This window comes from Rattus norvegicus, chromosome 4, assembly GCF_036323735.1.
Source record: "Rattus norvegicus strain BN/NHsdMcwi chromosome 4, GRCr8, whole genome shotgun sequence".
Lineage (NCBI taxonomy): Eukaryota > Metazoa > Chordata > Mammalia > Rodentia > Muridae > Rattus > Rattus norvegicus.
In genome coordinates, this window is record NC_086022.1 from 160,963,512 (window position 1) to 161,035,600 (window position 72,089).

Sequence of the window (72,089 nt, forward strand, 5' to 3'; positions counted from 1 at the left end):
AATAGACATAAAAGTAGGAGGCAGACTAGTTGGAAAGAAAAGTGTTTTCAGCAGGAGAGAGAGAGGGGGACAAGAAAGAATAATGGGAATAAATGTGATCAAAATATATTGTGTACACATGCAAGATCGCCCCAAATCCCATATTGTACCCATGTGCAAATTTGTTAAAAAAATAAATTTAAAAACAAACAAAACAAATATCTGCAGTGTAGACCTGCGTCGGACCCAGAAATCACTGTGGCTGTAGTTCTTAAAACGTATCTGTTCCCCTGAAGAGACTTATTTAATCTATATCAGCCTCTGCTTGTGTGTTCAGAGAAGCCTGTCCAAACACTGCAGCTTCCTGAATTCTCTCTTTACCATTCTGTAACTCATTATGTGAAGAGCGATACATACTCTAAGAGCTAATATTAGTAAATGCTATTGATGTTTTAGTCACTCTTCTATTGCTGTAAGGAGACACCATGGTCATGGCAACTCATAGAAGAAAGCATTTGGTTCGGGACTTGCTTACAGTTTCAGAGGCTTAGTCATGATCTACAGACAGAGAGAAAGAAAGAGCATGGACTTTGGAAACCTCAAAGCCCACCCCCAGGGCCACACTTCCCCCATCAAAGCCACACCCCCTAATCCTTACAATCCTTTCAAACAGTTCCACTCCCTAGTGACTAAGCATTCAAATATAGGGGTCCATGGGGGTCGTTCTTATTCAAACCACAGTAAATGCTACTAAAGAACTTGTGATTACAAACAACCAGAGATAGCAAGAAAAACTAGGAGGTCTTGATGAAGTAAAACTGATGAACTAGAGACAGTTTACAATGGTGCCATTATTTAGTAAATGATGACATTGTGGAAAGATACAATGGGATCATACCTGTTTCTGATGTAGCTCTCTCATGCAGTGCCCATGTTAGAATGTTCTCATGGGGCTCTGAGTTGACTGTAGAAAGCATGGCAGAGCAGGCATGCAGGAGCCTGGCAGATGAACGCACAGGCTTGCTGGCACTTGTCCTGGGCCCATAGGTCTCGGAATTCTCTAAGGCCAGGAAGGGGCAGAAGGAGAGATGAAAACACTCTCAGAAAACAGGTTTCATCTCAAAACATCAGAGAGCAAAGAAAAACAGTGGAAGAGTTTAGGAGAGAGCCTTGGCTGCCCAGGCCAGCATTCTTTTAAAATCCTAAGAAAGAGAGAGAGAGAGAGAGAGAGAGAGAGAGAGAGAGAGAGAGAGAGAGAGCAATTTGATTGAAAGCTACTGCTTTCAATTCTCCTGTGGCAAGAAAAACAAAGCAAGAAACAGGCCTGGGTTTTGCCAAATCACAGAAAAGCACACAAGATAAATCATCTCCTTCCCAAGGGGTATTAGAGAAAACATTAGAATGAATGAAATTTAAGCCTGAGTGCAAACATCTGTGGAATTTTGTATTTAAAAAGAACAAGAAAAGAAAATGTACTTAAACCCCACAGCATGTGGAGAAGCAGGTTCGGAAGAATAACAGGTACCAAGCACAGCTCTGTGACTCCCTCCCACATGGCTCAGGGTGTCTAAAACAAGACATTTGAGAAGGGGTGCTCCTCCTGTTTGCATGCAAGAAAAGCAGCCACCAGTGCTGCCCTTGCCTTCCAGAACCTTCTCACCCCTGACTGTTACACACACCTTCTTTCCCAGGAGATTCCACCCCAAGCTCAGGTAAGGAGCCCCGCCACCCACCTGACCTTCCTTCCACACTGCCAAAGGACACATGTGTGACCATGCCGACCCCCACCCTGCAGTGGTTCAACCTTCAGGCAAAGTGATTTGTGCAGAAATGGACATCTTTCTTTAGACCCTTCTCTCCTGTTGACACAGCCTTTGACTCAGAGCCCTTGGTTTGCCACAGTGACTTTGTGAAGGAATGGCCAACCTCCTTCCCTAAGATAACGGAGATTCCTTGAGAAGCAGGGAGCCATCTTTGGCACTGCCATGTGGTTGTCTAAAATGTGAAGAAAAAAAAAGCAGCATGAATAGGTGACAGGGGCTCTACCCTGAGGACAGTGTGTTGCATGGGCTATCGTTTCACAGTGTTAAGAAAAGCCTTGCATAACTAGTGTTAACCAGTGGGGAAGCTGGCAGGAGCTGGCCTCCAGCAGTATGCTTTCCTCATTAACCTCCTCAGATGTGTCCCAGAGAACAGGGGCACCAGTGTCCCCAGGGTGTGTGTGTGTGTGTGTGTGTGTGTGTGTGTGTGTGTGTGTGCCTGTCTATCTGTCTGTCTGCCTGTCTGTCTACCTTTCTGTGTGTGTGTTTGTCTACCTTTCTGTATGTGTGTATGTATATCTGTGTGTGTGTGTCTACCTTTCTCTGTGTGTGTGTGTCTGTCTGTCTGTCTGCCTGTCTGTCTACCTTTCTGTGTGTGTGTCTGTCTACCTTTCTATGTGTGTGTATGTATATCTGTGTGTGTCTGTCTGTCTACCTTTCTGTGTGTGTGTGTGTCTGTCTGTCTACCTTTCTGTGTGTGTGTGCGTGCGTGTGTGCGTGCGTGCGTGTGTGCATGTGTGTGTGTGTGTGTACAAGCCTGGTAGAAGGAGAGAGAGAGAAACTGAAAGACCAAAACAGAGAATTAGGCAGATTAGGCACAACCTCAAGAATTCCTAAGCCTGGGACCAGAGAGATGGCTCAGCAGTAAAGAGCGCTTGCTGCACCTGTAGGGATCTGGATTTGTTTTCCTGCACCCGCTTGGCTGTTCCAGGGGATCTCACGCCCTCTTCTGGCCTCCAAGAGCTGTACACATATAACAGACATAAACTCGGGGAAGCACACACTTACAAGGGATTAAGTAAGAAAATAAATATTTAAAAATATCCAAACCTGTGGGGGGAAAGCATTCCATCCTGCAGGAAGACTCTTTAAACAAGAAAGTAAACAACTCAAAATAGCTCCAGGAAGTACCTGAAACTGAACAGATTCACTAGGTCCCTCTGCCAGAGTAAACAATAAAAGCTGAGAGGCCCCTGCAAACAGAAGGAAGCTGAGCTACCAAAAAGACTCTCTGAGAAGGAAAGCTGCAAGGAAAACTCCGAGACTAAACTGGCTACCTAGAAGTTTAGACTGAGTCACTTGGAGAGAACGTTCTCTAGCCTGTTGCGCTATCTGCAGGCTATGCAGTACACTCTGGGTTCCCAGCTTTTGCGAGCCGTCACCCATGCTGTGGTGGGGTTTAGTGATGCAGCTGTCTTTGAGTCATCTCTGGTCCTGAGGCAACCCCTCACCCATATACCTGTAAGTAACCCCAATTAAACTCATTGATTCACCAAGTTGAACTTTGGTGCTGATGTACATTGTCTACATGTAGTGAGTTAGACATGTATGTTGTGTCACCATAGGAAGCATTTTGTCACAAATTTCTCTCCCTCACTCTCACTCTGTGTGTGTGTGTGTGTGTGTGTGTGTGTGTGTGTGTGTGTGTGTACTTTACCAGTGAGTCTCAAGAGCTGCTTTTTCTCTATTTCCCCAATATCAGATTACAGGACTGCTGCAGCCCACATCTCTGCCTGGCTCTTGTTGTTGATGCTGTTTGTTTTGTTTTTCAAATTTGGATTCTGGGACTGAATCCAGGTGCACATGCTTACAAGCCAAACACTCCACTGACTAAACTATCACACCAGCCCTAAAAGTGTGACCCTTGAAGACAGCAAGCAAAGGCAGGAGGGAGCTGGAGGTGGGCGAGACTGTCCTGCAGTCCTGTTCAATTGATAATTTGGATCTCAAAAGCCAGGTCCCTTACTCGCTCCAGGATATGTGTGGGGCCACCCACACCCACACTCTACTCCAAGTTCACTCACTTTGCCCCAGTTTGACACACACACACACACACACACACACACACACACACACACACACACACGAGAGAGAGAGAGACAGAGACAGAGAGACAGAGAGAGACACACACAGAGAGAGACACAGAGAGAGACAGACAGAGACAGACAGAGAGAGGCAGAGAGACAGAGAGAGACAGACACAGAGAGAGAGAGAGAGAGAGAGAGAGAGAGATCCCTAAAACCTGAGAAATGAAGCCAGTGTGGTGGAGGGGGATGGGGATGTTATAAAGCTTACAAAAACCTAACCACAAATCTTAGGCTGCCTGATCTGGTCCTCTGTTGAATACTTCAATCTTCCTCATAAGGGGAGAAAGCGGGGAAAGAAGTCAAGGGAGAGACCAGTTTCAGCTTCAGGGTTAGCATGAGATGAATCTAAGAAGTCATTTGAGGGGCTAGAGTGATGATTCAGCAATTAAGAGCACTTGGTACCCTTGGCTGGATCTGATTCCCAGGACCCAGAGAGCAGCTCACCGTGGTCTATAATTCCAGTTGTGAGGATCTGATGCCCTCTTCTGGCCTCTTAGGTTACTGCACATACATGGTGCTTGTGTCTTCCCAGGCCACTCCAGAGACACTCAGTAACATCAGTCTTTCCACCTTTATTCTTGACAGCAGTGCATGCACGTCAGGTGTGTGCAATGCAGACAGCATGCAGAGGAAGTGTATTCTTCTGGGGATCCCTTGTAAGTGTGACAGATAAGATGGGAAAAGTATCCTGACAGCCAGGAGCCAAGGAATGCCACAAAGTCAGACCACACAACAAGCATCACACAGGAGATTTACTGGGAAGGAAACAAACAGAAGAGTGGCTGCCTCTTCTCCAGCAAGAAGCAGCAGAGAACTGAGTGGAAGGCCGGGTTGATGTAGGATTTCTTTGGGGTGGAGCTTTCCAGTGTGGTATGAGATTTGAGGGAATCTGTGGCCCAATCTTGGGAAAATCTCAGGAATCGGTGGCATTCTGTGGTCTGATCTTTAAGCTCAGAGATTGGTGGCATTCTGTGGCCTGATCTTTAAGCTCAGGGGTTGGTGGGATTTTGTACCCAGGAATTTATAGGCTTTCTGTTCAGGAATTGGAGAATTTGGGTAGGTGTTTTCCCCAGACGTGGGCAAGGACCCTACGTCCTTGCAAACGCTATGGTTGCAGAGTAACCCTATTTTTAGGACTTTAAGATGTGGCTTCAAAGTAGCTCTTCTCTATGCTGTTATTTTATTTACATGTACATGGAGGAGGTGTGCATGTCTAAGTGTGTGCGGTGTGTTTGTGTGTGTGCCTGTGCGTGTGGTGGTGACTGCTACAAATCTGAACATGGGCGTGTGGAGACCAGGGTTTGTCCTTGATTGTCACTACTTAGGAGCCCTCCACCTTATTTTTGAAAACAGTGCTTCTCCCTGGGACACAGGGTAAACTAAACTACATTGTATGATCTTGCTGAGGACCTGGGTTTTGTCCTAGCACCCACATGGTGACTTACAACCATCTGTAACTCCAGCTCCAGGAAATCTGATACCTTCTTCTGGCTTCTATGTGTACCGGGCACTTTTGTAATATATATACATATATTCAGGCAAAACACTCACACACATAAAGTAAAAGTAAACAAACACATTTTTAAATATTCAATATTAGTTGTGGCCATGGCATTGTTGACTTGGAGAAAAGGACAGACACTGGTGGACAGTGTCTAAGTACTAAGTACACCTTTAGTTGCTGGTGTGTGGGGACATTTTGGGGGGGTTAGAACATTATGACCTTCAAGTGGAGTGGAGGAGGCACTGCGTAGCTTACAGATACAGGGGTGCAAACTCCTTGTAGTAGTAGTTACTCTTGCACTCACAGAATTTTTCTTGCAAATCCAGAAGATTTAGGGGCCTTATAAGAGCTCCCAGGTACCAAGGAAAGACTCCCTGTATTGACCCTAAGACTCCCCGTATTGACCCTTGGAAGGGGGCCTGGTGATTCAGAGCACATGCTGTGAAAGTGTGAGAATCTGTATTGTAATCCCCAGTACCAGTCTGAGAAGGACTTCAAGATATGGGGCAAACAAGACTGTGTGGATTTCTGTTGGTCAGCCAGCCAGCCAACAATTAATTGATTGTTTAATTAATATGGCAAGCTACAGGTTCAATTAAAAATAATCTAAAGGGACTAAGGAAGAAGAATAATGGAACAGGACACTTGACATCTTTTGCCCCTGCACAGATGTACCACACGTGCACATACACACAAAAATGTTGTGAAAAATTCCTTCTATTATTAGGCATTCTAGAAATAAATAACTTTTTTGTGTATGTTAAGACACATCGGAATTTTGCCTCTGTGTGTCCTGAGTTCACCAGGCGTGTCCGCCTCTCTGAAGTAGAAGAAATGCCTGAAGAAAAGCAGAATAATCAGAGTTGTGTGAATGAAATGGAGGGCGTGGAACTGTTTGCAGCTGCAGTTTAGAGCCTTTTGCAGATTCCTGCTTAGGATTCAATCTACCCAAGAATGAGAAACGAGAAGAAAATAACAAAACTTCATCTGATGAAGCACATGATTTTCTAATGCATCAAAAAATCAACCTAAATAGCAAGTGTGGATTATTTTTGTTGCCTGGAAGCTCTGCTTCTTATTGCTCTGCACATTTAAATTTTCAATATTCGAGAAGTCCCACACCCGCGGATCCCGGTCCGCAGCAGCTCTCTGCTCCCAGACCCGGTGAGAGAGAGACCCAACCGCCTGGTCAGGTGGGCACTCCTGAGGCTGCAGAGCGGAAGAGACCACCAACACTGCTCACCCCTGCCCACATCCCTGGCCCAAGAGGAAACTGTATAAGGCCTCTGGGCTCCCGTGGGGGAGGGCCCAGGAGCGGCAGGACCCCTGCCAGAGACACCGCCGGACCCTGAAGGAAACAGACCGGATAAACAGTTCTCTGCACCCAAATCCCGTGGGAGGGAGAGCTAAACCTTCAGAGAGGCAGACAAGCCTGGGAAACCAGAAGAGACTGCTCCCTGCACACACATCTCGGACGCCAGAGGAAAAAGCCAAAGACCATCTGGAACCCTGGTGCACTGAAGCTCCCGGAAGGGGCGGCACAGGTCTTCCTGGTTGCTGCCGCTGCAGAGAGCCCCTGGACAGCACCCCACGAGCAAACCTGAGCCTCGGGACCACAGGTAAGACCAACTTTTCTGCTGCAAGAAAGCTGCCTGGTGAACTCAAGACACAGGCCCACAGGAACAGCTGAAGACCTGTAGAGAGGAAAAACTACACGCCCGAAAGCAGAACACTCTGTCCCCATAACTGACTGAAAGAGAGGAAAACAGGTCTACAGCACTCCTGACACACAGGCTTATAGGACAGTCTAGCCACTGTCAGAAATAGCAGAACAAAGTAACACTAGAGATAATCTGATGGCGAGAGGCAAGCGCAGGAACCCAAGCAACAGAAACCAAGACTACATGGCATCATCGGAGCCCAATTCTCCCACCAAAACAAACATGGAATATCCAAACACACCAGAAAAGCAAGATCTAGTTTCAAAATCATATTTGATCATGATGCTGGAGGACTTCAGGAAAGACCTGAACACACTTAGGGAAGCACAGGAAAACATTAATAAACAAGTAAAAGCATACAGAGAGGAATCGCAAAAATCCCTGAAAGAATTCCAGGAAAACACAATCAAACAGTTGAAGGAATTAAAAATGGAAATAGAAGCAATCAAGAAAGAACACATGGAAACAACCCTGGATATAGAAAACCAAAAGAAGAGACAAGGAGCTGTAGATACAAGCTTCACCAACAGAATACAAGAGATGGAAGAGAGAATCTCAGGAGCAGAAGATTCCATAGAAATCATTGACTCAACTGTCAAAGATAATGTAAAGCGGAAAAAGCTACTGTCCAAAACATACAGGAAATCCAGGACTCAATGAGAAGATCAAACCTAAGGATAATAGGTATAGAAGAGAGTGAAGACTCCCAGCTCAAAGGACCAGTAAATATCTTCAACAAAATCATAGAAGAAAACTTCCCTAACCTAAAAAAAGAGATACCCATAGACATACAGGAAGCCTACAGAACTCCAAATAGATTGGACCAGAAAAGAAACACCTCCCGTCACATAATTGTCAAAACACCAAACGCACAAAATAAAGAAAGAATATTAAAAGCAGTAAGGGAAAAAGGTCAAGTAACATATAAAGGGAGACCTATCAGAATCACACCAGACTTCTCGCCAGAAACTATGAAGGCCAGAAGATCCTGGACTGATGTTATACAGACCCTAAGAGAACACAAATGCCAGCCCAGATTACTGTATCCAGCAAAACTCTCAATTAACATTGATGGAGAAACCAAGATATTCCATGACAAAACCAAATTTACACAATATCTTTCTACAAATCCAGCACTACAAAGGATAATAAATGGTAAAGCCCAACATAAGGAGGCAAGCTATACCCTAGAAGAAGCAAGAAACTAATCGTCTTGGCAACAAAACAAAGAGAATGAAAGCACACAAACATAACCTCACATCAAATATGAATATAACGGGAAGCAATAATCACTATTCCTTAATATCTCTCAATATCAATGGCCTCAACTCCCCAATAAAAAGACATAGATTAACAAACTGGATACGCAACGAGGACCCTGCATTCTGCTGCCTACAGGAAACACACCTCAGAGACAAAGACAGACACTACCTCAGAGTGAAAGGCTGGAAAACAACTTTCCAAGCAAATGGTCAGAAGAAGCAAGCTGGAGTAGCCATTCTAATATCAAATAAAATCAATTTCCAACTAAAAGTCATCAAAAAAGATAAGGAAGGACACTTCATATTCATCAAAGGAAAAATCAACCAAGATGAACTCTCAATCCTAAATATCTATGCCCCAAATACAAGGGCACCTACATACGTAAAAGAAACCTTACTAAAGCTCAAAACACACATTGCACCTCACACAATAATAGTGGGAGATTTCAACACCCCACTCTCATCAATGGACAGATCATGGAAACAGAAATTAAACAGTGATGTAGACAGACTAAGAGAAGTCATGAGCCAAATGGACTTAACGGATATTTATAGAACATTCTATCCTAAAGCAAAAGGATATACCTTCTTCTCAGCTCCTCATGGTACTTTCTCCAAAATTGACCATATAATTGGTCAAAAAACGGGCCTCAACAGGTACAGAAAGATAGAAATAATCCCATGCGTGCTATCGGACCACCACGGCCTAAAACTGGTCTTCAATAACAATAAGGGAAGAATGCCCACATATACGTGGAAATTGAACAATGCTCTACTCAATGATAACCTGGTCAAGGAAGAAATAAAGAAAGAAATTAAAAACTTTTTAGAATTTAATGAAAATGAAGATACAACATACTCAAACTTATGGGACACAATGAAAGCTGTGCTAAGAGGAAAACTCATAGCGCTGAGTGCCTGCAGAAAGAAACAGGAAAGAGCATATGTCAGCAGCTTGACAGCACACCTAAAAGCTCTAGAACAAAAAGAAGCAAATACACCCAGGAGGAGTAGAAGGCAGGAAATAATCAAACTCAGAGCTGAAATCAACCAAGTAGAAACAAAAAGGACCATAGAAAGAATCAACAGAACCAAAAGTTGGTTCTTTGAGAAAATCAACAAGATAGATAAACCCTTAGCCAGACTAACGAGAGGACACAGAGAGTGTGTCCAAATTAACAAAATCAGAAATGAAAAGGGAGACATAACTACAGATTCGGAGGAAATTCAAAAAATCATCAGATCTTACTATAAAAACCTATATTCAACAAAATTTGAAAATCTTCAGGAAATGGACAATTTCCTAGACAGATACCAGGTATCGAAGTTAAATCAGGAACAGATAAACCAGTTAAACAACCCCATAACTCCTAAGGAAATAGAAGCAGGCATTAAAGGTCTCCCAACCAAAAAGAGCCCAGGTCCAGACGGGTTTAGTGCAGAATTCTATCAAACCTTCATAGAAGACCTCATACCAATATTATCCAAACTATTCCACAAAATTGAAACAGATGGAGCCCTACCGAATTCCTTCTACGAAGCCACAATTACTCTTATACCTAAACCACACAAAGACACAACAAAGAAAGAGAACTTCAGACCAATTTCCCTTATGAATATCGACGCAAAAATACTCAATAAAATTCTGGCAAACCGAATTCAAGAGCACATCAAAACAATCATCCACCATGATCAAGTAGGCTTCATCCCAGGCATGCAGGGATGGTTTAATATACGGAAAACCATCAACGTGATCCATTATATAAACAAACTGAAAGAACAGAACCACATGATCATTTCATTAGATGCTGAGAAAGCATTTGACAAAATTCAACACCCCTTCATGATAAAAGTCCTGGAAAGAATAGGAATTCAAGGCCCATACCTAAACATAGTAAAAGCCATATACAGCAAACCAGTTGCTAACATTAAACTAAATGGAGAGAAACTTGAAGCAATCCCACTAAAATCAGGGACTAGACAAGGCTGCCCACTCTCTCCCTACTTATTCAATATAGTTCTTGAAGTTCTAGCCAGAGCAATCAGACAACAAAAGGAGATCAAAGGGATACAGATCGGAAAAGAAGAGGTCAAAATATCACTATTTGCAGATGACATGATAGTATATTTAAGTGATCCCAAAAGTTCCACCAGAGAACTACTAAAGCTGATAAACAACTTCAGCAAAGTGGCTGGGTATAAAATTAACTCAAATAAATCAGTTGCCTTCCTCTATACAAAAGAGAAAGAAGCCGAGAAAGAAATTAGGGAAACGACACCCTTCATAATAGACCCAAATAATATAAACTACCTCGGTGTGACTTTAACCAAGCAAGTAAAAGATCTGTACAATAAGAACTTCAAGACACTGAGGAAAGAAATTGAAGAAGACCTCAGAAGATGGAAAGATCTCCCATGCTCATGGATTGGCAGGATTAATATGGTAAAAATGGCCATTTTACCAAAAGCAATCTACAGATTCAATGCAATCCCCATCAAAATACCAATCCAATTCTTCAAAGAGTTAGACAGAACAATTTGCAAATTCATCTGGAATAACAAAAAACCCAGGATAGCTAAAGCTATCCTCAACAATAAAAGGACTTCAGGGGGAATCACTATCCCTGAACTCAAGCAGTATTACAGAGCAATAGTGATAAAAACTGCATGGTATTGGTACAGAGACAGACAGATAGACCAATGGAATAGAATTGAAGACCCAGAAATGAACCCACACACCTATGGTCACTTGATTTTTGACAAAGGAGCCAAAACCATCCAATGGAAAAAAGATAGCATTTTCAGCAAATGGTGCTGGTTCAACTGGAGGGCAACATGTAGAAGAATGCAGATCGATCCATGCTTATCACCCTGTACAAAGCTTAAGTCCAAGTGGATCAAGGACCTCCACATCAAACCAGACACACTCAAACTAATAGAAGAAAAACTAGGGAAGCATCTGGAACACATGGGCACTGGAAAAAATTTCCTGAACAAAACACCAATGGCTTATGCTCTAAGATCAAGAATCGACAAATGGGATCTCATAAAACTGCAAAGCTTCTGTAAGGCAAAGGACACTGTGGTTAGGACAAAACGGCAACCAACAGATTGGGAAAAGATCTTTACCAATCCTACAACAGATAGAGGCCTTATTTCCAAAATATACAAAGAACTCAAGAAGTTAGACCGCAGGGAAACAAATAACCCTATTAAAAAATGGGGTTCAGAGCTAAACAAAGAATTCACAGCTGAGGAATGCCGAATGGCGGAGAAACACCTAAAGAAATGTTCAACATCTTTAGTCATAAGGGAAATGCAAATCAAAACAACCCTGAGATTTCACCTCACACCAGTGCGATTGGCTAAGATCAAAAACTCAGGTGACAGCAGATGCTGGCGAGGATGTGGAGAAAGAGGAACACTCCTCCATTGTTGGTGGGATTGCAGACTGGTAAAACCATTCTGGAAATCAGTGTGGAGGTTCCTCAGAAAATTGGACATTGAACTGCCTGAGGATCCAGCTATACCTCTCTTGGGCATATACCCAAAAGATGCCTCAACATATAAAAGAGACACGTGCTCCACTATGTTCATCGCAGCCTTATTTATAATAGCCAGAAAATGGAAAGAACCCAGATGCCCTTCAACAGAGGAATGGATACAGAAAATGTGGTACATCTACACAATGGAATATTACTCAGCTATCAAAAACAACGACTTTATGAAATTCGTAGGCAAATGGTTGGAACTGGAAAATATCATCCTGAGTGAGCTAACCCAATCACAGAAAGACATACATGGTATGCACTCATTGATAAGTGGCTATTAGCCCAAATGCTTGAATTACCCTAGATCCCTAGAACAAACGAAACTCAAGACGGATGATCAAAATGTGAATGCTTCACTCCTTCTTTAAATGAGGAAAAAGAATACCCTTGGCAGGGAAGGGAGAGGCAAAGATTAAAACAGAGACTGAAGGAACACCCATTCAGAGCCTGCCCCACATGTGGCCCATACATATACAGCCACCCAATTAGACAAGATGGATGAAGCAAAGAAGTGCAGACCGACAGGAGCGGGATGTAGATCGCTCCTGAGAGACACAGCCAGAATACAGCAAATATAGAGGCGAATGCCAGCAGCAAACCACTGAACTGAGAATAGGTCCCCTATTGAAGGAATCAGAGAAAGAACTGGAAGAGCTTGAAGGGGCTCGAGACCCCAAAAGTACAACAATGCCAAGCAACCAGAGCTTCCAGGGACTAAGCCACTACCTAAAGACTATACATGGACTGACCCTGGACTCTGACCCCATAGGTAGCAATGAATATCCTAGTAAGAGCACCAGTGGAAGGGGAAGCCCTGGGTCCTGCTAAGACTGAACCCCCAGTGAACTAGTCTATGGGGGGAGGGCGGCAATGGGGGGAGGGTTGGGAGGGGAACACCCATAAGGAAGGGGAGGGGGGAGGGGGATGTTTGCCCGGAAACCGGGAAAGGGAATAACACTCGAAATGTATATAAGAAATACTCAAGTCAATAAAAAAAAAAAAAAAGACACATCACCTCCAAAGCTGTCCATTTCTAGACTCTCTCTCTCTCTCTCTCTCTCTCTCTCTCTCTCTCTCTCTCTCTGTGTGTGTGTATGTGTGTGTGTGTGTCTGTGTGTGTATGTATGTCTATGTCTGTATGTCTCTGTGTGTTTATGTATGTCTGTGTGTGCTTGTGAGTCTCTGTGTCTGTGTATGTCTATGTATGTCTCTGTGTCTATATGTGTGTATGTCTGTTTCTGTATGTCTGTGTGTCTATATATGTATCTGTGTATGTCTGTGTGTTTGTGTATGTCTGTGTATGTCTCTGTGTGTCTATGTGTGTGTTTGTATGTCTCTATGTGTGTATATGTCTGTATGTCTGTCTCTGTGTGTCTGTATGTGTATGTGTGCCTGTGTGTCTATGTATGCCTCTGTATGTTTGTATGTCTCTGTGTATGTCTGTGTATGTCTGTATGTCTGTATGTCTGTCTCTGTGTGTCTATATGTGTACCTGTGTGTGTTTGTGTGTCTATGTATGTCTGTGTATGTTTGTACATCTCTGTATGTGTCTATGTGTCTGTGTGTCTGTCTCTGTGTGTCTGTGTGTTTGTGTGTCTATCACTGTACTTCTCACGCTGCCTGTTCAGGGTCCTAAGTGTTGCGTCCTGAAGTCCTGTTGCAGGGCTCCCTCGGGTGTAGGTTGGCATGGGGTCAGACCTGCAGAGGAAATGTCTGAGATGAGTCATGATTGCCTTGAGTCAAGCCCTGGTTGGCAGTTCGTGGAGTCAGAGGACAGCTGGTCACCACAGTTGGAGAGTGACCTTTCCGGGTTTCAGCCTTGTTGAGTCATCCTTTGGCTACATCAGCTCAGGCCTAGTGGCTCAGCCTCTGCACCATCTCCTCCTCAGCCTGGAAATGGGCTGAAGAAGATTAGCACAGATCCAGAACTCACGAGGAATCTCACTAACCCAAGCTGAGGCAGTGTTGCTTTAAATACACGTGTGTACACATATGTACATATGTCTGCACAATCTAAATTGCTCTCACTCTCATCAGCAGGTAAGCTCTCCACAGCCACTGCCTTCTCTCCTGCCTCACACCTACCTTCATCCATTCAGGCTTCTTCACCATCTGTAGTCTTCGTAGGCTCAAGACCATCACACCACATAACTCTACATGCCATGATTTAAAAACTCAGAAATCACTCAAGTTCTATGCCATTCCCATCTATTATAGAAGTCGCCAAGAGTCCTCTTTCCCGACAAGCACATATGCTCTCTGATTCATTCCCTGTTTGGTTACCCACTTGACCTTCCTGATCACCTTGGTCATTCTTTCCGTGATGTCCCTCTCTGCATGGGTATCACTGAACCTCAGAGCATCCCTAGCCCCTTCACAGGGATGCTGAGGCTCGCATTGGGGAGTGGGTAATAAGAACAGAGGGTACATGCTGGGTTACAGAAGTGGGGTTGTAGAAGTGAAGAAAACCAAATTTTTGCGACACTCAGAAAGGTGACTTTAGATCCATGTTGATGATCCTGAAGTGGAGGAGGTGTTTGAGCGCAGGTGTTCTGAGACTGGTGGTAGTGTCATAATTTGTGCCTCACTGAGACTTCTAGGTACTGTCAAACCTTTGCCCCCTTTGTTCCCGTCTCAGCCTCTCACCTATATGGATGAAGCTGAGTTCCAGTGACTTGAGGACAGCCTGGGTAGAGAAAGGCATCTGAGCATGAACAGAAGCTGCTATGATCGTCTTGCTGCTGTCGCCGAACCTTCTGTGTGTCTCAATCTAATTCACAATGAACACTGGACGCTGAACATTAAGGCCATTTTTCTTAGAATTTTAGGGCTGAAACCTAACCTAAGGGTATAAGGCAAAGGACAAATAGGCCTCCCAGTGGGTGGCTTTTCAGCGTGGAGTGTTGTTACATCACTTCATTTCTTCAGGCACCTAGGATGAAGCCCCATGAGCCTAGGGGAGAGGAGGAGGAGAAGGAGGAGGAGGAGGAGGAGGAGGAGGAGGAGGAGGAGGAGGAGGAGGAGGAGAGCTTTTTCCCACCCCCATCCCCCAGAAAACAACTATGAGCAAGCCTAGCAGATGTTACCTTAACTGTCTGCCCCTCCTGGGAACACTTTCCAAAGTCACTTAAGAGCTGTAAAGGGTTGCTGCCCACCAGGAGGAGGTGTGAAATTCTTTCATGGATGGAACTAGAGTCTTGGCAGGGGAGCACCAGGCCAGAAGAGGTGGGATGCAGGCATATCTGCTTGGTATGTGAGGCAATACAAGGCACAGTCATGGACACTAGAATGAAGCGTCTGGCTTGCCTCATTGAAATTGTTCATGAGAACTGAAGAACGTAAATACTTCGAAGGAAGCAGCAAGAGGCTGGTCCTGACTGAGCGATGCTGAAAGCATCCTGTGTGCCAAGCATTGTGCAAGATCCTATGTAAACAACCATGCTGTCCAGTCTGGTACCATTGCCTTCTCAAAACACTAACACTTTAAGCGTGTAAATTCAGGCATAATTCACAAACAATAGAATGCACCTATAGTAAAGTATAGTTGAGTGGATTATTTTTTTGACAATTATAGAAAGTCATATCTAGATATGGATGACAATGTAATATGTACATGTGTGTGTGTGTGTGTGTGTGTGTGTGTGTGTGTGTGTGTGTGTGTGTGTGTAAGCCATAGAACACTTCCCCCAGAAAATGTCTTTGGTGTTCCTTTCAGATCTAGTCTTTCCTTATAAGATACCTTTCTTCAAATTTCAGTTTCATTTACTTGGCTCTGCTAACTTAGTTTCACTTTAGTTCTTGCTAAACAAGAGATGCTGTAACAAAGAACAACAGGGTGGATAACTTACACAAGAAAACTTTGTCAGCTCACAATTCTGGGGTTGGGAGTCCAAGATGTAAGAGTCTAGAGGCTTCATGGCTTCAGTCTGATCTCTCCCCTTGGCTTGTAAGCTGTTGTATATTTATTGGTCTTCAGATTGTTATCCTGCTGTGTACTTGCAACCCTGATCTCCTCTTCCGTGTGTGTGTGTGTGTGTGTGTGTGTGTGTGTGTGTGTGTGTGTGTGAGAGAGAGAGGGAGAGAGAGAGAGAGAGAAACAGAGAGAGACAGAGACAGAGAGAGACTCTCTCTCTGTCTCTTAGCAGAAAAGACCCAAGAAAGGGTTAGTTGTAAGAACCTGATGACCATTTCATTGGCTCCCATTTTTGAAAAGTCAGATTGTCTTTCGTGTTGAGTTATATCATTTCCTATGCATTCCTATGATGTCTTTTGTAAAATAAAAGACTTGAGAATATTTTTCTAGCCTGAGACTTCCTTCTCAATGTTCTTAAAAAGAATGGAAATTTTCCCCAGTGCCCATGTGTTCGAGTCTCTTCCTCACTTTTTCTTCTATTAGTTTGAGTGTATCTGGTTTGATGTGGAGGTCCTTGATCCACTTGGACTTAAGCTTTGTACAGGGCGATAAGAATGGGCCCATTTGCATTCTTCTACATGTTGACCTCCAGTTGAACCAGCACCATTTGCTGAAAATGCTATCTTTCTTCCACTGGATGGTTTTAGCTCCTTTGTCAAAGATCAAGTGACCATAGGTATGTGGGTTCATTTCTGGGTGTTCGATTCTGTTCCACTGATGTACGTACCTATCTACGTACCAATATCATTCAGGTTTTATGACTATTTCTCTGTAATACTGCTTGAAGTCAGGGATGATGATCCCCCCAGAAGTTCTTTTATTGTTGAGTATAGTTTTCTCTATCCTGGGTTTTTTGTATTCCAAATGAATTTACAAATTGCTCTTTCTATCTCTATAAAGAACTGAGTAGGAATTTTGATGGAGATTTCATTGAATCTGTAGATTGCTTTTGGCAAAATGGCCATCTTTACTATATTAATCCTGACAATCCATGAGCATAGGGAGATCTTTCCATAGTCTGAGATCTTCAATTTCTTTTTTCAGAGACTTGAAGTTCTTGTCATACAGATCTTTCACTTGCTTGGTTAAAGTCACACCCAGATATTTTATATTACTTGGGACTATTGTAAAGGGTGTCATTTCTCTAATTTCTTTCTCAGCCTGCTTATCCTTTGAGTAGAGGACAATGCTAGCAGCAAAGCACTGATGGGGGAATTAGATGAAGGATTGAAAGAGTTGAAGGAGCTTGCAACCCCATAAGAACAACAATGCCAAGCAACCAGAGCTTCCAGGGACTAAACCACTACCCAAAGACTATACATGGACTGACCCAGGGCTCCAACTGCATATGTAGCAGAGAATAGCCTTGTTGGGGCACCAGTGGAAGGGGAAGCCCTTGGTCCTGCCAAGGTTGGACCCCCATTGCAGGGGAATGGGGGGGGGCAGTAAGGTAGATGGATGGGGGGAATACCCTTATTGGAGAGGGGGAGGGGATGGGGTCTTATGGGCAGGAAACAAGGAAAGGGAAAAACATTTGAAAAGTAAGTAAAGAAATATATCTAATAAAAAATGGAAATAACTTTGTTTTCTCCCCCATTCTCTCCCTCCATCCCATCTCCCCTTCTCATTCCCCCCTCACCCTCCTGTCTCCCCTCTCCCACTCTCCAGTCCATCCATAAGAATCTATTCTATCTCCCCCTCACAGGGGATCCATGTGCACCCCACAACTACCTCACGCCATCCCTTCCTCTATTCCACACCTCTCTGGATCTATGGATTGTAGCTTCATTATCATTTATTTGATGGCTAAGATCCAGATATAAACAAATAATACCATGTTTATCTTTCTGGGTGTGGGTTACCTCACTCAGGACAACTTTTTCTAGTTCCAGCCATTTGCTTGAAATTTTTTTTTAATCACCAAAACCAGAAAAAAAAACCCATACATGACAAACAAGAACTAGAAAACATTTGGATTTATATTTGCCTTCATAACTCAGGTCTACTACTGCCATTCAATTGTCTTAGTTGTATTTCTGATGAGAAGAGAATTTTGACTTTATGAAACCCAGTCCATCTGATTCTTTTTAGACTTACTATTTTGAGTAAATGTTTCCAGCCCATAATCATGTTCCCTCTCATTGTCCTCTAGAAACCTTAGAATGTTTACATTTGCTCCATGGTCTATGTAATGTATAAGGTGGTGTTTACTGCTTCGTGGTCCCTGTATGGGAACTGGTTCTAGCATGGTTTGTTTAGATTTTCCTTCCTCCATTAAATTGGTGATTCGCACCCCCAAAAGAGTAGAGTAACAGTGGCCATGCACATGTAGGTCTATTTCTGAACCCTGCATATCATTGGCCAGTGGATTCTAATGTCAGCATCACCTTGTTTTAATTGTGGCTTTATAGCAAGCCTTCACATCTGGTAACACTTCTTGTCCAACTTTGATTTGTTATAAGATAGTACTGGAAAAGAGCTTTCCATGGCATTTGAGTGTAAGCTTGTCAACTACTTCAGAATAAACTTCTTTTATTTATTTTCCTTCCTATCCTTCCCCTGTATTTTGTTCCTTTGTGCTGAACATCAGACACAGAGCCTTGCATGTGATAAGGAAGTGTTCTGTCACTCAGATAGATTCCCAGCCTTAGGGACACTTTTTAAAACGTATTTTCTTTTATGTATGTATGTGTACTACCTGTGTACAGTGCCCATGGAGGCCAGAAAAGGATGCTAGATTCCCAGAAGCTGTAGTTATAGATGGTTGCGATCCACCATGTGGATGCTGGGAACTAAAACAGGTCCTCTGAAAAGAGCTATCTACGCTCTTAACCTCAGAGCCATATCTCCAGCCGATCTTCTCACACAACCAAAGCAACACCGTCTTAATACTTCATCTTCCTGTCCATGAATCCTGTATAGCTAACTCTCCATTTGCTGAAATTTTCCTTAATTTCTTTCAGAAATATTATTTACTTTACGGGGCAGACGTTTTGCTAGTTTTTCATTGGATTCGTTTCTAATTATTTTATATGTATGTTTTTATACATTATGTTTTAATTTTCTTATTTTTCTAGGCCCTCGATAATGCTTAGAAGAAATTTTTTGAAAAGCATTGGTGGACCTTGTATCTTAGATGTTCAGTTGCTTTAAATACCATTTCTATTAGTTTTCTGTGAACTCGTTAGGACTGTGTGCGCATGCGCCTGTGTGATTTTCATGTTGAAGAGTGTACCTTGTTTTCGTTTAACGTTCATGTGTCTGATTCCTTTGTCTCACGCAAAGACGAGTGTAAGTGGTGAAAGCAAGCATCTGTGTTTGGGTGCTTGCCTATGGGGAGGGAAGTATATAATGTTTTATTAGAAAGTTAACTGTCTACTGGAGTTCCTACCGACCTCATCTGAGGGACCACAGGAGCTTTCCTCTACTTCTGGGTTGTTAAAAGGTATGTTTATCTTTTTTTTTTTCTTTGCGAATGGTGTAAACTTTTGTGAACTGCTTCCTCTGTGTCTGTGGAGATGATTGTGAGTTAACGCAAGGTAAATCAATGAGGTTTTTAAAGTTTCTTTTCTTTTTCCACTTTTCATGCAGGTATGTTGTGTGTATGTTTACATATATGTGTGCACATGGGTGTGTGTGCATGTGGAGGCTCAAGGATGATGTTGGGAATCATTCTAATGGATCTTGCACTTATTATTATTATGTTTATTATTATTATAGTTATTATCATTAGTATTAGTATTATTATAGTTATTTTGTTCTATACATCAAAATAACTATAAAGCTTCAGTCTGTGCTAATACGTCCTGTTTCTTTGGGCCTGTGGCATCAAAGTACCCTATGGCAAGAGCACACAACAAAGATGTGGTCACCTCATGATGGCCAGGAAGCTAAGAGATAAAAAGGGCAGCTCCTGGGGTTCCTAGTATCCCCTCAGCATACGAGCCCTTGGGGCATGTTTAACATTTCAGATGGCAGACCTGGTATGCTTGATTTCACATTCAGCATCCTTCCTAAAAGGTGTACTGTGACATTCCCCTGAAACAGAGCAAGAAACCGGTGCTCTTCTAAACATCCAAGGAGAACCTTGAACATCTGCCCAGTGGTTGGTGTTAGAGAAATGTTCTTGACTAATATGTTCTTGGGATTGATCAGGTGGGCTGGCAGAAAAGACCCAAGAAAGGCATCAGAGAGCGGTGTGTGTGTGTGTGTGAGTGAGTGTATGTGTGTGTGTGTGTGTGTGTGTGTGTGTGTGTGTGTAGGTTTATCTCCCATTTTGGTGAAAATCTGAATCACACCTTAAAGACAATGAAAAGTGGATAAAGTCTGCCCCTGCTTCTGCTGAGTCATATTGAAATCTGTGCATAACATTTTAAATCCTCAGTTACAAATACCTATCTAACAGGATATAAAGGACTGGAGAATTACAGTAAATTATTAATCTCAAAACCCAAAGCTGTGGCTGGGGAGACAGGAGGAGCTGCCAAAGGACTTGAAAACCAGAATCCATGCTTACAATCCCAGGGGTGAAGAAGCAGATACTGGGGGATCCTTGGATGCTACTGGCCACCTAGCCTAGCCTGTGTCATAAAAGGAAAGAGAGAGGAGGAGAAGGAAGGAAGAAAAGGGAAGAACAGAGAGAGGGGAGAGGAAGAGGGGTATCAGCTCCTGCAGCATCCTCCCGAAAGTTCAAATAAATCCCTGTGGAACTGCAGGGGCATCTGAAGGTAAACGAGGCCTCCAGAGAGTCCAGCCAGACCATGGTTGAGGAATCTGTGACCTGGGAGAAAATTCTCATGTCCCTGGCTCTGGCTAGCTATGAGAAAGAGCTGCCTGTTTCACACTGTAGTGACATCACAAGCATATCTACAGCCCGAGTCAGCTTTCCCCCCTTCCCTTCCTTGTCTCCTCTGTCCTCTCACCACTCCTCCTCCCCTTCTTCGTCCCCTTTTACCTTTCCTTCCTTTTCTTCTTGTTCTCCTTTGTCTCTGTTCTTCCTTCTTTCTTTTCTTCCTCTCCTGACAGCCCCACTCCATTCTCGTCTCTCCCCTCATGTTTAATGAGTACACAACAGCTGGGAGCTTTCCTGAAGTCCCTTTCTTGTTTCTTCCTGAATTGATGGTGAATTGTGTAAATTTGTGGGGGTGCCTTAAGAAAATAAAGCCATGCTTCTGGTGGCTGGGCCCTAGCCTTTGTTCCCCAGCTTAGAGAAAAGGCTTATTTCTCCTTCAAACAAATCACATCATCCCCAGATCACAGTCAAAGTTCTTGAAACAAGTGATAAGCAATGAAGCCCACTGCCTCTCGGCAGCCTTGCAATGACTTATGTGGAGGGAGAACAAATCTGCTTCCAATAGCAGTGTCGGGAGCCAAGTACCTTATAATCCTGTTATAATGGGTAAGATCAGACCCAGGGGTTTAGGCAGGCTAACACTTGACTGATCATGATGCTTGGCAGGCATGGCTAGTCATGGGGTATATTTGGTCATGTATGTTCAGTGAATGAGGTGATAGGATTTTTTTTAAAAAACCTGTATTAATAATACACATAACAAAATGTTTTGTTTGAAGTGTGATTTTGAGCATATTAAACAGTTGAAGGAATGGGGCCGGTGCTAAGGGATTTAATGTTTTCACACTGTCTCGGGTAAAGAGCTTCTCCATGGTTCTGAGCTGACTTCACTACATGGCAGACAGGAACTCGACTGAGATTCAGAAGTGGACTCTTCTGAGGCATTTGAGGCAGTCACTGCTCCTTATGGAGCTCTGGTCTTCACAGCACTGGGCCCCATGCTATTGCCCCCACTGCTTTCCCAGGAGGCGCACGCATGCATGCATGCATACACATACCGTATGTTTTGTATTTACCTAGTAGAGATTCCCAGATCAGCCACTTTAGAGGAAGTTCAGCGTACACATGAATTAGTGAGATCTTCGGAACACGAAGACACAGTGGGTAAGAGATGCCAATGGCACGTGAGGACTCTCCAGGGACCTTCCTAAGGTGAGATCTAAAAAGGAGAAGTGACAAACAGCAGTAGCCAGGAAGGACATTAACAGGTAAGTGGTGCAAGAAAATCAGATGGCATTATTGAACCAACCATTAGGACGACTAGGGAGGAAGGGAGAAAAGGAAGGAAGGAGGGAGGGAGGGAGGAAGGGAGGGAGGGAGGGAGGGGGAGGGAGGGAGGGGGAGGGAGGGAGGGGGGGAGGGAGGGAGGGAGGGAGGGATGGAGGGAGGGAGGGAGGGAGGGAGGGAGGGAGGGAGGGAGGGAGGGAGGGAGGGAGGGATGGAAAGCAGGAGAGAATCCCTCTCAAATATCTTTAGGAAAGAAAAACAAAGGTTTCTAGGACCAATATGTTATGGAAAAGACCTTTGAAAAAATGAGCCAGAGGGGAGGCTGAGAGGATTCAGGTGACCATGAGCTCCATCTCCTCACATGGGCCAAGTTCACGGGAGCGAGGGTTGGGAGGAAGCACCTTGTGTTTGCAATGTTCTAGTAATGGAGCAAGCAGAGGAGAGATCAGAAGCCAAGACTCAAAAGTCCCTACAGCATAGACTGCACTCCACTGGACTGAAGTGAACTAGACAGTAGGAAGCCTAGAGGTGGCCTCATCCTGATGGTCTACTGCCCTGGGAAGCAGAGGGGGAACCTAGCGGACAGCAAAGGTAGCAAGGGTAAAGATATTCAAATGTTTATGAGAGCACCTGAGTCACAAAGTGCAACTTGGGAATTATGAAATAATAGGGTGTTTTAGTAATAATTTTTTTAAAAAATGCCTAAAGTTCCAAATTTTATAATTTTCCTGCCATAACTCTCTCACTCACTGGGTCCTTGAGTAACTGTGATAGTCACAACCCTGCTTGGAATTGGGCCCTAGAAATGACCAGACTTCAGCTGTCCCTTCCTGGCAGAGAAATAGGAAGGTCAGAGGGATCCGTGGCTGTCCTCACAAGTTCTCAGCAAGTAAGAGAGGTAGCTGGCAAGCCAGTCTCCTGGCTGCAGGTCCTGACGGCTTCCCCATAGAGCCCACTGCTTTACAAAAGCCAACCCTCGCTCCCAAAAGATGGGGGAATAATCAAAGACAAGTCTTTCTCTGAATAGTGAATCCATCTCTTCTAAAGACGATGGCCTGAGAGATCAGCAGATAGGCCCGGACTACCAAGGAAGACGTAATCGAGGCCCTGCATCGTGGACGTCATTCCTAAAACCTACAAATCTTTGGGCCAGGCATTAGCGAATTGCTGATTCCCCTTCTGCTCTAATGCCAAGGCATTTCAGCAATGCAAAGCGGTGAATTTTCCACGTCGGAGCCCAATATCATAAGGCATTTCAATTCCCCAAATCCCTTCTCTCTTTTCAGCCAGCTGTCTCCTTTCTTCACACTGTTCTTAGTGTGAACGTCTCTGTGGACCAGTCAGCTCCTATCATGTAAATAATGTTGTTTCCCACTAGAAGGGAAAAGAAAATTCACCCATCCAGCCACAGAAGACTGCAGAGGCAGCACAGAGACCCTGGAAAGGTGCCACGTTGATAGAAATGTTCACGTTAGGAAGAAAGGAAGAAGGATCATAGGGGATATTGGGAAGGTGAGTAGAGGGAATGGGTGGACAAAGAAAAGAGGGTTGGGGCATGGTCCCCATGGACACCTTCTAAAGTGATTCAGTGAGCACACAAGAAGAAGCCTTAGCAGGAGAGGGCCAGGATAAAAGCCCTGTGTATCTTTCATTTGCTGGCGTGCACCACTATCTCCCCCTTGCGGGGATCAGCACTGCAAGGTGCAGCCAAGAGTCTGCAAAGCAGACTCTGGTATAGAGTAGACAGGGCAGAAACCACCTGGACATGCAGGTACTGTCTAGACCAGCCGGATTTGTACAAAGCACAACGTCACTCCACAGGTGATGCTGGGAGAGATGGATCCACCCAGCATCAGATTCAGGGGCTCTTGAAATGTACGGTCCTTCATGTGGAGAGCGAATGCCTCACACTGTTCCCACGCTCCATGAAGCACCTTCTCCCACCTAGTCTCAACGCCTTCCAGAAAGAGATTATTATTCTGATGTACAGATAGGGAGCCAGAGGCTTCATAAAATGATCCAAGAGACAGCGAACCATACATAGTGCATACATATTCTTTGCCTGAGGATCTGTCTGTCTGTGCTCACCATAGAGCACCTTCCAAGTGCCTCGGAATGAAGTTCAATTCTTCACCCTCCCTCCCTTTGTAGTCAGTGTGGAATGGCATTGACTGTTCCCCACCCTCAAGGCACAGTTCAGAGCCATAGGACGGCTGTGAGTGTGCTACGCCTCATGTGCTCGCCTGGAGGCATTCCAACTTGGTCAGAACATTCTCACAGTTAAGATTCATTCAACGAGGATGCTTTGTGGTTCTACTGGAAACTGGGATTCTGTGTTTTCAGAAAACAATCCCATTTATCTGTATTGATACTCCTTCCCACAAGGCTCGGAGATGATTGCAGAAAGAAAGTGAGAGCCAGAGGTTAGGGAGGACGGGAGCGATGGGCTATGTGCACAATGGGACCACTCCGGTCATGAACTTCCAGCTGCTGTGGCTTCTCCCACGAGGTCAAACTAGTCAGGACTCCAGCATAAAAAGGAGAGCGGCTCATGGGTCCCCACTCCCAGCTGAGGAGCTACTGACAGTTGGCGATGTCTCCAGGAAGGAGACTTAGTTTTCTATAACAATGGTGTGGTTCCTTCTAGGTTGAACATCCTTCCTGCAGTGGATAACCTCTGAGTTTATGGGCAGTACATGTAGCAGGAAATACTAAAAAAGGAGGCATCAGGGCTTTTGGAGAGTGAGATTTTAGGGTACAAGATATAACAAACTAGAGGTCCCCAGTTAGATGGTGGATCCACCAGGATCCGACACAGGAGGATTTACTTTAGTATAGTTTACTAATTAGGACGTACATTAGTAGTTGTGCCCAGAGATTGAATTACCTGGTGATTCTAAACTAAGTTTGTGAGTTATTTTCCTTTATGCAGTGACTCAACTGAGTCCCAGAGAAAGGTACAATGGCAGAGCACTCCAGCCAGTCATGGAATTTGGATGCCCAGAGACCCGCCATGGGAGCATAGCGAGTCAGGTGGAGAGATTTCAATAGTTCAGGACCAGAGAGTTGGACAAGACGAGAATACCCAACTGGTACCATGTGGCCTACCAGTGCCTGGCACAGAGTGGAATGATGCATTTTTTATTATTTAGCACAAGTACAAATCTCTCTCTCTCTCTCTCTCTCTCTCTCTCTCTCTCTCACACACACACACACACACACACACACACACACAAATGGGCAGGAGAAGTTGTAAGGGGTCAGAGAATAAGGTGCCTCTCAGACAAGTTGGGGGCAGAAAGAGGAGTGAATATAACCAAAATACATCATGTGAGTATATAAAATTCTCAAATAATTAATTAAAATACTATATACTTTTAATCCCAGGTCTAATGGTCACAGCATGACCATGGATGGCCCCCTCTTCCCCCAGGGGCTTCCAGGCAATTCTACCCTAGGTTGTGATCTCTTAGACCTGTTCTGGTGTTCTGACCCGTGAGTAGAGAGAGATATGAGAGGCTTCAGTCTTGGGCCTGAGTCTTCTTGGACTCTGGATGTCTAATTCAGAAAAGCTGATGCATCTCTCTGGGCTTTGGTTCCACACAATAAAAGGAGGGGATTGGAGGAACTCCTTTTCTTCCTTCTGCCTAAAGTGTCAGCCCCAGAGCATGGAGGGCCCAGAGTATAGGGATCCCAGGGCATGCCGGCCCCATGGCATGCGGGCTTCTTGGGCCAGTCCTCTTCTGTACTGGCTGCTGCTCAGGGTGTTGACTGAGTTCATCTGTTTACCAAGATAGATTCAGCTGTCCACCTCCGATTACTTCCTCACAGGCGCTGACAGACCCTCCGGGCAGGGCTCCTGGCACTGCCCCACTAGGGGAGCATCTGCAATTGCTGCCCATCCTCATCAAATTCAGATTTATGGAGTGTGAGGCTTGACAAGGCCCCAGGAAGGTCATGAAACACATGGTCTCAGAGCCCCTTGGGAGCTTGTGTTCTGACTCACGGGCAGTTTCCCAAGACATTCTGCCAAGCAGGTCAGCACTGCGGTCCTTATCCTTACAGGATGAGGTTGGGGGACGGTGGCTACAAATATATCATGTGAGCAGGTCATTGTGCCACTTCGTGGTGACAGTAGCAAGCTGTTCCTGAAGGTCGTCTTGTCATTACATCTGTATCTTCAGGTTTCCAATTCATCTATCGGTGTGGTGAGGGCAGACACATGCAAACAAATAATACTCTCAGTAATGACAATACTAATAGACAGTGTTCCTGCGCACTGACCATTACACCGAGACTATCATGCACTTTTACTCATTCACACCTTCCAACCACCCCATGGCGCCATGAGTCACCTCAACTTAACTGACAAGGGAGCTGTGCTTCAGGAAGAGCAAGATGTTTCCCTTGAATTTAGCTTGACTTGGGAAGCTTAAAAATCCCTCATACATCCCACTGTGAGCGGGAGAAGGGATCCCCCAAAATAATGGTAGCCAACAGAACAGGCGTCTTGTAGGTAATAAGACTGAGAGACTCAGAGGACACATGTATGCGAGTTGAAGGAGGGAAGAGAACCCCATAGGGTGCCTCATGGATGGAGGGGCCCTGGTGCAGAGATGTGAAACAGGAGGGGCAAACAGGCCTGGTTTCCCAGGTGAGCAGAGAAGGGCAGACACAAGGAAAGATGCAGGTGCGTGTGTGTGCGTGTGTGTGCCTGTGTGTAAAACAGGAGCCTCCTGAATGGAAAAGAGAGCGGGGGCAATGTTTCATTCTCCTTTTATTCTGCTGCCTCTGTTGCCGGTTTTCCAGAGACTTTTAAGTTACTGTGATGAGCATCTCTGTTGGGAAATGCATAAAGTACTTGCTTTTGCTTCCTGTTGAACTAGAGGTAAAGCCCACGAGCTCCAGAATCTTTAGACTTTACCATCAAGGCTGCTTGGCCCTGGCGCTCATCTACCTACCTGTGACGGGGAAATTTGGCAAGGTGGCACTTGGAACATGTATTAAAGGGCATCTTCCGTCACTACTCTCATCACATGGTAGCCTTACATCCCCGGTGTGTTCCTTGACACAGGGCACATTTTCTGCAACTCCCTGATGGCTCAGTTTTCACGTGCTGTCTCCTCACTGCTCTGGGCTATGTTCCTGTTTAGGATACTACAGAACATACGCTTCCTCTAGGAATCTGAAGTCAAAGACTGGATTTTGGGGGGCTGTGTGCACTGTGATGAAGAGGTGGCAGCCCTCTCCCTCTGCTCCCCCCGGTTTTGAAGCAGTGACTATGCTGGTGAAGAGGAAGGGGAAGACACAGTGGCTTATGCTTCTCAGGCCCTCCCCCCAAGCCCTGCTATTGGGCACTCATGAATGCGGCCTCTGCAGGCAGCCTTGGGAGCTTCTCTCACTGCATACTCCTTTTTTACTCACCCCGTGCCACACGCAAGCTCCACACACGTTCCCAAGCAGGAAAGGTCAAACCACAGCCCCTCCCTTGCTTTCTTTGTCTCTACAGCTCTATTTTTAGTTTAGGAAAGACCCTGTCCTCTGACTCATGGTCCCACTGACAAATATGCCCTTAACAGAGCAAGCTGAAAGAAAGGGTCATTCTCCTGTCACGCTCCTGGGAGTCAAAGAGGCCCTTGTGACTGGGCCCTTTTGGCCATTTCGCACTAAGCTCTCTCTAAAACCACATTCTCTGGATACTTCTGAAGACCAGAGCACGAGGTCCAAATAACAACCATGCATACAAACACACAACACACACATGCACATACTCATACACACACCCTTATACACCAAAACACACACAGCCACACATAAAACCATGCACACTCATACAAACTCATATGCACACATACAGACACTCATATACACAGACCACACACCACATAACACATTGTGTATGCAACACAGCACACATACATGCCACAACTCGCCAACATACCATGCATACAAGTACAACACACACATAGCACACCGCACACACATCAAACTAAAAGTATTTTACTTAAGTGCCTACATAACTCCCCTGGGCAATTTTAATCAGGAGTTATTCCTTTAATGCCAGGGAACTCCCATGGTTGAGGTGTCCAGAGAGAAGAGAGGGTCAGAGAAAACGAAGGGGAACCGTTGGCCTCAATTCTTAATACCTTGTTGCAGAATCCGTTGAAGCTGAAGGTCGCTTGTGCCACCTGAGAACAAATGGGGGACTTAGTTCCTACTTTTGAGGTTATCTGGTTCCAGTCCTAGGTCTGAACCCATCCTCGCTAGTGTCAGCTTTAATCTCACCCCATTCATCCCTGCTCCCTTTTCATCAGCATTTTGCTCAGTGGTTCCTCTGTAAGGAATAGAAATTTAGGCCACTTAGAGGTTTGGTCTGCTGAACAGCACCGTTCAGAAGAGGAAACCTTTAGAAGGGAGTAACTATTGGGAGCTCTCGCTAAATCACTGGGAATTTTAACCCAAAAGTAGTCACAGGTCCCTTGCTTCTTCCTTGCCCTATACCTGATCTTGGGTGAGAATCTTCAAAAACGTAGACTTCAGCAAACCCTTCATCTTTGTAAGTTAATTATCACATGTATCTTATTATAGTATCAGAAAGATGATTAACATGGGTAACTGCCATACCTGTTTACCTGTATCTTTTTTTATAGAAAAATAAATAAATAAATCTAAGAATTAGAGACCAGAAGCCAAACCAAAGACATTAGAACCTTCAGTGAGTTTCTGTTCTCTGTGCCATCTGTCGTTACAGAGCAGACTCTTGGTCTCACAGATGATCATGTGAACATCATATTTTTCTGCTAAACTTGCCCATGATTTTGTACCATGTCCCTAACAGTTCTAGGAGATATAAACTCTTGTCATCATGTTTCAGGTGTAAAAGTTCATACGCAAAGATAACAGCACTTTCTTACAAGCACCAACACTAGCATAGAAGTTGTTTCCTGTCCCAAATCCACCCCTCGCTGAGTCCTTTCACCAGGTCCTGTAGAGTAAATACCCATCAAATGATGGGTTAACAATTCTCATGGCCCTGAGTTTATAGAGGATCAGGACGGACGTGAGTGTGCCCCCAAATTATAAATGTGAAAAATCTCCCACACTCTTCCAGGAACACCCCCTCCCACAGCTTTCCTGTGAGATTGCCCCTCATGGTCAAAGAGACCAACGCTGCAGGCTTGAGAAGCTCAAGCCCACAGCTGGTTCACCTGTCCCTCTCTTCCTCGGCTCCCATGGAAAAGAAACCCAATCTCCCCAGCCCAGCTTTGTGCTCCTGGGAGCTTTGGTCCCAGTGGTTGATTGGATTATCTTTATTGGTCTTTCTGCCATTATTAAATCTCTGGGGACGTGAACCAGATGTCCCCATTTGACCAGCCATTGTAGTTGTGTCCAGCAATGACCAGCTGTTTCAGGCTCCGTTCACAGACTGTCTCATTTATCTTAGATTTCTTAGTGCCAGAAGCAAGCTGCTGGAGGAGAAAGGGATGCTCCTGACCTCAGGAGGAAAGTATGAATCAGGAATCCAGGAAATGCCACAAAGCATCACTTTCTTCCCAGCATGCACCCTCTCCGCCCAACTAAGCCTTCGAGGTATGCTTTGTTTTCCTTCCTTTAAGAATCTGATCCAGGCATCTCCCCTTTCAGAAAAGATTTCCCGATCATCTCTGAAAAATCTGTCGCATTTTAAGGTTGATCCATAGAGGGATTAGCTTTTGGGTTTTAGTTCCACATCTTTAGCAAATCGGGGTAGCACAGCTGGATGGATAGCTTAGCTTCACACATCACTACGGAAAGCTTTGAGCCCAGGAAATTGTTAAGGACCATCAGCGTTTCGTGCCTCCCCCTACCTGCCTGTTACCTATTTCCAAGACTTGAGACAAAGCACCACTCGAACTTGAGTGGGATGGAAGGAGCTACGTTATCACCAACAGTATCGAACTTGTGCGGAGGTGTTCTAAAGGAGTGTACACCGTCTGAGCAATCCGGGCACTTGTGTCGTGATTGTGACTGCCCATCTGTGGGTTAGATCATCTCATGGAGGATGTTTATCTCACGAAAACATGGATAAATACTTGCTACCTTCTATCCAGAACTAAGGCGCATCACAACCAGACTTATTTGAGCAACCTGGAGTCTGGGATCGAATTCATGCGTCTAATCCAGGCTTAGTTACTGATCTAGACTGAGTTTCTCTGGAACTTGGTCTTGTTACAGATTTTTAACAGACTGTTACATACATTAACAGAATGTCTCTCTTTTTGAAATAGTGTTTGAAATATTTAAAAACAGCCTGTATACATTCTCACCCTGAAGGGTCTGCGCTCTTCATGAAGAACTTCTTATGTCATTTTCCATAATCCTTAGCACCCCATGAACACCTCTGCATCTGCTGGAGGATGAATGGTCAGAATGGAACTCCAAGTAGGACTTCAGTTGTTTTGAAATATTAATATTACTTCACCATTCTCCTATCAATCTTTCTAAAGTATCATGACAAGTATTACTTATAACAGGAAATCCAGAGACTAGGGAACTGGCAAAGGGTTAACTAAATGTCTAATTACGCTTTACACTGTAATGTGAAAATTAAAATCACACTGTAGAAAAGTGCTCGGGACTCTGGGAAGGAGCCCTAGGTGTAAGATTGGGTTAAGGAGAGGAGACATATGCAAATGAGTGAACCCAACCCCTTGGATAAAGGATGACTCTTGCAAGCTTAAAATCAAATGAGAGATATATAGCACCCAGCATATATCAGCATAGTCAGAAATAGCTAAAACTTACACACAGCAACATAAGGTGTCCAATTAGCACCTCCCTCTGTAGAGACATGTGACTTTTATGTCATGGGAAGACATCAGTCTTCTGCATTTTGGTAAGTTTTGTTTATTGATCTAAGTGCAGGTTTTAATGAGCTGTTTTCTTCCTAGCCCAAAGCTTCCAGAATAATGACACGGACACAAAATATATTTACAAATACCTAGGCCATATAGCAAGGCTCATTCCCTGACTAGCCAATAATTTTGCATAACCCACTTATATCAATCTATATTTGACCATGTGACTGGTTACCTCTGCTCAGGTATGATGCATCTGTCTCCTCACATCTTCCCTGGAAACTCTTCTTGCTCCTTGCCCTGTACAAGAGTTCTTTCTGCCTACCATATGTCCCACCTTCTATTCAACCTTTTCCTATAGGCCATAGGTTTTTTAATTGACAGATGATGTATCCATACAATATACAAGGTATTCTCTCCACACAGGTTAATTCAGTGTGATCACTTTCTCAAAATGAAACTCTTACACGTTTATTGATTATTAATTGTCAAATAATATATGTGTGTGTTTAAGTGGAAGGAATATAAGTTGATACATGGCTACAATGTATAATAATTAGATCAGGGTAATTAGCATCCCCTTAAAAATACTTCTCCTTAGTGCAGCATTCCAACTCTTCTCTAATCATTCTGACATGTATAATTAGCTACAGACTATAGCCCTATTGTGCAACGTTACACTAAACCACTCTCCTCTCTGTGGTGGTTTGGATAAAAAATGCTCCCCATAGACCCCTGTATTTGAGTACTTGGTCCTCAGTGGTGATGCTGTCTAAAGAGAAGGTGAAGCTTCACAGGAGGAAATGTGTTTCTAGGGGTGGGTTTTTCTACTCTTTTCCACTCTACAACCTTGCTCTATTCCTGTTCTCTGTGTGTGTGTGTGTGTCTATCTGTCTGTCTGTCTGTCTCTCTTTGTGTCTCTGTGTGTCTCTCTGTCTCTGTCTCTGTCCATCTCTCTGTCTCTCTGTCTCTATCTCTGTCTTTCTCTCTCCCCCTCCCCCACCCCCTGCTTCCTCTGTGGAAAAAAATGTGACCAGCCAGGTCCCACCACTCTTTATCACTATCCCTTCTTAGCCATGGTGGACTGTAAACTTCTAATCTTTAGACCCAAGTAAACTTTACACCCCAGGTCTCTTTTAGTCAGGGTACTTTATCACCGCTACAAGATACAAGGAGTAAAATAGTGGGAACCAGCTCACATTATTCCTGTCCAAATAGTTTATATCTGAGCAATGTTACCTTTAAAGGAATCCAGGCCCTTGTTTTAGGATAAGAAGCATCACCATAAATCATAGAGCAGAACATGGGGAAGACTTGGTCCAAATACAGATATCTGTGTTGTTGTGTGACCGTTGGGAAGTCAGACACTACAGGCACATTAGTATCACTTGTTCATAGGGTCCAGGTGACTGAATTTGATCCCTATTTTGTAGACTTATGCAGTTACTGAAGTTACCCATTTTATCCATTCTCTACCACATTACTGTGTATCAATCACAAGGTCTCATTAGGAAACCATTCTACCACTGAACTTCATTCTCAGCCTGTCCTTCATTGTGAGACAAGGTCTCATTATGTAGCTCAGTCTGTAGTTGAACTTGCTGTGTCACCCAGGCTGTCCTCCAAGACATCATATTCCTAGCTCAGTCTCCTTAGAGCTGATAAGTTTGTACCACCATGCCCAGTTAACAGGCCACATTTTCAATGTCCATCTTTCCATCTGTGCAGTTCTTGGCTGATTGAACATCTTGGCTGGTGTGGAAGGTATCATGGTGACCGTGGACTTTCAGTTATCACTTTGATATAGTGATCTTACCTCCTTTGGATATATGAGCCCAGTGGGATACCTAGATTACATAGGGACTTTACTTTCAGTGTTTTGAGGAGCCCTCAGATTTCTCATACATTGTACTAAATTACGTTCCCACCAACAATGTTCAAAACCTCCTACTTCCTGCACCATCACCAGCATTACTTGACATCTTACCATGTTGTTGACTTACATATCCCTGATGACTAATAATGTCAAGAATTATCCATGTGCTAGTTGGCCCTTTGAAAAATATCTATTTACACCATTATCTCAGATTTTTTTTTTTATCAATGCTTAGAGATTTCAAACATGCATGCAATGAATTTTGGTATTTATCCCCATTCCTTCCCCTAATTACCCCCAGATACCTACCCCTTCCAAACTTTGTGTATTGTTGTTGTTTTTATTATTATTTATTACTATTCCAACCACCTAGAACAAACCAGTTCGTTCTGCCTAAATATTCATGGTGTGGGGTCATCTACCAGAGCATGGTTGACTCATCACAGAACCACAACATCAAGAAAGTAGACACTTCCTCCCCTGGAAACCATTAATTACTAATAGTTCCTCATCTAGGGGTAGAAGCTCATGAGCTGCCCCCTCCTCCATACTAGAATGTTGACAGTTTGATCTTGCAAGTCTCATACAGATAACCTCAGCTGCTGTGACTTCATGAACAGAGTAGTCCTATATGTTCAGAAGATGCTATTTCCCTCTAGTTCTACCTGACCACTGGCTCTTGTCAGATCATTGACAATCTGTCAGACTCCTCTTCCAAGATGGACCTCAGGGTGACGGAGTGTAGTATAGAGGTCTCATCTGTGGCTGACACAGACATCGAGAAGTTGTGAGTTTCTGCATTAAGTGCCATCTGTATCAAAAAGATGCTTCTCTGATGAGGTTCAGGAGCTGCTCCAATCTGTAGGAGTAGATACATGAGTTTAGAGAAAATATTTATACTATGCCCATTTACCAAAATAATCATAGTAGGCTCATTCCTGGGTTCCATGAACTCCTCAGCTGTGGTATCTTAGCCAGATATATAGTACCAGGTGTGTATTTCCCCTACAGATCAGGCCTTAAATTCAATCAGCAACCAGTTGGTTATCCTCACAACATTCATACCACGATTATCACTTTAGGTGATTCTTAACAGACTGGGTGTCATTGTAGTTCAGAGTTTACAGCTGGGTATATGGAATGTATCCTTCTCAAGTTGTTGGTCAGGGGTCTCTAGGAAATTCAGAACTATATAGGATACCGCCACAGCTATTAGTGACAGTACCAGAACTTGATGGTAAGACTATTACTGAAAGGATCACATGCTTTAGTCATAGCCCGTGGACAAATGATGTTGGTATTAACCAGGCCTATTAGTCAGGGTTCTCTAGAAAAGGGGAACTTATAGAACGAATATATTAGAGATGATAGATTAGACAGATAGATAGATAGATAGATAGATAGATAGATAGATAGGTAGATAGGTAGAGATACAGATAGAGATAATATATTGACAAATAGATTTTATACATATATGAATATATATTATTAGAATGGCTTACAGGCTGTGGTAACTCCAGCAATGACTGCCTACCAACAGATGGTCCAAGAATTCAGTTGCTGTTTAGTCCATGGGATTGGAAGTCTCAGTTGATCTTCATTATACACTAGAGTCCCCACAAAGTAGGCTCTAATGCTAGTGAAGAAATGGATTTGTCAGGAAGCATGAAAACAGGCAGGCAAAAAGCAAGCTTCTGTCTTCTATGTCCTTTGTATAGGCTGCCAGCAGGAGGTGTGGCCCAAATTAAAGGCACATTTTCCCACCTCAAAATATCCAGATTAAAAACAAAAGGGTCTTCCCTGTTTGAATTATTTAATTAAGAAAAAAATCCCTCATCGGTGTACCCATCAATTGGGTTTTAGTTCATTCCAGATGTAGCCAAGTCGAAAACCAAGAAGAGCCATCATATGAAGAAGCTCCCCACTTTGTAATACTGAGGTATTATTCAGATCGCTGAGAAAACATGGATGATGTGCTTTTCTGTTCATTTCTTTCCTCCTTGAATACTCTAATAGTAGCTGCTCCTCAGAGGTATGGCTTCCCCCATTCTATGTGCTGTATGCTTTCATCTTCTGCTCTGTGTGCCTATGTTGGCTGCTTGTCGTTCTCTGGCCTGTACCAACAAATCTCAGTATGGTGTAATCCCAGTTGTCTAGTTGTGGGTTTTTTAACCTGTGCTTTTCAGGGTTTATTAATTTTTTTCTCTGTCATAGTGTCTTCAAGTTTTCTATAGTTTCACACCAACTTCAGAAGGTTTTATGATATTCATGGATTGATCTATTATACTGGGTTTCCTAATTTGTTGGAATATAGTTATTGTAAATACTCTCTGGTTCTTCATGTATTGTGGCATGTGTTGTGGCGTTGGTTGTGATGTCTCCTTTTTTGTCTCTGTTCTTGTTAATTTGACCCTCTTCTCTTTTGTCCTGCTAAAGCTGGGTAAGGTTTACTTTACTATCTTTTTAAAGGGCTAACTCTGCACCTCATTGACCTTCTGTATGTTTTTAGTCTATTCTATCTGTGCTGTGGTCAATTACTTCTTTCCATTTACTAAGCTCAGTCTCTGTTGGTTCTTGCTTCTCTAGCTCTTTAAGTTTCAGTGCCATATGCTCACTTGGAGAGTTCTCTTTTTTGTTGTAAGTGAGTATTATTGTAAATGCCATTTATTGTTATCCATTTAGAGGCTTTCTTCATACTGCTTTCCAAAAATTTTTGTCAATTAAGATATTTTAAAACACCCTATTTTTAGCTCCCCCCATGTAATAGTGTCTTGTTTTAGTTTTTATTTTTTTTAATTTGGATTCTAGTGATCTCCAATTCCAAGATTTGTTTTCTTATTTTTACTAGTTATACCTCATTGCTAAGTATCTTGTTCATATAATAAACCATTTTCTTAATTTCTTTGAACTATCTCCCATATTCTTCTGTTTCTCTGTTAATGCCTTTACAATAAATCTTACTGAGTTTGGAGGACTTTTTATCTATTTATTTGAGTTGAAAGGAGAGGGAGTCTTATGCCACAGCATGCATGTGGAGGTCAGAGACAATTTGTGGGAGTCAGTTCTCTCCTTTTCCCTTTATATGGGCTCTGGGGATTAAACTTGGGTCATCAAGAAAAGCAATAGAGATTAATGGAACTTAGGGATTCTAGTTCAATTTTGAAAGTCATGGTTATTTACACAGATGAATAGAATAGATTCAGAAGCAATCATAAAACCAAGTTTGTACACAAACACACATGAGCGCGTGCACACACACACACACACACACACACACACACACACACACCCCTCTTAGCTCTGTCTGGTGAAGAGCCAAGAAGCAGTGGCCCTCTAGTAGCAATAAACATCTGTTTTAAAACACAATTTCCCAAAGCTGCTGGGGAAGTAGACAAGGAAAATGCAAAAGGAACCGAGAACATTTTGTAGGGTTAAAAAGTAAGAAAAGGCTCACCAAGATAGATACCAAGTCATGAGGAGAACACAGGAACTGGCCTGAAAGAAATGCCGAGGGTCAAACCCTTAGCATTGTAAGTGTGAACAGCCAAATCATCTCACAGAAGTATAGTCTATACGTTGGTGACACCCATGGCTCTGGCGGGCAGGATTTAGCTCCTCTCCACCTGAGCGCAGGCTGGACTGTGGCATCTACAGGGAACAACCTCAAGAAAGTGGGAACAGCTACTCTACAGCAAAGGTGCTGGCAGGCACCTGGTAACCAAATGGTAACTTACGTACGTGTCTTCTGTGCTGCCTCCAGTATGACAGCCTAAGTGGCCAGGTGCCCTCTGTGGCCTTGTTCCCATTAACCTATAACCTCAGCTTAATCCTGAGCAAACCTGCAATGGATCAAATAGAGGGGCAAGCCACAAGTACTTGACCGGTGCTCCTTAAAATTGCTAAGGTCATGGGAAACCAGAGGAGGCTGGAGGAGATGACAGAGATGTGATAATTAAAAGCAATTTGGCTCTGGCATTTGACCTCGGAACTGGAAAGGGCCCTCACTAGAACCACCATGGGATCTGATTTCAGTCTGTGTGGTGAGTTTAGAACAGCCCAGCCATGCCCACTGCTCAGATTTGACAAACAGACCATAGCTGTCTGCTGTCCTTAGTTGTCATTGGTGAAAGTTCCAGCCCTCCCAATCATATTTGAAACTTTTCTGTAAGCAACTAAAATAATTAAAATTTAAAAATATATGTCTGTATATTATATGACCAGTGTTATTTAAATACACTTACAAGTACTTGTGCAATACACACACACACACACACACACAGAATGGAAACACAACAGTGCACTGAACACAGTGCGAGTTAGCACATACCATTGCCTCAAAGAATAGTTGTGTTGCCTAGGACACACTCCGGGTCACAAAAGCAGGTCAGTTGAGAGCTGGATCGGTGTGTAAAGTACTGGGCACACAACCATGAGAAAATGAGTTTGATATTGAGAATCAATCCAAAAATCTTGGTGTAGAGGCACAACCTTCCATTCTACCCCTGGGGAGGTGGAATGGGCAGATCCTTCCATGGGGCTCACTGGCCACCCAGCCTAGCCAATGGGTAAGCTCCAGGTTCAGTGAGAAACACTATCTCAAAAAGGAAGTTGCAGCCAACAATATGGCTTGCTGTCAGTCCTGATGGCCTGAGTTCAGTCCCTAAATCCCACACGGTCAAAGGAGAGCACTTACTGCCAAATGTTTCCTCTGACCTCTACACAACGCTATGGTGGACATGTGCACACAATCTTTCTCTCTCTCTCTCTCTCTCTCTCTCTCTCTCTCTCTCTCTCTCTCTCTCACACACACACACACACACACACACACACACACACACATACAGAGTGTGCCTATGCTGGTAAGATACCATAGTGAGTAAAGATTTTTGATGCCAAACCTAATTACCTAAGTTCAATCGTTGGGGTCCACATGGTAGAAAAAAAGGCATCATCTCTGCAAGTTGTCCTTTGACTTTCACATTGTCCCCCTTGTCACAGTGCATGTGAACACACACACACACACACACACACACACACACACGCACACAAACACACACATACACACACACACCACCAAGTGTCAGGGGCAGTGTCTTAGTTGGCGTTACTATGGCCATGGTGAAACATGATCAAAGAGACTTGGAGAGGGAAGAGTTTATTTCACTCACAGCTCCAGATCATTATCAGGAGAACTGAGGGCAGGAACTCAAGCAGAGCAAGAATCTTAAAGCAGAAGCTGATACAGAGGCCATGGAGGGATGCTGCTTACTGTCTTGTCCCACATGGCTTGCTCAACCTGCTTCCTTACAGAACCCAAGACCACCAGCCCAAGGATGGTACTACCTACAATGGGCTGGGCCCTCCTGCATTGATCACTGATTAAGAAAATGCTTTACAGCCTGATCTTTTAGAGGCATTTTCTCAATTGAGGCTCCCTCCACTCTTACGACTCGAGTTTGCATCGAGTTGACATAAAACTATGTAGCACAGGAAGTGAATGGAACCTTGTTATCACTGCTGTCTAAGGCAGGAATCCATTGGGTGGGTCGTCCTTGGGTTTAGGGGTAGTTAAGTTCTCTGAATAGGGGAGACCAGACTGCCCCAGCCAGAACCAGAATACTACAGGCTTACAATATTATAGGACCAACCTGGGAAGCCATCTGAAGTTTTGCAATATACCAGCCCTCTGCCCCTGGCCAGGGGAATTGTAGCTTCAGTTGAATCACACAGAAGGCTAGTGGGTGAGAGGCCAGAGGCCTTGTCAGAGCTTTGAGTCAGAGAAGCATCAGACAGGAACTGACTTGCATGATACTAGGTCCCAGCTGGCACCCTTCCCCTTTCTCAGAGGCCAGTTAGCAAGGGACCGTGAGAAATGCTAATGTCTACCTGCCATTCACCATGCAGACATCATGCCTCCCTCCCCCTTTCCCAGGCAGCATTCCGAATTGTTTCAGGCATAGGGTCCAGTGGTTAGCCATACAGAGTATAGCAGACTATATGCGAGTGTGAGTTCGGAAGTCCAGTGTCTGTGGCTGCAGGGGAAGGAAACAGATGTGATGTCACCTTACCACGCGCCCCCTTCGTGGACTATGCACCTTTTCAGGAATGCTCCCTGTGGGGCATCTAAAGGCTCCTGCACTGATGTCCAGATGGTAAGAGCGCCGGGACAGACACTGGGTCTGCTCTGCCCTGTCACTTGCTGCATGGCGGATTCCACGGATGGAGGTCAGCGCCTAAGAGGGCCATCTGGATTTCCCAGACGCCTGAAGGAGGGTAGAGGTATAGGGGGATCATCCTGATTGCCGTGCCTAGACACTCCTGGTCCCCAACTGACTCTTTGGGAGAAAAAAGCGGCTGAGTACATTAACAAAGAGCTCTGGCCGATGGTCTGGCTAGTCCTCCACCTTGGGCAAAACTCTGGGCAGGTGTCCTTGATTTAAGCTTGTGTAAGATCCGGTTCTTTCCCTGGCCTACTGATTGTTAAGGGGTGTAGATATTATGTCCCCACCATTCCCTCAGTACAGCTCCCGGTGAGTGTCTTGGAGATAAATCTTCCCGTGGTTAAAAAGGAAAACTGAGCTTTCTGTGTGTTTCTCCGGGTCTTGAGGAAGCAATGGTGAACAACATCGTTGACAATGTCGGCATTCCCATGCGCATGCGCATGGGCACAGCCTGCAGGCATGCGGCTCAAGGGGGAAAAGACTTCAGCCTTTCCAGCCCTCCTGCTAGCCTCTCTCAGTAGCCACAACTAAAAATATAGTCCATGAAAAGGAGTCTCTTTCCAGAATAAGGATGTGAAGGCAAATGTCACTGTATTCACAGCAGCAGACCTCTAATTCCCAATATAGTAGTGGGAAGAGGCCAACTGTACCAATGCACCCCACATGCAGAGCCTCAGAGCCAGAAACAAGGACTCCGCAGGAAAAGCAAGAGATCAGGTTAGGTGTCCATGGTAACCGAGAAGCCAGACAGAGCCGGAGCTCAGCAAGGAAGGGGCTTGAGGGTGTGTACTTCAGACCTGTGTTTGTCAAAAAGATGTTCTCCTGTCAACTCGGTCTGCAGAAACTCTGTGTGTGGCTTTGTCCTCCCCCCCCCACACACACACATTTTACTGAGAAATAATTGACAAGTAAAAATTGTTCTGGGATGATGTGTATGCCTTTAAGTCCAGCACTCAGAAACGGAGATGTGTGGGTCTCTGAGTTTCATGGACTGTACTTTTAGTATTTCGGTTTCCTCCTTACCGCCCTGGGAGAACGTCTCTCAGCTATGATCAGGCTTTCTGCCTACCCGTGCATTCATGCTCGGAGCTAGTGTGTCCATCCACTCCACAGAGGAAACCACAGAGACCGGAGTCTATGCCATGGACTCTTCATAAAGATAACTGGTCCCTCTTAAGCCGAAACCCCAAACCTCAATGCTGTTAAACCACAACCATTTGAACAAAGCATCTAATGAGTGAATTGATTCATTCATTAAGCATTCTGACCTCATGCTACATGACAGATGCTATGCTAAGGATCCTGCACTCCAACGGAGGTCTGGGTCTTGCCACTCCTGTTGCTAACTGTACAAACTACTGTCACCAGGCAGGCACTCTCTGTAGAGATGATCTTGCTGCCACCTAGAGGCGGGAATGATGCAGAACACCTCTAGAAGAGGTTGCTCGCTTCAGGGTAAGGATGCTACCTACACTTTAGTACAGTTCCTCGTGTGCTGATGCCCAACTATAAAATTATTTTTGTTGCTACTTCATAACTTTAATTTTGCTACTGTTATAAATCACGATATAAAAATACGATATTTCTGATTGTTTTAGGCAACTCCTGTAAAGGGGTCATTTGCTACCGAGAGCAGTCAGTGACCCACTGGTTGAGAACCATTGTTCTAGCAGCTGAAGAAAGTCTTCAGAATGGACTAAGTACAGTGGTTTGGTTCCTGGGAGTGGCAGGCTGACCCTGAGCCTCCTGCAGAGGCAGAGTATGATGAGGTGTGGGCTGCTCTGACCTGCAGGTAGCTGTGGCCATACCGTGGCTTGGGGATAGGTGGTAGGGGTGCTACTTATAGAACCCGTACTAAGGAGACTGTAGGGTCACCTCAGCTGCAGGGGAGGTGGGAGCTTCCTTCTCAAATAATTCATAGCAAAAGCAGCAGAAACCTAGTAGAAATGGAACCTAAGTAGTTAGATCCAGGGCACAGACAAGAAGAAGGGGACAGAGGTGGGGTGGGGCTGAAGCTGGGGGAGACAAACAGGATTTATAAGAGGTAAAGGATGGATGAAGCTAAACAGATAGAAGGGAAGCAGGGGGTGGCAATAAAGGGCGTGTGAATGGAGACTGGTGTTCCTCTATGTACGGAGTTCAGACTAGGCACGTGAGAAGTAATCATGCAACAGAGGAGGGCAGGAGCTACAGGGGTCCAACTGGTCTGTCAATGTTGTCAAGATTCCAGGATATTGTACAAGAGGGAATGGTTATCCTGGCCGAACCAGGGATAGCTTGGTTTATGTTTAAAGTCACAGTTTAAAGTCTGGTTACATTTTTGTCTTCAGCTTAACTTTCGGTAAACAGAAAGGGAGGCTCTGCAGACCCCGGAGACCAGTGCCAATGTAGCTGCTGTAACTGCAGCAAGAACCATATGAAGGAAGGGAAGCTGGAGACAAAGGAAGCCAGAGAAAAAGCCACTGTGACCGAAAAACTCAGATAAAAGACAGGAAGAATTCTGTATTCTAGGCCTGGCTGTCAGCTCTAGCACTTGAAACAGCTCTCTGGTCCGCATGCTAAGTGATAACACCTTTAAGAGATAAGGCCTGCCAAAGATGTGCCATCTTCCTACTATGCTAGTCAGTGTTCCATTACTGTAACAAAATACCCGACATAATCAACTTACGAAGAGAAAAAGGGTGGTTTGGGCTCCCGCTTTTAAAATCTTTGGTCTGACTGATTTGCAAATGTGGTGGAGCAAAACCACTGTGGCATGGCCAGGAAGTGAAGACAAAGTAGTGATTGGCCTGAGGTCTCACAATACACTTCCAGGGCATGCGCCCAATGATTGTAAAGTCCTATCTCTTGAAGGCTCTACCACCACTCAGTGGTGGCACCTTGAGACGATGCCTTACTTTACTCAGTGCACGGACCATCTAACCAACTGGGAAAGCAATGCCAAGGCACTGATCCACTTGCTTAACTAGCAGCATGCTTTGAAAATAAACAGAGAGAAAGGGGAATTGGGAACATTTTGATCATTGTCTCAGTTTTGCGCCCATTGCTGTGGTTAACAGGATCGTAAAGGCAGTTCTGTGGCAGCATGAACTTGTGGCAAAAATGAGTACGTTCAGGCTTGGCACACACAGAGCAGAGCAATGGCCATGCACAGAACAGTGAGAGACCATGCATGACCACACAGAGCAGAGACTACACACAAGCAGAGTAGGGACCATGCGTTGCAATTCAGTAGGTAAATGATCAACACTGAACAAATTTCCTCTGGGTCAATTTTCTGTGACCTGGGTTTCCTGGGTTCCTCCCCCGCCCCGAGAGCGTATTTGTCAATCTTTTGACTCTGACCCACCAGCTAGTCAGTTATCAGATGTGTAGACTCCCATGATGAACCCACTGCCACACTGCACCACAGGCTGCTAAGCCTAGCTCTTAGCTACAAAGCAAGAGGAACTCTGGGGCCAACATCATCTACACAGCAAATTCCAAAGTGCCAGAGACAGGCAGAGAAGAGAAAATCTGTCTCAAAAAATGTTTTACATCGAAACAGTAAATGATAAACTATCTCTTTTTTTTTTTCCACTGAAGACAGCTTGGTGAGAGAAATAGCTGCAGAACACCATTTCCCCAGCAGGTGGAACCTGAGGAAAGTGTTTGGGATTCGGCCCAGCGTGTCAGCCCAGCCAGCCTTCCTGTGGCTTCAGTGTGGGACACAGGTCTACCCTGACAGAGCACAGACAGAGTGCCTGGGCACCATGTACCTTGTCACGAGTGGAACCAAGACATAAAGAACAGTCCGGCTTTGATACTCACTTGCCAGAGAAACCTCTAAGATGTGAGGCTTTGGATGAGGCAGCCTCTTAGCAGACTGCAAGCCAAAAGCCTGTTTGAGACAGGAGATGGCCAATCTCTGCAGAAAGTTATCCTTGTGGCCATGCTCCAGCACAGTTCAGATTTTCTATCAATGTGCATTAACTGTGCAAAGGGGTTCCGTCATGATGTTACCATGCATGTTTGAGAAGTGCTTGGTCACACTCACTCCCTCTGTTATTACGTATTCTAGAACCCCCTCCCCAGCCACTCACCACTTTCCTTTCTGTAGCCCTGCCAGTCCCCACTTCAGTTCCTTGTCTTCTCCGCCCTCCCCAGCATCCGCAAAGGAAGGAAAGCAAGTAACACTTGCCTACCTGAGTCTTTCTCCACTCAACACGATAATCTCCAGTTTTATTCACTTTGTGAGCATCTCATTCATCTTTACAGCTGAGGAAAACTATCGTTCAGGCGTGTCCAGCCTGTGGCCAAAAAGAAAGATGCACACAGCCCACCTTAAACTCACAGACTTACCTGAAATGCTATGAGATCATTTGGGTCCTATTTTATGCACATAACTCATTTTCATGAATTTTTGTGTTGACTGCAGTGTGTGTGTGTGTGTGTGTGTGTGTGTGTGTGTGTGTGTGTGTATCTATGTGTTGTGTTGCATGTGAGTGTAGTTCACACAGAAACCAGAAGAGGGCATTGGATCCCCGGAGCTGAAGCTACATGCTGCTGTGAACCACCTCCTGTGGGTGCTCAGTGCCAACACTGGAATGCCCTGCAGTAATCTTGCCCTGGCTACTCTGTAAAGATGTGGCGTGGTTAAGATTTCTACTTAAGCTTGATCTCACCTACTGTGCTACAGAAGCTCCTGGTGTGAGCTCAGTGGGGATGTGGTGGGGGTAGAGGCTTGAAATGAGAGGTGGGCAAGTCATGGCCCCTACAGGACCTTAAGAGAAGATACGAGGAGACAGGCAGGTGACAGAAGAATGCCCAGTGTTCTAATCATCATCTTCTTCTTCTTCTTTTTCTTCTTCTTCTTCTCCTCCTCCTCTTCCTCTTCCTTCTCCTCCTCCTCCTTCTCCTTCTTTTTAGCTTAACATTCTTTTTTTATTGGATATTTTTTATTTACATTTCAAACGTTATTCCCTTTCCCAGTTTTGATAAAACCCCTATCCCATCCCCCATCACCCTGCTTCTATGAGGGTGTTCCCCCACCTATCCACCCCTTCCCACCTCCCTGCCCTTATATTCCCCTACACTGGGAGGTTGAGCCTTGGCAGGACCAAGGGCTTCTTCTCCCATTGGTGCCCAACAACGTCATCCTCTGCTACATATGCACCTGGAGCCATAGGTCTCTCCATGTGTATTCTTTGGATGGTGGTTTAGGCCCTGGTTGGTTGATACTGTTGTTCTTACGGAGTTGCAAACCTCTTCGGCTCCTTCATTTCTTTGTCTAACTCCTCCATTGGGGACCCCGTTCTCCATTCAATGGTTGACTGAGAGCATCTGCCTCTGTATTTGTTATGCTCTAGCATAGCCTCTCAGCAGACAGCTATATCAGGCTCCTGTCAGCTTGCACTTCTTGGCATCAGCAATATTGTCTGGGTTTAGTGTCTATATATGGGCTGGATCCCCAAGTGGGGCAGTCTCTGGATGGCCTTTCCTTCAGTCTCTGCTCCAAACTTTGTCTCCATATTTCCTCCTATGAGTATTTTGTTCCCTCTTCTAGGAAGGACTGAAGCATCTGCACTTTGCTCATCTTTCTTCTTGAGCATCATGTGCTCTGTGGATTGTATCTTGGGTAATCCGAGCTTTTGGGATAATCCACTTATCAGTGAGGTCATGCCATATGTGTTTTTTTCTTTCCTTTTTTTTGTGTGTGTGATTGGGTTACCTCACCCAGGATGATACATTCATTTGCCTATGAATTTCATAAAGTCATTGTTTTTAATAGCTGAATAGTACTCCACTGTATAAATGTTTCACATTTTCTGTTTCCATTCCTCTGTTGAAGAGCATCTGGGTTCTTTCCAGCTTCTGGCTATTATAAACAAGACTGCTATGAACATAGTAGAGTATGTGTCCTTGTTATATGTTGTAGCATCTTTTAGGTATATGCCGAGGAGTGGTATAGCTGGGTCCTCAGGTAGTACTATGTCCAATTTTCTGAGAATCCTCCAGACTGATTCCCAGTGGTTGTACCATCTTGCAATTCCACCAAAAATTGATTGTCACCTGAGTTTTTGATCTTAGCCATTCTGACTGGTGTGAGGTAGAATCTCAGGGTTGTTTTGAGTTGCATTTCCCTGATGACTAAAGATGTTGAACACTTCTTTAGGAGTTTTTCAGCCATTCAATATTGCTCAGTTGAGAATTCTTTGTTTAGCTCTGTACCCCATTTTTAATAGGGTTATTTGTTTCCCTGCGGTCTAACTTCTTGAGTTCTTTGTATATTTTGGATATAAGGCCTCTATCTGTTGTAGGATTGGTAAAGATCTTTTCCCAATCTGTTGGTTGCCGTTTTGTCCTAACCACAGTGTCCTTTGCCTTACAGAAGCTTTGCAGTTTTATGAGATCCCATTTGTCGATTCTTGATCTTAGAGCATAAGCCATTGGTGTTTTGTTCAGGAAATTTTCCCCAGTGTCCATGTGTTCGAGGCTCTTCCCCACTTTTTCTTCTATTAGTTTCAGTGCATCTGGTTCTGTGTGGAGGTCCTTGATCCACTTGGACTTGGGCTTTGTACAGGGTGATAAGAATGGATCAATTTTCATTCTTCTGCATGCTGACCTCCAGTTGAACCAGCACCATTTGTTGAAAATGCTCTTTTTTTTTCATTGAATGGTTTTAGCTCCTTTGTCAAAGATCAAGTGACCATAGGTGTGTGGGTTCATTTCTGGGTCTTCAATTCTATTTGATTGATCTATCTGCCTGTCTCTGTACCAATACCATACAGTTTTTATCAGTATTCCTCTGTAATACAGCGTGAGGTCAGGGATGGTGATTCTCCCAGAAGTTCTTTTATTTTTGAGGATAGGTTTTTTGTTGTTCTTGTTCTTGTTCTTGTTCTTGTTGTTATTCCCAACGAATTTACAAATTGCTCTTTCTAACTCTATGAAGAATTGAGTTGGAATTTTGATGGGGATTGCATTGAATCTATAGATTGCTTTTGGTAAAATTGCCATTTTTATTAGATCAATCCTGCCAATCCATGAGCATGGGAGATCTTTCCATCTTCTGAGATCTTCAATTTCTTTCTTCAGAGACTTGAAGTCCTTGTCATACAGATCTTTCACTTGCTTGGTTAGAGTCACACCGAGGTATTTTATATTATTTGTGACTATTGTGAAGAGTGTCATTTTCCTAATGGTAAACCTATTAGCAGTCCAGAAAGTCACCAAGGGAGGCTTTGAAAATGAAAGAAAAGGATGTACATTCCAGGAAGAGAGAAGAGTCTATGTCAGAACAAAGAGACACAGGTGGGCACTGTGTGCAGAAAGGAGGAGAGGTCAACATGCACAAGGGAATGATGGGATACACTTGGAACTGTCGGGAACAACATAGATGAGCTGGGTACCACATGCAGGGATGGGCTTTAGACAAGAGATGTTAGGAAGAGGTCTGTGCCAATGTGTCTGGGAGGCTTGGAGAAAAGTATGGTCAAGTCATCCCCACAGGCCATATGATTCAGAGTACTCTCCACACACTCCACAGTGGACCTGGAAAGTTCCTCAGCACCTGAGAAAAAGAGAAAATGCAGAGGCAGCTGCTTCTGTGTATGTGAATCAGGAAGGGAATCAGAAAGTTGAGAACTGCCCAGGAGAGACAGCTGCAAGCCACACTAACAGATCATAGAATGTTAGACAGGAGGTCTTCTGGTACGAATGGACTGAATACAATCAAAGCTACACAAAGCCAGCAGCTGAGGGGAGGGGAGGAGTTACTGGTGTGATGAGTTCTGGGGTCACTTCAGAAGCTACTTCTTCTCTGCGTTTTTTTTTATTAGTTCCCCTACCCTGATAGCACAGAACTAGGGTTCTCAGCTCTCATCTGACATCATCATAGATGAATGCTCTCTAAGGAATTCCCTCAGCATAGAGTGCAGAGCAGGTAGGCTGGCTTATCTTTTGTCTTTCATTATTTTCTAGACTATTCCTTAAGTTACAGAAATTGAGAACTCTATCATAATGTTTGAATAAGAATGCCCCCCCATAAGCTCATAGAGGTGTGGTCTTATTAGAAGAAGTGTGTCACTGGGAGATGGGTATTGGGGTTTCAAACCCCATGCCAGGCCCCCTCTCTCTATCTCTTCCTCTAGTCCTGTGAACCAGGGTACAGATCTCAGCTACTGCTCCAGCACCATGCATGCCTCTGTGCTCTCTGCCATGATGATAATGGACTAAACCTCTGAAACTGTAAGCCAGCCCCAGTTAAACGTTTTCTTTTATGAGTTGCCTTGGTCATGGCAACGTTTCATCACAGCGATAGTAACTCTAAATAGGACAGGGCCTTCAAATATGCAAGGAGACCAATTATTAAGCATGGGAGGCTCGGACAAAAGGCAAGTACAGTGGCCTCATTCTTTTCTGATACCTTTTCCCTTTTCCAGATGTGGAAGTTCTTCCTCTCCAGACTGACTTCCAGGATGGGACTGGAATAAGCCTCACAGCTGCCCTTTGCAGGCCCCTGACTTCCTCTGTTTACTCCCATGATGCCTCCCTGAGGACGAGGGTGTCCTCTCTGGCTCCTCTCCCACCAGCTGTCACACGGCCGGCCGCTTATCTCTGCTGACCTTCTCCTGCTTAAGAAGATGGATTTGCCAGGACTAGAAGCCAAAACATTGCTCTGTCCAGATCTTACTGACCACAACATAATTATCTCTGACCCATCAGACATGACAAATGGCTTTTATTGTAGTACAAATAATTGAGTGTCCCCAATCTTTAAAATGTGCAATTTTATGGAAAGCCGTGGTTGAAGAAGAGCCCTCCGTGCTTCTGAGTTTTTATTCTTGGCTGGCAGAGCAGAAAACAAAATATTTGTGCTTCTATTCTTTTTTTTTTCTTTTCTTTTTTTCGGAGCTGGGGACCGAACCCAGGGCCTTGCGCTTCCTAGGCAAGCGCTCTACCACTGAGCTAAATCCCCAACCCTATGCTTCTATTCTTAATTTAGCTAATTTTAACAGGTCTTGTGCGTCCTTGATGTCACACCTGGAGAATGAACTGGATTCATTCAGAATGAACCTCATACCTCCTTCCTCTCAGGCTCCTGTCTTTTACTAGCTACTCCACTTTATGCTTTCCCTAGTAATCTTTGTGACACTGAAAAACACACTCAAATTATTCAAAGTATAACTCCTGTATTAGGACAGCCTTAAAATGCTTAGATTAAGATTTTTTTTTCTTCATCTGGGACAGTATCTGTGTAAGCCTCTACGAGCCATGAGAACTCCGATATGTTGACCCTTTTCCTCTGGTTCTCGAAAATCCCAATTTATGCGTTAGTTTTCCACTTTTCAAAGAACAGCCACATCCCATGCAGCCTAAAAGGAAATTTAGTATTAATAAGGCTAGGGCTTCCATTTTCTGTAAATAGCCAAACACATTCCAATTCTCTCTAAAAAGGGAAAATTCCTCTGGATAATCTCATCCCCTGCTTTGCTTTTCAGTGCTTGTGCCTTTCAGTTCTTTAAGTCATAGACATGGCTTCTGGATTTATCTTCTAACACCACAGAGAAGTGAATCTGGGGTAAGCAAGAGCTGTGGCTGTAGATGGGAAAAGAGCTGTTTCTACCCATTTGTCCCCAAGAAAGTCACCAACCAGCTATGTCTTCTTAGTCACCTCTGGTTCCCTCTGAAGAGCCCCATAGGGAACAGCAAACACAGAGACTCACACCAGATCCAGCTAACCTGGGCCATGCAGGACTGGGAAGAGGGAGTGAGGGGAGACGCCAAAACCTCAGGGTGAAGCCTCTTAGAAATACAACCCCCCAGTGGCTTGGTCCTCCCCTCCCCCTTGAGCTGGGTACAGGGAGAAGACAAGATGTCTGGGATCTCTAGCTCTGCGTTCAGCATCAGTGTAACTCTAGCAAAGAGCCTGAGATAATGAAGCAATCTCTCCTTGTAATCAATAAATGGCTTCCTCATCTAAAATGGACCTTCGGAACTGCACCACCCAGGGTTTACTGGATAGCGCAGGCTAAGGTAATGCCATCTACCATGGCATACAGAAACGCTCACTAAATAATAGCACAGCCAGAATACAGCAAATACAGAGGCGAATGCCAGCAGCAAACCACTGAACTGAGAATAGGCCCCCGTTGAAGGAATCAGAGAAAGAACTGGAAGAGCTTGAAGGGGCTCGAGACCCCAAAAGTACAACAATGCCAAGCAACCAGAGCTTCCAGGGACTAAGCCACTACCTAAAGACTATACATGGACTGACCCTGGACTCTGACCTCATAGGTAGCAATGAATATCCTAGTAAGAGCACCAGTGGAAGGCGAAGCCCTGGGTCCTGCTAAGACTGAACCCCCAGTGAACTAGACTGTTGGGGGGAGGGCGGCAATGGGGGGAGGGTTGGGAGGGGAACACCCATAAGGAAAGGGAGGGGGGAGGGGGATGTTTGCCCGGAAACCGGGAAAGGGAATAACACTTGAAATGTATATAAGAAATACTCAAGTTAATAAAAAAAAAATACAAGTTGTAAAACTTAAATGGGCATTTATACTCACAGGAAAGAAGGGGGTAAACCCACGGAGGTTACAAGCAATGATGTAACTGATAGCTCGCCCTACCGTCTGGAAGCATCACTCAGGTAGACAGCAAACGGGACACACAGACTCTACACCATAGCCTGTGCTAAACCAGGGTCTTCTACGCAAAGATAGAAAATCACTATAAACCATCCAGGCAGGAGTGAAGACATTCTAAAGAGAGCCATTGTGCTTTCTCCACACTTCTCACGTGCTTAAAACAATGGTCCCCATGAAATTGGAACTTCTCCAGGAGTCTCAAAGTGGGGGAAGTAAAACTCTTAATCCTGGTGCCCACCACAGAGGAAACCTTGTTCCTCAGAAAGAAGTATTCAAAGAAGTATTGAATAGGCTTATGTCTTCAAAACAAACTAGTTATGAAAACCTCTCACCCTCTATTAAAATGTAAACCTCATGTAAGGACCCTAATAAATGGACTTGAGGGTTTGATTGGCCTCTCTTGTTGTTGTTGTTGCTGTTGTTCCCAGTATGGCTGCATTGAATAAGTCTTCTTTCTCTGCTTGGTGAGTGTTTAATTGGACTTTTGAGGATTGATGGCCGAGTCTAGAACAGACCCCAACCCTAACAACACTGATACAGTACGTCATTTACAAAGGACAATAGTCCCAGTTAAAATGTTATTATTATTATAGTAGTCTGAGTAGTACATCTCTCCAGCACAGGGAACGGCAAGGCAGTTTTCTCTGCTTGGGGTGCTGGATGGGAAAAGGCAATGTTGGAACAAGAGTTTGGTATGCAAAAATACCCAAAAGCAAGTGATGAAGGAAGACAGAAATCTAGACTTCGTTCTGGGCTCCTGGAGTCAATATTGATCTGTAGTGATTTACATTTAAACAGTTCTGGTAAGGACCAGCTCACAGTGCAACACTTCTATTCCCCCGGCATATGCTATGAGTGACAGTCAGAAAATGTGAGGCCCCTGGCATAGCAGCAGGACACCTGGAGAGGTATCTCATCATCAGAGCAAAGCTGGCCCCAAACCATGATAGGAGGAAAGTCAGAAAGCCGAGGTGACCCAGCCTTCTCAGTAGCACCTCCCATTTGACAGGTGAGTTCGTTGAGTCTCTAGCAACAGCACCTGACCATGTAAAGTTTAGTGATGAGCTAGCAGAACTTAGCTTTCTGGAGCCACAGGCTGGCCTCTGAGATGTGAGATTGAAACTAAGGCACTAGGAAGGACAGGAGGACAGGAGGACAGACAGCACGCTAACATGAGAAGGGACAATCAGCCACTTACACAGATTCAGACCCGCTCAGCCTCAACATGAAGGCCAAGGCCCTACAGGGAAATGATTCCAGGCTGACTGAAGGCTCCTCTCCCATGGATCAACTCACTGATCTGCCTGACTTCCCTCCACATCTGTTCAGCTCTTGGGATGCGGAGACAGACATCGGTTTCCCATCACCGACAAAGTACCCGGATGAAGTAACTTCTAAAGATGATAGATTGATGGTGGCTCATGATGTGAGAGGATCCAGTGATTAAGGATCAGTGGCCCCTGTTTCTCTGGGCATGTGGCATCGCGGTGCATGTGGATGGAGAGCCCATGTCAGACAAGAAGCCAGGAAGCAAAGGAAGGAGCTACGACCTCAGCCTCTCCTTGAAGGGCACAGCTCAGTGCTGCACTTTGTCTCAGTAAAGGCTCCCAGCCTTTTGGAAACATTCCAGATCCAAGTCATTGCACGCTTCAGGTGGAGCACTGGGAGCTGCCTCAGACGGACCTGCAGTGCTTCCCTTTGCTCCTACAATTATATTCCAATGCAAGCGCCCACCGCATCCACCAGCTCTTCTCAAGCTAGTGAGCAGCATTCCATCTGCAATGCAGTTTTTACTTTAGTTTGTGTGTTGGGGTGGGGGGTTGTGTGTGTCTTGCCTGCTTATGTGTCTGGGCACTACATGCCCAGTGCCATAAAAGGAGATCAGATCCCCTAGAATTGGCGTTAGAGACGGTTGTGAGATGCCATGTGAGTGCTAGGAATTGAACCTGGATCCCTGGAAGAGCAAGTGCTCTTGATTGCTGAGCCATCTCTCCAGCCTTGTGGAAGATTTCTTGAAGCATATTTGGTGAATCTGTCTTTGAGGCCTCCCACTATGCAGGTCTGGGTGGGCTGACAGCAGCCAGCCTACTATTCTTGTAACAAGACTCCCTTTCTCTGCTCTCTCTCTCTCTCTCTCTCTCTCTCTCTCACACACACACACACACACACACACACACACACACACACACACAACTTTTTTGTGACAGAGTTAGACCAGGTTTGGTTTTTTTTTTACATAATTTGAGGTCCTCTGCTTTCCGCGCGCACGCACACGCACGCACGTGTGTGTGTGTGTGTACATATATATGTATAGATATATATGTATATATGTGTATATATATATGTATATATATACAAAATATGTGTATGCTATCCCCAGCTTCCAATTATGAATCTCTAATTCCCAGGCAATGCTGCTGCTGCTGTTACACCATTGCTGTCCTCCTTGAGAAGAGCCAAGTTAAAGCAGTACTTTGCAAATTTTAACAGGCATAAAAACCACCCTGTAGCCTTTTACAGAGCAGATCTTGAATCAAGGGGTCAGAGCTACAGCCTGAGGTCTGTAAATTTTAGCAATATCCCATGTAATTGTAATATGGTTACTTTGACTGTCAAATCTTAAGAAACTATGTGAGCATGAATCGGTACTTATGTGTATATTTTTGTAGCAAAAGAAAAAATAGCAACTATGAACACTAAATTTTAAGGTTTTTTAATGTGGTGCTAGAGAGCAAACCCAAGGTCTTGCTCATGCTAGGCAAAGGCTCTCCAGGTAAGCAATAGTCCCAACCCAGCTATGACACTTAAGCTGGCCATGCCCACCTTTATTACTGGTAATTATAGTTCGTTATCCAGGAAAGCCAGCACTGGGCCTGCTGCATCCCTTCAGGAAGCTAAGGGATTCTATAGAGTAATCTAACAGTTGGCTGACACTGTAAGAAGAGACAGACAGTGAGACCTGAGGTACCACGGGGTAGTCTCGGGTCAATCCAAACATGTTCAGGCATACCTAAGTCTGGGATCCATGCAGAATGTCCTGTACTGGCACCAGCTTAGAACACAGTTCTAAAATTGGCCTTTCTTCTCTTGGGAAAGTCAGATTCTTTCCCAAGGGCTAGTCCAAGGAAGATTGGGGGAGAAGGAGGGAAACAAATCTTTCCATGGGCCATTACCTTCTTGTGATGGATGACATTCCCCTCGGGATGTCATTTCAAGCCAGCGTCCTAGGCTTGGCTGGGGCCCAGGCTGTCTGGAGCCTGCACAGTGTGTCAGATAGGGAGGGCACCAGGAACCAACCCTTCTGCTCTGTTCCCAGCACCAAGTCTGGGTTTCTAATTATAATCGTCCCTTGCTCTCAGGTTGTGTGTCCACTTTGCAGAGACTGTCCTTCCTTCGTCTTCTACACGTACGTGTATTTACTAGGTTGTGCAATGAGCACAGAACCGCCCTGACCCCTGATGAAGGAGCTGAGAACCGCAAAGATAAACTGAGCACTTGGTCATAAGGAAGCTGCCAGTAAATGGTCACCCTGGCATTCCTGCTCCCTACAAACTATTTCCTAAAGGAATCCTTCTAAATAGGAAGGCTCCCGGGGAAGGCCTTTCCTAGCTCCCAAAGGAGTATCCAAGGTCTTGGGACATAAATAGTTCTAGTGTTGGCATCTAGATTGCAATGCAAGGTTCAACTCATCAAATCACTAGCAGGGATTCACATGGGGGCTTCCTCCAACTTGTCTTAGGTCCCCAACAAGAACAAACAGATCCAGAGGGTTTAGAGGACCATACTAAGGGCCATGACAGCTGAAGAACCAACGTATACCTACAGGGAAATCCCTGGGACTACTAAAAGCCATGTGGTTCTTGGCACCACCCTGAGGAAGAAACAGCCACCAACACCAAGCAGGATCTGGGGGTGCTGTGGCTTCACACCGCTGTGGGCTTTTTATTCAGTCTTCGTATTGTTCTGAAGAGCAGACTGCTGACACACTGAACTTGGGTCCCCTCTGCCACTCTACAGCACAGACAAAGGTCAATCAAATGTAAGGCCTGAATTTATAACCCTCTACCCAAGACTGCAGCATGTTGGGGTGAAAGAAAGCTTAGCATTTCTGTCACAGATTTTCACTGTTGAGGTCCTCAGCCTGTATCCCATCCTCCACCAAAGCTATGAATGTCTCCAGGCCAGGCCTTGCTTACTTACTGTATTTTATTTTCTCAACTTGTCTGTACTGAACACTTGCTGTCTCCATCTTTATGAAGTGCACACTTTGGAAAACACAAAGGATGGGGGACTCTGGGCTTGCAAATACTAGTGAAAACACCCACTCCACCCTTCCCAGGAATGCCTTCACCTTCACCCACAGTTCTCTGACAGCATCCAGACTCAGATGAATGGTGGTCAGGGTCATACAGGTCATACCAGGAATCCAGAAACTCCTGGTAGGTGTGGTTTAGGGCTTCCTGGCAAAAGTAGATTGAGCCCTGTTACAGACCAACCTAACCCAAGGAGTTTAGGACCACTCCCATATTAAAGGGAAAGTCTTTATCACCACCTGGAACAAAAGGTCTGTATTCACTGAGGGACCCTCAGATCCCTCTGTTCTATTGGCAAGCACGGGATAACCATATAGATGTCCCTAGGCACTGATCTATGCCTAAAGGAGGACCCAGATATAATTGACTTTGATTTGCTCAATGGCTTGTTCTGAAGAGTCTCTTCTGCAATCACCGTTATGTGGCAGAAACAACAAATCTGACTGATTGACATCCTGAGATAAGAGTCAAAGCTGTGGCAAAGCAGCTGCATGTACAGTCCCAGGACAGTAATCAACCAGACCAAATCCTGCCCATGATTGCTTGACTCTGCAGACTCAAAAGTTCCTCAATTCCGCTCCTTCCCTGAGAGGACTCAATGTCCTTATGAGCTCCTGGAACATGGGGTTGAGGTTGCAGGTCCTGTTGTCCTTTGTGAATGTGGCCATACCAAATGAATTCCCCTAATGTTATTACTACTATGTGTCTCCTATCAGGTTGGTTGGGAGTGGCAGAGCTTGGTCCACCAGAACTCCCTGAGCTGGGCCTCTGGCTGGGACCCTTATAACCAAAGACAATGAGGGAATCACATGGCATGCTCTAGCAGATCCTCCAGACATCAAGCTCTTGGCAAGACTTGTCCAGCCACTGAGAGAAGGTGTCACCTACTGCTCTCAAGGAGAGCTTCAGGACATTGGACACTTCTTAAAATCATTGCTTTATAGCTTACCTTACACTTAAACAAACATGAACTCATTAGGCTCCCAGAAAGCATGGGATCAAAACTCACAGTTGCCATCATTTTTTTGGTGGGGGGTGGGGAGTGGAAGAACTGGAGTAGTAGGCTTTCAGGTAGTCCAAGCTGGCCTCAAACTCACTTGGTATCTAAAGATAGCTTTCCTCCTGCCTCTGCCTTCCAGATCCTGGGATTATGAGTGTGTAGCACTGCATCTAGTTGTATATAGTACTGGGGATCAAACCTGGGGCCTTGAGCATAATAAATCTACCATTAGTAGATGTAGAAGCTACATCTTCAGTTCATCCACTTCACCTCTTCATACATGACACAGACATGGAAATGTTAAAGAGCTTATAGTTAGTTCTCTGCTAAGCTAGGGCTACAATTCCAGTCCTCTGATTGAAAGTCTAGTGGGGCAAGACATCTCCATTGTTCTACCCTTCCTTTGTTATCTAGTCTGCTCCAGGTAATGACAAACGCACTCCCTCTAAGGAGTGTGTAGCATAAACTCCATGGTTTAGGTTGGCTCCATATTGGAGGTCAATAGATTTTCTCAAGGCAAACAGACTGCACTACACTAACATCGACAGTGGGCATGTCTGAAGAAGGGCCTGGCTTGCCTATAACTCGGAGAGCCATCTTTCAGTACTGTGCAGGAGGATAAGGAAGATGGGGTGTTCTAGAAAGGACACAAACAAGTCCAGGCAAACAATACAGCATTGGGTTGTATTTTTGTAGCTAGCCTGAAAGAGCTTTAAAGGAACGGTGTGACAAAAAACAGTGATCCCACTGTGTTGAAGTAAGACATCCTAAATGTGTGTCTCACTGTGTGCAGCGCCATCAGCTACCACAGCCCTGAGGAGTGACCTAATTTGAATCCCAGCCACACCCCTCCTTTACCATTTCAGATTCCTCTGCCACTCATGTACTCTGATTATCTTTTGCTCCAACTATTGACATTGGCCGAAGTCCCGGCAAGCCCTTTATCCCTCAGCAAAACATGCATTTTCTGAGTGATGTGTCCTCTGGGTATTTTAGGCTCAACTAAGCCCTTTGTGTGGCATCTGTTGCTCTCTTAAACTCTCTCCAAATAAGAAACAGAACTGCTTTTGGAATGGTAAGGTTGCCACCTGAGTTCAGAAACTAGAAAGGAGATTGGATTCACATTTGAACTGTTTCGACATCAGGAAACCTATCCAGAAGCCCTTAAGCATTTTGGGTATTGAAGAATTACCACCTGGGGCAAACGCAGGTCACCTCGCCAGCTTCTGCTTCTGCCTCCTCTGCCCTGCTCCAGTTCATAGCACTGAGTAACCAGTTCATCACTGGGTCATTGATGATTCTACCCATCCTTGCCCCTGCCTGGTCCCTTCCCACCTCTAAGGAAGCCAGTGCTGGAGCTCACTGGAATTTGCAGTGGACAGAGGATAGAGTGTGCATACAGCTCACCTGCTCCACATGTAATCTTGGCTCAAGGTAGAAGAAGCAAAGCAACAGCATTTTGGGTTGCTTTTTGTTTATTGCTTTTGCTGTTGCTTTTGGTGTGTGTGTGTGTGTGTGTGTGTGTGTGTGTGTGTGTGTGTGTGTACTATGGTATGTTATGAGATAGGGTAGGCTGACCCAGAACTTTTGATCCTCGCCAGTGCTAGGATTATAGCCATGCACCACCGTGGCCTGCCAACCCCATTTTTAAAGGTGGTTGTGATAATCCTTCAGTGGACTCAGAGCCTCTGTGAGCCTCACCTTTCTCATTCTGCAAATGAAGTCCCCAGAAGTATACTCTACGTGCTGTGCATACATGAGGCAAGATGACTCAGAGTCCCACCCCAACCCTGACCCTGTCCACAAAGGTTCCTACCTGGGAGTGTGTGAATACCATAAAAGGCTCTCCAAAGACAACCCCATCAAGCATGCTCCCACAACAGTAGTCCCTCTGGGAACTGCTGCCATCTGCTGGACACTAGTCAGCTTTCCTTCTGTCCTCCTGTCCCTAGACTCCTGGAGAGAAGGGAAGAAGGGACGGGCATCTTCAGACGGCTCCCATGTGGCCCAAGGATGTTTTATGATCCTGTAGAACTACCAAAGCTTACTGTCACCCTTTCAGGAAAGCCAGGGCGACCCTCGCAGGCCCTGTATCTTGCATATCCAGCCACTCTCAGGTCAGTCTCTGCCCTATCCTCTCTCCTTTTCCCCTTCTTTCTCCTGCTATTTCTTACCTTTCTCCAATTCCTCTGCCTTCTCTCTCTCTTTCCATCATCATTTCACCCTCCAATTCTCCTTCCCTCTTCCTCCCCTCCCTATTTGGGTGATGGCCCATGCTAAGCATGCATTCTCCGACAGTAGAAACCCACAGTACCTGCCTGCCCAATCATAAGATTCATGATGGCAACAGTCCGCTTTCTAAGTGGGTCACTGCTGCCAGAACGCCTCAATGTCCTATCTCTGATGCCTCCTCAGGCAAGCACAGCATGTCTTTCTGCAGCCCTTTCTCTCTCTGCTCCAATGAGCAGCCTAGGGCCAATCAGAACAGGCTGGCACGCAAAGTTATGACTGGGCTAGGAGCAGACCGAGATGACATGAGGCAGAACAAAGACTAGAATCAAAGGAAAGAGATAGGAGCCAGACTCTGAACCCAGAGATGAATTCACCTTCAGCTCAGTCTCTGTCATATTGATGGAAGACACAGAAAACGTAACCGTCATCCCAAAGGAATTAATGTATAACTTGTTCTGAGCCAGATGGAAAGGATATGGTGGAGAATGTGGACTTGGGTGGTCCCGAGTCTCCCTGGAAGTGGTTACATGAATTTTTATAGTTACAGAACAAAAGAAGGTCACATATCAAGATATTTACCAAATGCATTCAGGTTGGCCGGTTTCAACAAACAGGAAAAACTGTGATGGCTTGTGGATGTTGTCTTAGTTGAGATTTTTATTGCTGTGAAAGGCATCATGACCATGGCAATTCTTATAAAGGAAAAATATTTAGTTGATGGGGTTTACAGCTTAGAGGTATTATTACCATCATCATTCTACAGAGTCCTACATCTTGGTCTGCAGGCCATAGAAGGGGACTGTCCCACTGGGTGTGGCTTGAGCATGTATGGCACCACCACAGTGACATACTTCCCCCAACAAGACCACACCTACACCAAGAAGGCCACACCTCCTAATAGTGTGACTCCCTATGGGCCAGTCATTCAAACACATGGGTCTACGGGAGCCATTCTTATTCAAGCTACCACAGATGTTTTTTGATGACGTTCTCAGCTTTTGAGGTAGTAAATGATTCAAGTATATCCCAAAGGTTTCAACATCTGATAGTCAAGACTTTGTTAGGAATAGAAGCAAGCAGTACATGTTATTAATGGGGCTAAAGATAGCCCAAGATCATTTTGGCTCTCCAATTGCAATATCCCATCTCTGTATAATCTAATCAGTTAATCATCTTGGGGAATCCTCAGTGCAGTATGGATTTGGGGTTGGGGGAACTTCAGTTTATGCTGCTACTTAACACTCTGATGTATGAAATAGAGGCCTGAGTTGAAAAACATCTAAGTCCTAGCCAGCTCTGTAATATCAGAGAGCATCGAGCAACTTGGACAGGCTGATGTCCTCCTTGCACATCATTTTGTGAGATGCAGAAGACACCTCCAGTCCAACACCCAGAAGCAAACATGGAGGCCAGGCCTTCCAAAGCCCAAAGGTTGGGCATGGTGAGAACCGCTGGAGTATTTCTAACTCCATCCTTCCAGTGAGTTTATGACTTACCTTCTCCTCCCTGGATTACAACCAAAAAGGGCTAAGTCAGTTAGTTGAGGGGTCAGCATCCTAAAAGGGGACAATGGTCACTCTTAAATAAAAGTCACCATGACTCGCAACTCCATGCCCATACCTGGATGACAGGTGACCCAGAAGCACCTCCTAGAAAGACCACAACACCTTGCAGGCATGAGAGTTTCGAACAAAAATGGTCATATAATTACACTTCCTGTTCATTTACCCAGTTTGCAGTCATTTCGTTTACATGCGGGGAACCCAGGAAATCCACCATTGATAAGAAGTTGGCTCACCCATAGCTATTCACTCATAGAGGACAAGGCTTGGCTGGAACTATAGTCCAATGAGCTGGATTTCTGCTGCCAGGCACAGCAAAGAAGAAACAGCCAGCATCCTTTTATCCTTTTCTCTCCCTCCACTTCCAACCCAGTGTTCTTCCCAAACCATTTCCTCACTGCCCCCGTTCATCTGGGTCAAGGCAACTTGTCTCTGGAACTTAGGGGTCCCTCCTACCTACTCCACCTTTAACTCCTTTGCCTCCTATTAGGCCCCAGTGTCTGAGAGGTCATCTCTGGTCAAGTAGCTTAGAGTTCCTAGGCCTCTGGCTTCAGCTGAAGCTTAGCTTTGCCTCAGTGGCCAGAAGTCCCATGCCTCTCCTTTGCTCAGTGACATTAAAATTCTCAGCTGGCAGGAGAAGTGTCATTCTAGTCCCTGCACAGCCCAGAGTCAAGGATTAGTAACTTCTCGGTTGCTGTGACAAAGCAGGTGACAGTGTAAAGAGGGCTGTGCGGTGGCTCAGAGTTTAGACGAGATTGTCTATCATTGAAGGAGGCGGGGTGGAGGAAGTGTGTGACCGGAAGGCTGGGCCAGGAACAGAGAATGCTAAACAAGCACTGGAGCCTGCTATCCTCTTCCAGACACATGCTCTGAGCCACTTTGCTAGCTAGGGTCTACCTCGCTGAAGTGTCACAACCCCCAAAACCAGCATTGCCAGCTGGGGACCAAGTGTTCAAACACATGAACCTGTGGGGACGTTTCTCATTGAAACTGTAACTTGGTAGTTAATAATTCATAATCATCTTCTCTGCTGAGACAAGGAAAGGCACAAGAAGGAGGACTTACAATTTTAAAATATGTGTATCTACTGGCTAGATAAAGGGAGTGTTATGTCAAACAATAGCCATTAGACTCACTGTCTACTAGCAATACCTTATATACAGGCCATCTTAGGCATTCGGTAATTACACTATAAAGTATGAACTCTTTATCCCCAGTGGTTCTAAGGATATAAATAATAATCATATCTCTAGTCTAGTCTTCACCCAGCCCTTGGCCTCATGCCATAAATAAGTCCCCTTTCGCTTGTAGGAAGGAGGTGGGGAGCTGGAATTACCCTGAGACCCACCTCCTCCATCACACTTTGGTCCTCCAAGATACAGCTTCCAAAAACAGAAATGGGTGGCCAGAAAACTCACACTGCACGTCAGCAAAGAGATGAAGGTTGCCACCACCACCTTCCCTCCTCACCCCTGCCCCCGTCGGCTGATGTCTGAGCATCACCACCAAGACAGCTGCCTCTTGAGAACCATTACCCCACACCTGCCTCCTCACTGCCTGAGTGGCTCTGCCTCCTCAGCTCCCTCCCTGGAGACACCACAGAGTGGCTGCATAGCAACCAGAGCAATAAGGAGGAGGAGAGAGCTTCCTGACAGTGTGTGAAGGCCTCAGACAGAGAGACTGTTTCACTGCATCCTCCAGCTCTCCCGGAGATAAGACCCTCCACATTCTTTGGGAAGGGGGAGCTTAAACTCACTAAGGTAAACAGTTGCCCGAGGAAGTCACAGAGGGAGAACTGAAGCCCAGAATGCCCTCCCTGTAAAGTGGTGGGATGCCGTCCTTAGGGATGAGGGCATGCAGTATTTACACTGCATCTGGAAACCCTTGTCGATTTTGATTTTTGGACACGTTTTAATCTCATATCATCTCTATTTACTGGGAAGGTTGTGTCTCCATATTTTATACAAAGAAAAACTGAAGCTAGATATAGGCCCTGGAAAACACACACACACACACACACACACACACACACACACACACACACACACGGTGCTTCTTGCCGTCCACCCTCATCGTGGTGGCTTTCTCTAGGTTATCAGACTAGAGTTTCCAAACAGGATCCTTCACCTGCATTCTTTGAGTTTGAGTGTCAAATATCCAGCTTCAGGGAGTGAGCTGTTACCCAAACTCCTCTGTAACAGTCAGAAATGAGACACATGAAACTCAGTCCTTTCTGTCCTTTGTTCAAGAGCTTTGACCATGATGTCCTTTATATAAATGGCCAGCAACTCTGTAGTTGAAAATCTCTGCCTGAGGCCGGAGTCGTTACCAACCCTCTACTGCAGTCACTACAGTGCTTCCCCGAATGAAGGTAGGAGCTTGGGTGAGCATGTTGACTATGAATTAGGTTTTCATCGTTGCAGTGCTGGGCTGTGGAATTTCCACACTAGGCGAGGGCTACACTACTGTGATACAGCCATAGCCGATTGGGCCATAGCCGATTGGGTATTTTTCATCAGCACCTTTAAGGTAAGGAAACATGCTTCCAAAAGGTCCTCAGCCTGTTCAGGTTGCCAGCCTCCTATGCCAGCAGGGTCTCAGAGTCAGGTCCAGGATATTCCTGTGACTAAGCCTTTGGCAGACTCTCCCGGCAACGTTTTCTAGGCCTATCATGTCAATGTGATTATGTCTAGATTTTAGAATGTTTTCAACAGTGATTTATGACCCACTTCTGTGGAAGACATCATTTCCCTAGGTAGCACAAAGCAAACAACGATGCTTAAGCTCAGAGGCTAAGCCTGTGGCTCAGGGGGAACATGAGATTTGCATATGTGTACCCACAGCACGGGCATGCCGTTGAAATATCACTGGAGGCAGGTAAGGGAGATCTCGTGAGTGGGGAAGCTGAATTGTGTACAAATAAACACAGGCCAGTCTCAGTAGAGAAAGGCACTTCAGCTGACAAGGACTACTTACACAGCATAGAGGAAAAGTAAAGAATGTTTCCCACACCCTTATACCCACCCCCAACCTCACCACAGGTTTCCCCAAGATGCGTCCTCGTGATGAGCACAGGTGATACTGGTGAACCTTTTACCTCAACAGAGCGGACAGAAAGCTAGTATTATAAATAGTATTCACCACGACTCCTTCGGGGTCCCTTTTGCAATGAGCAGGGTTCTTTCTGAGGTATAAAAAGTATCACCTTCGTCACGCTTCACTAACAGCTCCCTGAGCTGGTGCACACTCTAAGGGGAAACACACACTACCCCCCAAGTTCATGAGACCTACATAAATCACAGCTGTGACACAAGAAAGCCCTGCTTATTACCTGGCAGCTTGACACTAAGATTTAAATTTCCCTAACATGGAGACCAGCGAGAGGACATCCGAGTGTTCAGTGGGTGGGAACCATTGCCCAGAGGAGAGGAGCCCTTTGAGGAAGATGAAAGATAACCTACATTGGAGGAACGCAGCTTGATATAATTTTGACAACTTGACAACCAGAGTCCTCTGGGAAGAGGAATATCAACTGGGGGTTGTCTCCATCAGCCTGGTCTGTGGGCACATCTGTACAACATGTTTTTGATGAATGATTGACACACGTGATTTCAGCCCACCTCAGAGCCACTGGTCCTGGGCTGTATAAGACATGAGTCTAAGTGAACCATAGAGGGCCAGCCAGTATGTACAGCAAGCAAACCACGGTTCCTGCCTCAGGTCCTGCCTTGAGTTACTGTTCTGGATTCCCACAATGACAGACTGACCGTAACCTGTTAGCCAAATAAGCCCTTTCCTCCCCTAGGTTGCTTATGGTCATGGTATCTGTGACAGCAACCAAACTGGGACACAGCCATTATCTTGTGCGTCCCAAGTCATCATGTCAAAGGGAGAGAGAGCTCTAAAGAGCCTTACCTTGGTGATTATATATGCTTGCTTAGAAATGCTACATATCTTTCTGCTTCCAACTTGCTGGACAGAACCAGTCACATGGCCCCTGCCTACCAGGGATGATGCAGAAAGAGCCATCCTCCTCAGAAGTTAAAGAAGGTCAGAAACACAACAGGAGTCACTGCTCCCAACCATTAACCGAGGAGTGAGACTATCAGGACACAGCCTACCTAGTGCTCAAGTTTCTGGGCATTGTTTCTTCCTCTCAGTGCCAGGGTTGGACTGTGATTTTTCTTCCTTGAAGAACTTTACTGAATGAAATTAGTCCATTTTCTGAGTCACTAATTCCTGGGAACGCAGATGGACTGGGATGAAAGAATCCAGAGGCCTCCTTTGGACACCTCCCCCATCAAGGTTCTTCAGGAATGACAGAAAAGTCCCTCCCTTTCCCTCCCTAATAAACACACTGCACCCCATGCTAAGCACTTTGTATGTATGCCAGGTGAGGTGACACAGGTTTGTAATCTCAGAAGTTGGGATGCTTAGATAGGAGAGTTATTACAAGTTTGGGGCAAATTTAGGTTACATAACGAGACCCTGTTTCTCAAAAATTAAAACAAAATCAAAAGCTTACAGTGCAGACCCTAAGTTTGTGACACTCCCCTACAAGGGTATGTAGTGACATTCATGCAGTCTTCAAGGCAGCACCAGGGACCCTAGGATTGTTGCCACTTTACCATTGAAGACACACCAGGCACAAAGCCTTTCCAAATAGGCCAGTGAGTCCCCAACTTCATGAGATCTTTTATCTCCTCAGCCTGCTCTAAATGTGATAGCAAAGGTTCTGGCCCTAATATGAGGTCTGTGATTGCTTATAGAAGGCCTCATGTGGTTGACTTTCCTTTGAAGAACATTCTCTGACCACAGAGGATTTGACTCTGAGTTCTGATACTAAGGAAAGCCTCCAGGATATCCTGCAGGGTTCAGCTCCTCATAAGTCATCTCCTCAGAAATGGAGAAAAGCAGTCATCCAAAGGGCTGTGCATTCCCCGGCTTCTATTCTTCCACTGAAGGCGCCTGTGTCTAGACGGACTTAGGTCAAGGAGTTCCCAACAGGAGTGGCTACAGAAGGGCTAGGACAATAGGACCTCATCATACAGGATCTTGTAGTGTGAGACCCATATCTCTGACCTATTTACCTTTAACATCCCAGTACACGTTGTCGTGGCAAGTTGATCCTTCAGTGTCTACTCACAAGGTCATTTTGCAAAGCTTTGTAGAACCATGTGAACTATGTCTTTCTCTCACATCGGGCTGAGCTATAGTCAGAGGCTGTGTGGTCTTTACCAGCAAAGAGCAGCACTGAATAAATGCTTAACAGATGAACTCATCTCCATTGTGATAGGGAAAGAGAGAAGGAGGTTAGGCTTTGGATTAGCCTAGTCCCAGCTCCAGGATTGCTTAATTGCTTAGAATTAAATGCTGGCTTTGCAGCTTCCTTCCTATGAGGCCTTAGACAAATCTCTCTCTCTCTCTCTCTCTCTCTCTCTCTCTCTCTCTCTCTCTCTCTCTCCCTTTTCTAGTTCTGATTGATTATGACAGTACTGCCACCCATGGCTGTCCTGAGGAGTATATGAAACACTTAAATTAGTCTCTGATAGATGTAAGTGGTATATGAAAATTTTCTAACTACAGTTGCTTATAGATGGTGGGTGCATTGTGATCTGATATCAGAGAAGACACAACTCAAAGGGGACGGACTTGTTTTGGCTCGCAGTTTGGGGAATACAGTCCCCATGATAGAGAAAGTATGGTGGTGGGAGCGGCTCTTGGTGTGGCGGCAGGAGCATGAGTTTGCTCATCCGGAAAGAACATGAAACAAAGAAAGGAGAATGCCGAGGCTCAATGCTCAGCTAAGGTGTGGCCCTTTTGGTCTGAGACTCCAATACATGAGATGGTGGCATCCACATTAGGGTCAGTCTGTCTTCTTCAGTTAGTCTCATCCAGAAACACTCTCATAGACACATCGAAAGATGTGCTTCACTGATGCCAGGGATGTTCATTCGTCACTTAGGCTGGCAATCCAGTGACAGTCAAGTGTGGGGAACTGAAGCAGCGAGCTTTGATTCTGTCTTTTGCGTGATGCAAGGAAAGAAGTTACACGTATCCACGGAGGCAGATTTGAAAGTTAAAATTTAAAAATAAAAAGAGATGCTTCAAGTAGAATTGTCAAAAGAAAGAATGGCTATATTTAGAGCCATTATTTAGAGACAGGGCAGCACAATTACCATAACTGACATTGAGATTGGTAAAGGAATCTGGAAGGAAGAATCTGGATCTTTGATTAAACAAATCACACAGGCATAGGACTAGGAACAAAATCCAGTAGTTATCTGTTGTATGGCCTATTTTTCTGAATTTCAACACTGCCTCCAAATTAAAACATGTTCTAATGGGAGAAAGGGGGTGGGGACCCTCACTCCGGTGAGAAACCTGAGGTGAGCAACAGCTCGCATATGGAGAAGACTAGAAGTGTGGAAGGTTCTTGAGGGCCCCTGATGTCAGCTTATAAGAGAGTCAACATCTGCTGTTGGTAGAGCTAACCAACCCAGGGCAGGAAGAGAGGGGTGTCCGTGCTGGGAAGCTGCCTGCAAGCTACACAGAGAGCTTCAGGGCTGTAGATTTAAGAAATCATTGCCCTTATTGGGGTGGACTCTGGGTGACATGGCTGCTTTTGAAGCCTCTCTGCTCCTCATGAGTGACCACTCACACAGAATCCTGTTAGTAACCCCAATAAAACACTCATTGGCTCACCAGATTGGACATTGGTGTAACTATTATTTCTATCTATCCCATACCTCCTTTTGGGGATAAGAAGATATGTGAGTATGCTGTGTCTCCCCAGGAAAAGTCTGTCACACACACCCTATTTGGGTTTGAGGGGGTAAATGCCTCTAATTGTATTCAGGTTTAAAACAAATCCCACATGGTTCTGCTAAAAACAAAACAAACAAACAAGCAAAAGCCCTCAGACCCTTTCCTAAGAGATAGAGTCCAGCATAGTGGTAGAAGCTATGTGATGGTGACATTACCAATGTGACAAGAATCATGCGAGTGGCAACCCTCTGCGCATGCCTGGGAGGAACTGTATAGATTGGGATGACTGAGGGAGGAAGAGGACCTACTCTAACTGTGGGCTGAATAGAAAGGGGAAAGTGAGTTGAGTGTAAGCATTCATCGCCCTCTGCCCCCACACTGTGAAGGTCACAGGACCAGCTGCCTCCTGCCTCCATGCCCTCCCTGCCATGAAAGACTGCATCTTTGAACCGTGGGTCTAAATAAACCTTAACTCTGTCAAGTTGGTTTTTGTCATAGTATGTCATTATAATTATAGAAAAGTAACTAACACTGGGCCATGAGGAATTTAGAACAAAAACACCTAGGCTTAAACCCCACGATATCATCCCAGGATATCATCCCAGGAAATCAATCCTTTCCGTTGAACTTGGTCATGTTGTCTAATCATTCTGGTCTCCAGCTTCTTTGTCTATAACATAAGAATGAATTAGGACGCCAATCTTCCTGAGGGACTGCAAGGACTACCTATAAGAATATTATACATTGTTGGGGATTTGGCTCAGTGGTAGAGCGCTTGCCTAGCAAGCACAAGGCCCTGGGTTTGGTCCCCAGCTCCAAAAAAAAGAAATAATAAAAAAAAAAGAATATTATACATTAATTCTACATTTTTCAAGAACGAGCCTGGAGTGTTCCAATGCCACCCCCTCATTAGAGACTGGTATGGATGGCACTGCATGGGTTCATGGGAGAGTCGGCAATTGCAGGGGCTGTGTAGTTGTAACAGAAAATACCTCTAGTCAATAATAGATCTGCGGCTTCATTTGTTTGGAAAGAGAGATGAAGTGGGAATTTCTGGTTTCTTTGGAGATGTAGTTGTATCATGTGACGTTTTTCTGGAAGCTGTCCTGTGAGAGGATGCTTTGCTGAGGCAGACACTTGAGAGGACATGTGATGTGATGTTTGGAAAGAGAACCCAACAGACTGTGAATGAGGCTCTTGCATGGGTTCACCTTGCGACGCTTCACTCGCCTTTGCTGGTGACACACTTGCACTAATGTGCCTTACAGCACTTTGCCGTTCTTCACTGATGTTCACTCGTCATGACCTCATAGAAAGAAACTCACCACAGAACTTTCTGTGGTATTCCAACTGCTTCTTGCCACTTCTACAGACTTGTGTCAATTCGGTGAGGCCTCGTAGTTTCTTCTGGGTCTAGCCTCTGCGACTGCTTCATGTCTGGTGCTTGCCAATTGGACTGGCCTCCCGCTACTGATTCCTGTTGGATGTTTTGGACTGAACTGCTAATACCCTGACAAGGAAGATTGGAATCATCCCCAAAGAACTACCCCCTTGTCCTGTTAACCATCTTTCTCCCCTTCCTTTGGTCGTGGGCTAGAAGACGGGTTGAAGCATTTAAGAACCCCTTTTAAAGTCGGTTTTGAAAAGCATAAGCCTACAGAGAGGTAATCTCAATAAGGGACTATATAAAACTACAGGAATTGTTCCGTGATTTGAATTTATAAATAAGGCCATTGAAGGGATGCCCCTTCAAATGTGTCAGTGCTGCTGTAATGAGCTAGCACGGAACTAGTACTTACTAACCAGATGGACCAGACGGCCTTTACTCAGACTTCCTCTCTTTTTCCAGATTGTGTCAGAGTACCTTAGTCACAGGGATGATTTTCTTGTCCAGCTTAAACATATAAGAATCAGTTCTTAGACCGGGCATGATGACACATGCCTTTGATGCCAGTGGATCTCTGAGTTTAAGGCCAGCCTGGTTTACCGAGCAAGTCCTCAGACAGCCAAAGCTGCACAGAAAAACACTGTTTCAAGGGGGTAAAGAATCAGTTCCTCACCCATTCAGAGCCTGCCCCACATGTGGCCCATGCATATACAGCCACCCAATTAGATAAGATGGATGAAGCAAAGAAGTGCAGGCCAACAGGAACCGGATGTAGATCTCTCCTGAGAGACACAGCCAGAATACAGCAAATACATAGGCGAATGCCAGCAGCAAACCACTGAACTGAGAACGGGACCCCCGTTAAAGGAATCAGAGAAAGAACTGGAAGAGCTTGAAGGGGCTCAAGACCCCATATGAATTACAATGCCAACCAACCAGAGCTTCCAGGGACTAAGCCACAACCCACTTGGTTGGAAGTGGTGAGCCTTGGTCTCAAGGAGACGTGCATAGGCCTTGTGGGAGCTGAGCAGAGCACCTAACAAAAGCTATGCTGGGGCCGCCAGCAGCTGTGCTGAGGTACACACTTCATCACATGGATGGAAAATGGTACTCGGGTACAGCAACTGGTTGCTTAGCCACAGCCTCCTCCCCCTGTTCCTCTCTGGAGCCTGGCCCATGGCTCCTGCCTCAGATATCCTCAGACCACTGCTACCAATTTTCCTAAAATGCTACTTCAGTCAGATCAGTTTTCTATTGCCAACCAGCTTCTTCTCCTGAGTGTGGCATTGGTTCCAAGTTCCTCACATTGCTGTTCAAAGCCCACCCCAACTTGTGCCTCCAAATGTGGCAATTCCCTCAGCCCCTTTCAAATGTCATAAACCTTTGGGACAAACAATAGTGACCATCAGTGTTTTCCTTATCCTTACCTCCAGGCTTTTCCTGCCATGACCTTCTCACGAAGGCCTGGACTCTGACTTGGCCCTCCCTCTACCAATGCAAGTCTGAGGTGGGCTTCAGGCGGCTGAGTCACTGCCGCTCTACCCTGGCCAACTCCATTTCCAGCCACCATGTTCAGTTCTTACAGAACACCAGCAGAGGGGCACACACAGTTTGCAGGCATGAGAGTATGAGTTCTAATGCAGCTCAATCAATGTGGAGCTGTGGCGTTTAGGGTACACCATCGAAGACTTTAGCTTTCATTGGTTCTACAGAGAGGCAGCATTATCTTAGTGACTGAGAGGAATAGGGCTGGAGAGAGGGCTCAGGGGTTAAGAGCACTGACTACTTTTCCAGAGGTCCTAAGTTCAAATCCCAGCAACCACGTGGTAGCTCATAGCCATCTGTAATAAGATCTGATGTCCTCTGGTGCATCTGAAGACAGTTACAGTGTACTTATAAATAATAAATAAATAAATCCTTTTTTTAAAAAAGAGGGTAATGAATATGAAGGATCTGCTGGCTGTACATGGTGCACAATCAATGCTCAGCAAGTGATGCCTACAGTAGCAATACATTCCAGAATCTTTGTGGAACACTAGTATCTCAAAGTGGCTCGCCGTCTTCACTATATTTACCCCCAGGCCTGGCACAGCATTTAGCTGGTTTCTTAGCAGTGTTTAGGAGGAGATCGTTTCTGAGATCTCTAGATATATGTGCTGCAAGTTCCCTGGTGGTGGTGGTGGTGGTGGTGGTAGTGGTGGTGGTGGTGGTGGTGGTGGTGGTGGTGGTAGTGGTGGTGGTGGTGGTGATGGTGGTGGTGGTGGTGGTGGTGGTGGTGGTGGTGGTAGTGGTGGTGGTGGTGGTGGTGGTGGTGGTAGTGGTGATGGTGGTGGTGGTGGTGGTGGTGGTGGTGATGGTGGTGGTGGTGGTGGTGGTGGTGGTGGTGATGGTGGTGGTGGTAGTGGTGGTGGTGGTGGTGATGGTGGTGGTGGTGGTGGTGGTGGTGGTGGTGGTGGTGGTAGTGGTGATGGTGGTGGTGGTAGTGGTGGTGGTGGTGGTGATGGTGGTGGTGGTGGTGGTGGTGGTGGTGGTGGTGGTGGTGGTGGTTATTGTTTTAGGCGAATAAACAGAGGTCCTGGGTGCTGAGGCCCGCTCTACGCTCAGCTGACCAGCCACTTTCCTGGAGCCTAAGGACACACCACCTCACATCACATCACAGCCTTCGGACAAAGTCAACATGTGCCCCACCCCCAAGGGAGAGTCTTTGAGAGTGACAGCCTTGATTTAACAGCCGAAACTCTGCTGAGCTGTCTGGGAGCCCAGACAGCTCACTAAAGGAACCTGTTGGTTGTCAAAACATAACCCTGGCTTTTCTTGGCAGGGGTTGTCAGCCAATATCTCTTGTTGAACAGAGAAAGCTCCGGAGAGCTCAGTGCTGATTGATGTGTGATAAGTAAATGGCCACATGGGCCCCAGGGGCTGATGTCAGTGGCAATTCTAGGTCACTCCTGTCTCAAAACCCTGAGCAATTGTGAAGTCACCAATTCCCTTCTACAGATCATGGTCCATATTTTAAGCTATAGAAACAGAATGGCTATGTGTCTTTTTGTCTTCCAAATCCCAGTAGCAAATCCTCCTGCACACTCAAAGCTATTTCTACCCCTCCCTCCCTTCTCTCCCTCCCTCTCCTCCCTCCCTCCCTCCCTCTGTCCCTTCCTTCTTTCCTTCCTTCCCCTCTTGTCTCTCAGACCCACAGCCTCAATGCCTCCTTCGCCCCACCTAAGTGTCTGGCTCCTTGTTATGGCTGGTTCAGGCTATCAGTGAATCCATTTGAGCCAAATTTGTTGGCAGGACTTTGAAGGCAGCTTCCAGGCTTCTTCCTGGAGTTTCCTGTTGTAATCATATCAACAACTCACCTTTGCAGAAGGTTCTCCACCTGACGAACTGTTATGTGGTTTCTCTCCTTGTTCAGTTGTTTTATTTTCTGGCATTGAAGGTGGAACCAGGACGTTCTTCACTCTAGGTTGGTGTCTCTACCCCAGAGCCAGATCCCAAGACTGGTCAGATTTATTGATGGAGGCAACGTTTTGTGATGCAGGAACAGAGGCAGGAACCAGAGGGGCGTACTGCTTGCTAGCTTGCTCCCAGGTTCCTGTTCAGCTACCCTTCATATGTGGCACAGTCCCTACTGCCACCCAGGAGGCTTGACCTTTCCTTCACCAATTAGCAATTGAGAAGATGTCCCCTCAGACATGCCCTCAGGCCGGTCTGATGGAGAGACTTCCTCAGTTGAAGTTCCTACATCCCTGGTGTGTCTGGTTGACAACCAAGATCAGTCATTACATCCGGTGTCCTCTTTTGCCTCTTTCCCAGTCGCCTTCCACTCTTAATGCCTGAATCACAACCCTTTTTCTCCCACCTTCCTGGACATAGCATGCTCTGAAGCTGCTGTATGGGGACTCCACATTCTATCCCTACCTATCCCTACCCTACCCTCAGCACTTCATCTGTGCAGTTGTTGGGAAGCCTAGTGCCAGGACTGGCTTCCTCTACCCCAGAGCTGAAACCCACATTTCCTGGAGTGTTTGATTATCCTTAGTTGTATTTGATTTAACTAATTCCACCAGGGTGTGAATAAGTCTTAGCCCTCTAAAGTGCAATAGGGACTTGACATCTGTGTCAGCCCCAAGGCCTGGTTCTGGATCTGCTCCCTAAAGAGAATCCCCAGTTGAGCAGTGGTGATGTTTCATGGCTAATCGTACACATGGCATGCTCCAAAATGGCCCCTTTAGACATTTATCTTCCTCTTCTCCAAATATACACGCCCGTGCATTCAGTGTTTAAGCTCTACTGGGTTCATAGCAGTCTTCACTCATGTCTTTGTCACCCAAGTCTCACTAGTGCAGTTTCCCCTTGGAGACATTACTTCTTTGTTTCTGAAATACCTTGTTGTCATACTTCCCCTCTGCATCAGAGAGCTTTAATTCACTTAATTAAATAATAGACAGATAATTAAGTAGACTTACTCTTCAACCCAGGCTCCTCCTACAGAGCAGCCCCTTTCAAAGCTTCAGAGCAAGGAAGGGTTCTGTCCAACTCAAGGAGATCCCCTCTCAGTCTCCGTCCCAGCAGCCACCAGCTCTTCCTATCTGAAATCTATTTCCCACTGGCAAAGACACCCAGATAAACACCCTGATGTGGCAATGCCAGGGTGAGACGGCAAGGTCTGGGTCAAACAAGAATCAACTCAAAGAGGAGTATTGTGGGGCTGGAGGAGTGGCTCAGAGGGCACTGGTTGCCCTTCCAAGAAACCTGGGTTCAATGCCCAGTCCCCACAAGCAGCTCATAAGCATCTGTATGTAACACTGCACAGCCAACATACTCAAGAGCTCACAGTGGTTGTGGTTGCCTGCACAAAACCTGTATAAGATGAAGCCTGTGAACCCCAGCAGGGATTGGGGCAGATTAATAAAGCCTGACTCCAACACTCCAACATGAAGAGATATTGCCTGTCAAAGGGCGCAGGAGAAAGACAAGGCATTTTATTTAGTGATATAGGCACACATGGTGTGTGTGTGTGTGTGTGTGTGTGTGTGTGTGTGTGTGTGTGTGTGTGTGAAATAGAAACCTGAGCACCCAATGCCAGCTAAAAATAAACAGTAAAATATTTCTGAAATGACTTGACTTTTGACACACACACACACACACGCAAAAACACACAAAATAAATGAGGGAAGCCTAGAGCTCTGGTACAATTCTATCTTGAATTTTACATTCTTTTACTGACTAAGATGCCATAAAGCCTTAAGCTGGGGACTGGATTGAGGTGGAAGGAACGGATTAATGCCACAGAAGGCTCCCTAACGTTCTATTTATACTGAAATCCAGCACAGCAGCTGGCACAGGAGA